The sequence below is a fragment of the Nansenia antarctica genome (assembly GCF_963989245.1).
Source record: "Nansenia antarctica genome assembly, chromosome: 12".
In the NCBI taxonomy this organism is placed as follows: domain Eukaryota; kingdom Metazoa; phylum Chordata; class Actinopteri; order Argentiniformes; family Microstomatidae; genus Nansenia; species Nansenia antarctica.
Genome location: NC_137682.1, coordinates 14,203,153 through 14,257,031, shown reverse-complemented (window position 1 = coordinate 14,257,031; position 53,879 = coordinate 14,203,153). Strand labels below are relative to the sequence as shown.

Sequence of the window (53,879 nt, the reverse complement as noted above, 5' to 3'; positions counted from 1 at the left end):
CATTTAAAGAGAGAAGGGACGGCTCCTTTCTTGAGCCTCCTTAACCCTCCTGCACCTGGCACGGCGAAATCACCCGGTTCAAAATGGCGACTGCACACTTTAGTGTTCTTGGTGACACGAAACGCGTCCCTCCGAATCTTGGCTAGCCACTTAGCATTTTCCTCACTGTTGCTAGGGAACAAATGGAAACTTAAATGCGAATTATAGCGCCCCGAGTTCGCACATTGTGGCACACAACAGTGGTCATTGGAGCCTGATTCACGGCGTTGATACGTGAACCTCCGTTTTCTCTCTGTTCCATTCATGACTAAGGAATGACGAGGAAGTCAACGTCCGGCTACACCGGAAGTTGTTATGCAAGCAGACGCACCCGGAAATTCCGCAGTGCTGGCTGGAATGGTTCCTCGCTGCCTGAAATTAAAAGTTATTTCAACAGCAGCGGAGTTTATGAATGAATGGTCTTTATTGTCATTAATATAGTACAGGTACCATACAACGAAATTTGTGAGTGGGGGGCTCCCCTGGTGCTAGGAAAAAAATACAAAAAACAAGAGGGGAAAAGAGCTGGTTTACATAAATAAAGGCTATATATCCACTATCCACTATGCTATACTATACAAATAAAACACTGTGCTGTACTCTATGCTATGCTATAAATATCCTAACATTTCCTATCTCTGAACCTTATGTGCACGAGGGTTGTCATAGGGTTGTTAGCAGACAGGAATTAAGCAATATCACACTCGAGGTCGCGCTGTTATACTGAATATCAGCACGGCTGTGATTCGGTCGTAGGTACGAGGCCGAGTGTGATATTGCTTTTATACAACAGTTCTACAGCGCGATGTATTAGTTAACAGTAATAAGCGACAACAGATTATGATTTGTTTGTTTATTTATTTAATCATAAAAATAAACAAAAAATTGTTCCGCAACTTAACTTCAAATGGACTGTTGCCTAGTAACCTGAACACAAACATGTCGTCTAATTAACGGTCGTTTAGTAGAACATCTGTGCGGCGGAGTGATACATATAGTTAAAAGTCCCAGTGCTGTTATACTGTATATCGTAACTCATGGAATGCCTCTTGTCCAATCAAATTACTTGGTCGGAACTAACTGTTGTATAAGATTAGTTAGCTAATCATGTGACTTGGATGAGGACCCCCCCCACACACTTTTTTTTTTCAGACCTACTAGATTTACATGAGCTATTCTCAGGAAAAAACTGCTAATTTAGCAGAAAGGTGACAAGGTTCCACCCCTCACACGTTTACTGGGCTACATGCCACTCATGCAGGTTGTAACTAGTCCTTGGGCTGATATAGAAATCTGACTCATTTGTTTGATAAATCTGTTAATCTTCACAGCCCTTTATTGATTTATTCTGTTTAAGAAAAAAAGAAGAGACAAATAGCTAGAAGAATTTTACAATATTTTATTTATTATGCATCAATTTGAACAATATTCCCTGTAAACATTTGAATAATCAGCACCTTCGTAATCAATGAGAGTGGTCTCAGTCAGACAGGGAAGAATGTGAAAACAGGGTATATCAGGTCTACAACTCAAAACATACAGTATACGCCCTAACACACAGGGGTCAGCAACTCTGGACCTTTCCAGCTTTGCAGACACGGAAATCAGCAACCAATTAGGACCTGGCTAAACGGGTAACATTAAGATAACATAGTTCCTAAGGACCAGAGTTTTCTAGAACATTGTTCTAACGTGAGCAATATAAACTCATTAAACAAATAAAATCCTTTGACTTCACTATCCATCCAATACACAACCCTCCATCTCAGCAGAAACCCTCTGACACACCCACCATGCTATTGTTCAAGTTCACAATAAATTACAAAAGGTGGAGATAAATAGCAGGTGAATATGTGGGTGTTGAACGTGATTCAAGGCTGGTATTATTGCTTCAAGTCAGTCAGACGTGAGTTCTATAGTCATATCTGCAGTATTCACAAGCACCAGTAACTATCGGCCAGGGTTTCAACATGACCACTTACATTACCATCTTGCTGCTCACAGCACCAAAGTGCCTATTTTCAATGAGAGGAATGCTCAGAGCTTGAATATAGAAATGTATCGTATTTATTGGACAATACCTAATGTGGAGTGGGGGGTTTGTCTAAGCTCCATGTTCTCCATTTCTATCTGTACTGTTCTGGAACCACTGCACCCTATTGGCTACTCCAATACTCTTACAATGCATCCTTCTTTTCTTCCTTCCAAGTATTCACTTCTCTGTATGCGACTGGGAAGCAGAAAGCAAGGTTTCCATCTGAACTGTTTTCACCAATCCAACTGGCTAACAAACTAAGTTTGTAGAAAGGAGGGATGCATTTGTTATGAAACAGATACCAGCTATACCAATAACCATTTCCTAGTTTGTCACCAAGCAGCATTTGCAGTAGAGAGGTCTCTGCTGGTCTCCCCGGACTCAGCCAACATGTCATATTTCGTCATGCACAAAACTGATACACAATACATGGTCATCCTTTATACGTAAGGGTTCTAATCAAGTGGACTACTCCATGTCTGATGAAGGATCCAAGGCACAGCAGAAGTGGACACTCAGGGGGGGGTTTAGAAAGGTCACAGTCTTCAAATACTACCGCATAGTATAGAGATTGCATCAATGCATGCTTCAGGAGGGGCATCAAAACATGAGACTAATGAAATTTCAAACAGTTCAGATACTTTTGGTAGCAGTTTTACAGTTTTACTTTTAGACAAGTAGTGCTGGTGAACGTAGCACCTGTGATGTCAGGCAGGTGTTTGACAAAGCAGGAAGGATCTTCAGGTTCCTTAACATATCAGAAAAAGATTATAAAAGAGTTCAGGTGACCTGCTTTGTGAACACAGTCCTGGTTCTACTCTGCAGACAGTGTGGTCTGAAGTTTGTGTGTGTGTGTGTGTGTGTGTGTGTGTGTGTGTGTGTGTGCCTGAGTCTCAGACCATTGTTCCAGTAATACAGCATGACCTAAGAACAGCAAGACCATAGTTATTATACATCTAAACTGGGAACACACTCTCACAAGTTTCCAGGTAGAATGGGATTTTGGTCCCCCGAAACATGTTTTCAACAACCCGTTTGAATTGGATTGAGACATTGATTGAGACATTGATTCATCCATTGAGTAGAAAAAAGTAGCACAAAATCTAAAAAGAACAGGTTTGTGGATTTATTTGCACCTTTTTGCTGTAAACACCGGAAGAAAGAAAGGTTCCAGTGACCAATAGCGACTTGAGTCCCAGAGAAGAGGAAGATTGATTGATAAAAAAAACAAAAAAACAACAACAACAAAATTCAAAGTGAGAAAAAGAGGCAGTAAAAAGTAGACTTTTCTTTTTTTCTTCTAAAAAATGTTGCTGTGGCAAAATGACTACAAGCAAGACTTGCTCCGGTTTTTGTTCTGAAATTCCCAGAATTCCTGAAGCATCCTAGCCTTCCGCCGATGAAGAGTTTCCTGAAGAGAAGAGTGTACGAGAGAGTGTGTGTGTGTGTGTGTGTGTGTGTAAGGCCTTTGAGTTGATCCACAGGAGGTAGAAGAGGGAATCAGGCGATTCCCTCCAGTTCCCGCTCGATCCCTACATACTTCAGAGCATCAGCTTGACTGTACCTGAGAGAAAGTACAGAGTGTCAGTAACAGACACAACCTACAAACATTACACATCACCAATGTCTGATTCAAACCACATGAGGATTCCTCAGTTTACTAACCTGTAGTCAAAGAAGAGCTCCTCTCCCGTCTGGATGGCTCTCTTGGCGAAGATCCCTATCCTGTGGTCCCCGTTCACCATCATCACTAGGAAAGGAGTAAAGAGATGGCAGAGGGGAGGAGGGAGAGGGCACAGAGACTGTTAAGAAATTGTTCACAAACACTAACATTGTTCACCCTCTGGGCTAAAGGATATTGTATCTGTGTAGACTGGATGTTTTCCTTTCATCCAAAATCAAATGGGGAGTCAGTCAGTATCAGATTGAGAGTCATAGACAGACCTTTTGCATAGCAGTTAGGGTTGACGGAATGGTTGGCAAAGCGGATCTTGTTGCCTTTCCTAGTGGCGTCCACCACGAAATCTGAGAGAGAGAGAGAGAGAGAGAGAGAGAGAGAGATAGAGAGCATCAGTATTGCTCTCTCTCTCTAGTAGCATCGTACAGTAGCATCGTTATTATCAAGTTTAGTTGTGTGTGTGTGTGTGTGTGTGTGTGTGTTACCGTTATTGAGGTTGAAGAGGAAGCTGCACATGTATTTGTCGTAGACCTTCCCTCTGCGGTCAGCCTCATCCTGGGAAATTATCTACAAGGAGAGAGAAGGGTGAGAGGAGAGAGAGGGGCGTCACACACTGGAAACACCCTGTTAATTACATGGAATCCCAAACCGCCAGTGATCTTCGCCGTTCTCACGAGCTAAATGCTGGCAGATTGCCGGGCTGGCAAAAATCACATTGTAGGGCTGAGGGAGGCGCCGATTTCAAATGATGAATGTAGTCGCTGCTATACCGTCACCCGCCACAAGGTGGCTGCAGTGCACTTCATTGATTTTCCATCTTATGTGTCATTAGCATTTTTAACATGTTTTTAATGTTCATTTTATATCTATTTTCATGTGAAGCACCCAGTGCATGTAATTTCTTTGTTGTAAAGCACATTGAGCTTAATTTCTTGTATGAAAGGTGCTATACAAATAAAGTTTATTATTATTATTTTCCACACAACGACAGTTGTGGGAGGTGGTGGCTTTGAACTCGATGACATGTTCATCCTCACAGCGGTTAAAGGGTATTTGAAGTATTTCCTTTAAGTATTATCTTTGGCTGTCACCTCGTTCATGTAAATCTTGCACACAGCCTCGTCAACATTTGTTGGCTCTCCCTTGTTATTTGACCAGAACCCGAAATGCTTCCAAATTGCAGCAGCAGTTGCTTTTTGGGGGGACCAACTCACTTGCGCTCACCATCTGTTTTTCTAATTCTCCCTTCTGAGGAGAAGCTGTCACGTGACACAGGATTACCATCCGTTCTAAATAGATAGTCTTTTTTGACAGGTTATTTATTTGACAAATTACATTGTTTCCAAAAAGTTCTGGCATCACCTTCATAGCATCTGAGGACAGTGGTGCTGGACAAACACTCTTAAGGCGTTTATTATACAGTATATTGCATACAAGATTTTTTTTATGACTGTATTGACGGTATTGAAACAGACACCTTTGCTATTTTCCCCAAAACGCGGTATATACCGCCCCAACCCAAATAGACACACCCATAGACACACAGACACACACCTCTCCGCAGTACTCTGAGATGAACTCGTTCTTCTGAACAGGCTCTTTGATGAAGATGCCCCACCCTGCCACATCAGACGGAGCCAACAAAAGGTGCTGAGAGGAGAGGGAGAAATGAGGGTTATCAAATGAGTGTGTTCTCAGTGTAATTTACATTGTCAGTCTGGGTGTGTGTGTTTACAGTATACTGCATATGTGTGTGTGTGTGTGTGTGTGTGTGTGTGTGTGTGTGTCACCTTCTTGGCTCCTCTCTGGATGGAGCAGTTCTTGCAGGAGACGTTCTTGCTGTCCCAGTGCTCTGCGGCCCCGCAGGTCAGACAGAGGTCAGGGTCACACTCCCTCACCGCCAGGTAACAGGGACACTGCTTGGTGTTACACTGGGCCTTACACCTGCAGCCCGGGAAACGGTTCTGACCTACACACAAAATGAAATGCTTTAATTATGTCCACATCAATGTACAATATCCAAAGGACATAAATGCTAGCTCATTCTGACATTATGAAAACAGTCAGTTACAGTAGTGCTGAGCCAACAACCAGTTATGCCGACACATAGGATGTTACTCACACCAAATGATAACAGTGGATTGACAGATACAGTATCAATACTGTAAAACAGACAGTATCCAGCTCATGGGTACAAGAAGCACCGCCTTCTCCATATTGAGCGGCTACCAATAACAGCAGATACTGAGCAATACTTTGCTAAATGTTTGGCCCTTCTCTTAGATAGTACAAAACAAGGTAGCCCGCACTCACTTTTCGTTGCTCCAATTTTTATTTAGCATTGAAAATTTGTTTGTGTTTTTGGTGATGTAGTCAACATGAAGGTTGAAATCAAGTTAGGATCTGATTTCCTTGGAGAGGTGTATTTTCTAAATCTTGTATGTTTATATAAAAAAGAAAAAGAAGATAAAAACAATACTATGTAATCATATAATTTTTTGTGAATCTTGTTCTAAATCATGTCTACACTGATACGTGCTCCAACACACCAGGTGGGGCTAATGATTGTCAATGTCACATTTGTCTAAAAAATGCATTGTTTTCTGTTTCCTGCTATACTGAAGAAGACCTCACGGTCGAAACTTCTATTTTTACTTGCTGCTTGCTAAATAAAAATTGGAGCAACGAAAAGTGAGTGCGGGCTACCTTGTTTTGTACTAAATATTACTGCACTGTCAGTTATAGCTCAGCACCGAAGACAGGAGGATGTGCGTTATTTTTTCTCTAAACCTTCTCTTAGATAGACCAGCCATTTGAAGGCCTCTGACAACAAACACACAGGCGCACACACAGGCACACACACACAGGCACACACACACACAGGCACACACACACACAGGCGCACACACAGGCACACACACAGGCACACTCAAGCAGGAATTAGAGTGGTTAGAGGGTGTGTGTGTGTGTGTGTAGCTACTAGCTAGCTTGAAATGGCCACCAACATTCTAGCAGTATGTGTATAGAGTCAGCAGTATGTGTGTGTGGAGGGACGTGTGTGTGTGTGTGTGTGTGTGTGTGTGTGTGTGTGCTTACACTCAGAGCTGCACTGGCAGAATTTCTCACAGAAATTCTGAGCGGTGACACAGGGACAGGAGGAGTCACAGGGCTGCCGGGGGTGGTCACATGGCTGGTAGTTATACACATGATTGGACGAGCCATCTACAGGGGGAGGAGACAAAGAGCACAGGTCAGAAACTTTTAGAAGAGGCCCCCCCCCCCAAAAAGGAAATGACAAACATGAGAGGGGGGGGGATGAGAAAGATGGGAGAGGGATTAAGACTTTGGAGTGACGGGTCTTCTCATTGGGGTCGTGTGTCTCACACTGGTTGGTACTGGGGGGGGGGGGCAACTGAGGAAGCACGGTGTTTCCTGTCTGTGTGAGCGAATGAGAGACAGCGCTCACCTTTCTTCAGCTGGATCTTCCTACAGTGAGTGGCCCACAACCTGGAAGAGCAACAACAACAACAACAGCTGCTTAGTAGTAGTTTAATGTCCCCCCTATGATGACATTTGATGAAACTTGGGTCTTGCCATAGAGATCAAGAGTTTTGAGGTGACACAGATTCATCTCATGATGATGCAGCGAAATTGATTGCTTGTTGTCATAAGAAAAAACACCATAAAAGTGCAAAGAGGGGGTACAACCCTTTTTTCCAAAAAATACTGTCAAATTCTTGAAATGTGGGGAGGACAACATGTTTACTGTACACTTGTTGGCCTTCTCCATTGGGGTTGATACCAAAAGAGAATCATTTTGTACGGTGTTCCTTGTCACCCATGATAAAATGGACACCCAATGTCATCTGCTAAAAAACCTTCCTGAATAAACTGCAAAACACGGTAGCCATGCCGCCCCATATTTGGGCGTCAGTGTACCTGTGTTTCCTCTTCTTCTTGCGAGGGGGCGTGTCTACGTCCTCCGCTGGAGCACGAGCGATGATACTGGACTCCTTCACCCTGAACTCGTACACCTGGCGGTCAGACAGACACATGGACAAGCTTCAATGACACACTACAACATGGACGGAACATGATGTTGTACGATATGCATACATACAGCTAAGTCAGTACAGGGTTCCCACACCTTCTGAAACATCAAATTCAAGCACCTTTCAAGGACTTTCAAGACTTAACTCCCTCAAATTCAAGGACCCAACACGGCATAGTTTGAGACAGAACTCGTTAACGAGCTAAGTAAAAAAAAAATATATATATATATTTTTAAGAGAGAGAGGGGGGGGGGGGGAATTCAAGCACTTTCAATGACCCATGTCTATTTTCACAAACCTTTAAGGCCTTGATTTTTTTCCCTCAAATTCACAAACTTTCAAGGATTTCAAGGATCCATGGGAGCCCTGTCAGTCATGGCTTTGAGGAGAGGAAGAGAGGAACACACACACACACGCTCTCTCTCACACGCGCTCACACACACACACGCGCTCACACACACACACACGCGCGCTCACACACACACACACACACACACACACACACACACACACACCTGTCTGCAGGTCTTGGTGCCTATGAGGCGTGCGATGGCGCAGTAGTTGTCGTAGTAGGTTCCTATGAGGACCCTGAAGAGAGAGGCCTCGGCTCCACTCCAGTCCACAGCCTCAGGCTCACAGCTCAGCTTCAGCTTCACTGGGCTCTGGCACCGTGAGTTACTCTCTGGGGAGACGGACGGACAGACGGACACAGTCATGCACACACACACACACACACACACACACCCACACCGTTAGGTATGGCACCATGTGTTTTCTCTTGGAGAACAATAACATTTAAGTAATTTTGGACACTTCTATCGACAGCAAAGATAATGTTAAAGGTCTGATTTGTGTGTGTGCGTGTGTGTGTGTGCGTGTGTGTGTGTCTGATTCTGTGTGAGTGTGAGTGTGTGTGTGTGTGTGTGTGTGTCTCTACCTCCCTGTGTGTGTGTGTGTGTGTGTGTGTGTGCATGTGTGTGTGTCTCTACCTCCCTGTGTGTGTGTCTCTACCTCCCTGTGTGTGTGTGTGTGTGTGTGTGTACCGGAGCTGCTGGTGGTCTCGTCCTTCTTGTCGTCATCATCTTTGTCGTTGTCTCGGTCGTCGTCTTTGCTGCCCTCTCGCTCGCTGTCCGTGTCTTTGGTTTCCGAGGTAACCGTGGGGGTGCCCGGGCGGCTGTTGGTGCCCGGGCGTCCCCGGCGACGACCGGCTGGGCGCTTTGAGGGTGTTTTGACCCTCTCGGCAACCATGGGTACCCCCACCTCACCATCAGGGTACTCCCTCACCACCACGTCCTAAACAACCATCACACATCATTAATATGGGAGTTTTACAAATCACCTGTGCCAGTCACAGGGTTCCCACACCTTCTGAAACATCAAATTCAAGCACCTTTCAAGCACCTTTCAAGGAGACTGACTCAATTCCCTCAAATTCAAGGACCCAACACGGCTTGCCAAGCTAAGTAAAACATTTTTGAATCTTTTTTTTTTGAGAGAGAGAGAGAGAGAGGGGAATTCAAGCACTTTCAAATGACCCATGTCTATTTTCAAAATCTTTTAAGACCTTGATTTCTTTTTCTCAAATTCACAAACTTTCAAGGATTTCAAGGACCCGTGGGAACCCTGCAGTCACAAAAACATCCTTTTGTTGTCCCCGTTTTGCAGGCTTCCAGTAGCATTTCCTGTAGCATTAGCCATGTAGCTTCTTAGTGAAGTACCAGTGTTTTATACAGGGCAGAACATTAACGTTTCGGTCTCGCAGCCAAAGTGGATGAGACACTTTAGCATGAAACTGACTCTGCCTTGAACAAACCTCTGTAGTAGGCTTTAAGTTTTCCGCCTCTCCCGTCAAAATACCGCTAGATATCTCCCCCTGTTCCTATCTCGTGTTTATGTGTAATCGAATTTTACTTGAATACTTTGTTTTAAGTCGTAACTAATAAAGCTCAGACTGTTTTGTTTGGAAGTCAGGAGATGCGTGAGTGAAATGCGTAGCAGACATCCAGCTGGAGGAGGCTGGGGCATTGTTACAAATGTGGAAATCAACGGTGACCATAATTGCGGATCGCTCCATTTTAGTTTTTATATTGAAGCATAGGTTGTTATGGTTGAGGTGATAGTTGTGTTTACTGTCATTATGAATATGGTCTTGTTGTGGTTGTGGTTATGTTGTGGTTATGGTCCTAGATGTGGGGTAGTGGTGGTCTAGTGGATAGTGAGTTGGACTTGTGATCGGAAGGTTGTGAGTTCAAATCCCGCCTGAAGCCACACCACTACTAGTGTGCCCTTGGGTAAGGCACTTAGCCCTCAGTTACTCCAGGGGGAATGTCCCTGTAATTCATAATTGTAAGTCGCTTTGGATAAAAGCGTCTGCTAAATGGCAAAATTATTATTTAATTATAGATGTGGTTAGGGTAATGTTGTGGTGATGGCTGAGGTGGTAGTTGTGTTATGAATATGGTGTTGTGGTTAGGGTAATGTTGTGGTGATGGCTGAGGTGGTAGTTGTGTTATGAATATGGTGTTGTGGTTAGGGTAATGTTGTGGTGATGGCTGAGGTGGTAGTTGTGTTATGAACATGGTGTTGTGGTGATGGCTGAGGTGGTAGTTGTGTTATGAATATGGTGTTGTGGTTAGGGTAATGTTGTGGGGCTGAGGTGGTAGTAGACTTGCCTGCACCAGGTACATGTAGCAGTCGTTGCCACATGGTTTACTGTCCACCAGATTCTCCATGTTCTTACGCTTGTACGTGTTTGGAGTGGCGTGGAACGCTGCAGAGAGAGAAAACAGAGTGGTTTAGAGGGCCGTCAGGAGAAAAATAGGAGGAAGAGGAGTGAAATGAAGTAGAATGGCTGAGAGAGATTTGGCATCAACACTTAAAACAGTAGTTGTGATCAGTTGTAAGTAGTAGGAGTGAGAAGAGAGAATGTGTGTGCGTGGGGGGAGGGCAGGGTTAGGGTTATTCCCTCAAATTCAAGGACCCACAGTTTGAGACAGAACTACTTGACGAGCCAAATAAAAATTTCTGAATATATAATTTTAGAGAGAGAGAGAGAGAGAGAGAGAGAGAGAGAGAGAGAGAGAGAGAGAGAGAGAGAGAGAGAGAGAGAGAGGGAGAGAGGGGAATTCAAGCACTTTCAATGACCCATGTCTATTTTCAAAAACTTTTATCTTTCAAATTCTGTTGTAGGTGCGTAGGTGTAAGTGTGTGCATACTCGTACACTCGCGGTGCAGGAAACAGTCGTATTTGAAGCAGCGCCTGCAGAAGAGTGTGTGGAAGGAGTGGAGGCTCTGCTCCCGCTGCACCGAGCGAGCGTTGGGCCCGTCGATGTTGGGAGTACACTCTGGAGGCAACGCACCAGGCATCTGAGGCTCCGTCAACTCCTTATACCTGATAGGACACACACACACACACACACACACACACACACGGTAAGTAAGTACTAGGGGAGACAAACACAGCTCCCTATACACACACACACACACACACACGACTCACTTTGTGTATTTAATAAAGCACTTTGAATTGCCCCTGTTGTATGAAATGTGCTATACAAATAAACTTGCCTTGCCTATTTTAAAGAAACACACACGACTCTCACACACACACACTCACACACTCACACTCACACACTCACGCACGACTCACTTCTCTTTGAGCTCCTCAATGGAGCCCTTGTCAGGGAACATGGAAGAGATGGCCCCAAAGATCTTATCTGAAGGAAACTTCTTAGAGCTGTCACTGCCTTGGCCTGAGGACGTCACACAGAGGTTACACACACACACACACACACACACACACACACACACACACTCTGTGGACCACAGATTCAAAATGTAGCGGAGAAGTGTGATTTGGAACATGGCAATGTTTGAACTTTTTTTTGCTCGGGCGATTGCTTCGGACGCCTCTCTTACTCTCTGTGCTGATCAGGGCTTCCTTGAGGGGGGCTTCAGGGAGGTCCTTGGCCTCACACAGCTCCATCTTCACAGTCCCAAACTCCTGCTCCTCCTCCTCCTCGTCCTCGTTGTCGCTGTACTGGGTCAGGGCGCTCACCAGCTCCACGAAGATTTCGTCGTTGATGAAGCCACACTCTGCACACCACCACACACCACAGAGAGAATCAGGAGATCACAGAGGCCTAGAATACACATCAGATATTTTGAATGGATCTATCGCTAAGCCACGCCCCAAAATAGAAATTGTCCAATCATATCACAGCAAGTCACCACAGGCAGAAAACTCGGACAAACAACTCGCTAATATCTCATGGTGAAAAGCTTTGAAAAATATGTCTTACTTACCAGTAAATCAGAAATGTGAACTCCCGCCATTTGTCATTTGTCACAAGTCATTGAATGTCATTCAGTCATGGTCGGTCAGTCAGTCATTTACATTTACATGCCAGTGTAGCCAGTGTAGTGAAGAGATGTGATCGGGCAGTGCGACTGCCATGTAGGTGTAGAGGTGGTGGGGCCAGTCGGCCAGCAGAGGTGGAGGAGCGGAGGGAACGGGCTGAAGTTTGGGGGTGACCATTGCCTGCAAGTAGGCAGGGGCTGTCCCTTTAGCTGCCTGGTAGGCAAGCACCAGGGTCTTGAATCTGATGCGAGCTGCTATCGGGAACCAGTCACTGTCAGTGAAGAATTTGAGCGAGCGTTGTTTGTTTGTCAGAGTTTTCAAAGGTGGCGTGGCTTAGCGATAGGTCTATTGGATAAAGGTGGAAAGGCGCAATGCTTTCTGAGTTAGTGTGTGTGTGTGTGTGTGTGTGTGAGTCTCACCCCTGTCCCCGTGGACTTTGCCGTCGTAGTTCTTGATGAGTTCCTCTATGAAGGTTCCGTCCTGGTCCAGGATCTCGTCTCCCATGTAGGGGATGTTGTGGAGAACCGTCTCATCCTCCACCTAGCGGAGAGAGAGGGGGAGAACAAGGAGGGGGGGGGGGGTTAAGGAGGGTGGTAAGAGGATGAAGCAGAGGCGAGGTGCGTTTGTTACAGGTGAGGGAGAGATGAGAGTTCTAGGTCAGTAGGAATCCATTACAGCGATTAGGGATAATTTTCATGAAAAGTACATAACAGGGACAGAGAGCACGTGTGTGTGTGTGTGTGTGTACTATAATGTTCTGCTGCAGAGGAGACCAGGAGTACATAACAAGGAAAGGGGTCACAGGTGTGTGTGTGTGTGTGTGTGTGTGTGTGTGTGTGTGTGTGTGTACCATAAAGTTCTGCTGCAAAGGAGACCAGGAGTACATGACAGGAACAGAGGCCACAGCGTTGAGGGTCTTGAGAGGGATGATCTGCTTTGAGAAGTCGGTGAATCCACTGATGGCAGTACACTGCAGGGCAGACAGACAGAGAGAGAGAAAAATAGAGAGTACTGTTAATCAGGAACAACTCTGTACAACACTGTACTGTCCTCTCAAACACCCTCATCTAGTCACAACAACAGAAAATGAACAACATCGATTCAAGATGATCAATAGTATTTGGCTAAAGAGCACCACACACACACACACACACACACCTGTGTGGGTGTGTGTGTGTGTGTGTGTGTGTGAAGCTCTGGTTGCCTCAGCGGTGTTAGGAAAAGGTGTGTGTGTGTGTGTGTGTGTGTGTAGCGCACGCTGACCTCTCTGGTCCCCCGTAAGGAGCTTACAGATGTCATGATGTGAACAGGCTGGATCCGTCTGGTCTTCCACTCCTGGTTCAGGATGTCTGTCCGCTCCAAGATCTTCTGACGGTTAGAGTTGAACATGCTCTGGGTGGGGAGAAAACACACAATGTCAGAAACCTGTGTGCATGGCTTTACCTACACCTGAAACATCTGAGCTGGTGCAACATATGTGTGGGTGTGTGTGTGTGTGTTAGATTCAAATATGCTCTATATGTGGAGAGAGAGAGCATCAACCAGGTTTATTCGTCTCCCTGGACCCATCTTCAGCGTGAGCCGGTGTGTGTGTGTGTGTGTGTGTGTGTGTGTGTGTGTGTGTGTGTGCCTACCTTGACCTCGTCAGCTCGCCTGAAGCGTTTGAGCTGTCGGAGCCTCATGTACTCAGACTTCACCCTCCTCCTCCAGCACACAGGCCCCTTCTCCAAACGCTTCCCAGTCAACACCATGATCAACCTGGAAAACACACAACAATCTGTTATTTTACTATCCACAATATAGAAGCCTTTTCTCTAAGTTTCATAAAACACACAGGGTATAAACAGCAGTTATGGAACTTTGGGGTCCACATCTTATCTTGCCCCCTGTTGACAGGGACACAAACACACACGCACACACACACACTCTGTTTCCAGTCTCCACTCTTGCACTGTATAGCCTACGGAGTCAGAGTGGAACATTTCCATAGATAAGTTCAAGCCCTTCTATTGCAACTTCTCTCATTTCAGTTGCAGTAGATATGGGACAATAAGAAGAATATCATTGGTGAATGTGACAGCGGTCATTAGCATAGCCTCCTGTGTGTGTGTGTGTGTGTGTGTTTGTGTTTCTGTGTCAACCACGAAAAACTCTTCCTAGTCCAGGGCTCCACCCATTTCCTGGTTGGAAATGCCATGATCCTGACTGGAGCAGGTAGTCCAGTCTACTCCACCAATCAGCAGGGGACACCTGGACTAGTGGCAGCCAACCAACCACATGGACTAAAAGACTCTAATTGCCTCCCATCTACAACTGTGTTTGCCACACAGCTCCCACCACTTTGATACATAGCCATGTCTGGTGGATGCATTTGTTTAGTTGTTACTTTGACACTGTGTTTTAGTTGTCACTTTTGTTACTTTGAGATTATGATATGCTGACACTTTGATTTGTTAGAAACACGTCCATGATGGATGTGTTCATGATTGATGTTGACACTTTGATTTTGTAAGAGGCATTCGTTTTCTAAGAGTAGGTAAAAGTATGCATTTTGTTGTTCGTTGATTGTCACTGTTTTACATGTAGGCCCTGACACAGAGCACCTAGTTTAGACACAGTAGGGTTAGGGGCGTAGGTGAACAGTTTTGTGTATTCTTGTTTAAATGTCACTTAATAAGCCACTATCCTGTATTACTGTCACTTTCTTATCTTGAATTCTGCCTATTGTCTTATGTCTTGTGCTGCAACGCAATGTCAGGAACAGAAGCCTAAGAATTTTACTCTCTTACACTTGTGTGATGTGTTGTAACAATAAACTTGAAACCTTCCTCCTAAATAACCATGGTAACTGTCCACCAGCATGGATGCTCCTTGAGTACAGAAGCCAGAATAGAACTAGACAACTGTGCGGTCGGCCCAGTGGTAGTCGAGGTGGTCTCCCCAGGCATAATGGCACGGGCCCAGATTTGAAAGTGGTACATTTTGTTAATACAGTGCCCTGCATAAGTAATAAGCATGTTTTTCTTCTTTTAGCTCTACTCTCTTTAGCTTTTAAATCAATCAAAGATTGCGAGATCCTCAGATTTTATTTGAAGGTATTGGTATACATCCAGAAATGATATTTTACACTTTTTATGCATTGTCCCCCCATTTCAGGGTACCCAAAAGTAACGGGACAATTGTCTTGACAGGTAGTCAGATGTTTCTGATTAGTCGCATGTGTTCCATCACATCATTGGTGCATAAGAGAGCTGCCAATGTCTAGTATTGATTCTTGGCTTTGGACTTGCTTTCGGAGTCTGTCAACATGAAAACCAAAGAGATGTCAATGAAAGTCAAGGAAGCCATTATTAGGCTGTAAAATCTGCTAAAGAATGATTAGAAACATAGGCAAAACCTTAGGCTTGATTAAAAAAAGTAGGGATGCACCGAAGGTTTGGCCACCGAATATATTCAACCGAATAATAGCAAAAAAAAAGCACATTCGGTACTCGGACGAATGTGTGAAAAGACTGAATGTTTACCGCCGAATAGTAGACGTTTATTAATGATGCGATCAAACAGTGCAACCAACCCATGCTGCTCTGTTAATGATGTTCTAATGCTGTTCTTATTTATTTATTTTTAGTTATTGTACTTTGTTGGTATAGCCAAATGTTTTTATGCTGTATGTAAAGCACTTTGAATTGCCCCTGATGTATGAAATGTGCTATACAAATAAACTTGCCTTGCCTTCCACAGTGGATGAGCCAAGAATGCTGATAACGGTAAATAAATCAATATTTTATAGACAAATTATAACATATATGACATAGGACATGAGACGAGTTATATTATTATGAATGCTATCATATGATGCTATCCAACTTATGTTCTATTGATGAATCTCTAGTTCTGGGGCACAATGTCACTGACGACAGTGAGTCCACTGATTAAGTGAAATGTTATGTACATGATCCATCTGTTGTATCTGTAAGTTCTTGATCTGTTGATACAAATGGGTGTACAGAGTTCATCATCAACAGGCAAACACATGCACAAACAAAATGTTATTGCATTACACAACTGATTCAAGGGCATAAAAGCTGTGTCCTTCCTATTTGTTGAAGATTGAAGAATTTCTTCAGAGAAAGAGATTGTTCCCTTGTTGCAACTGGATTGTAATAAACCTATTGATTGACTATACCTGATGTTGCTAATTCCTGAACCTGAGAATAAACTACACCCCTCCCCCCTGGTGGTCCATCTGTCTGGCCCTGTCCGGACTAATCCAATCTCCCATCTCATTCGTACTGGAAAGATTTCAGAAGGCTGCCATGGAAACCTGCATCGCCAGATAACACACTTGATACTTGGTGGTTATGTTTCCCTTAAGGCTTAGCAGCAGGGATCACTGGTCTAATACTTATACTACTGCCTATACTTACAGTGAATGTTCATGTCTTTTACCTAAATATCAAACTCACAGACAAGACTCAAGCCTGTAATCCTAGACTAAAAAGCATCTTCAATGGAGATTTGATGAAACCGGCTCGTTAACCCCTGAAAATGATTGGGACCGTTTTTTGTTTGTTTGTATTAATGTGGAGATTCAGGTTTCCATAAACTGTAAATATCCTACAAAGATATACAAATATGGGGAAGGGGACAGGGACACTTAAGGTTATTAAATTGATAAGATGATTGTGGTATTAAGATGAAGCAGGTAGCTGAACAGCGCCCCCTATCCGGCATGTTGAGGACAAGATATCCTAGTTTAAGTCAAATGTGACTTTGATGACATTGACGTCTCAACTGTGACCATTTGGAGACAGACTTGTAGCGGTGGCTCTCGGCAGTCTCGCGCACGTTTCCCTTACAACTTCTTCATGTTTCTCTTAACTCTATTTCACTTCATTGACTCAATGATTGAGGGTCTTTCTTCAAGTTGAGACAATGCGGAAACTCTTAAGCTGTGGGAAAAACCCGGCCTTCACAAACATCGCCTCTACAACTCAAAACAATTGGACTAGTTTGACACCACGTCGCTAGATTTAGATTAGCCCACTTGTAGATGATTTACTGTCATATAAACAGCTATAATAAAAGTGTCATTTCCCCATAACACTTCTAAACACAAGAACAGATGGATCAGCCAGCCACACAATCATATCACAACGGCTCATATAATATGCACATACTATCATGATCTCGCTGTCATAAGCATAAAGCATGTCAGACTCAACAACACAACTGTGTCAACTAGCCTACCTTCACATATAGCACAGAGACAGCTAACAGCTTAGCAACGAGCATTGGAAGCAGCAAGCTAGCATCTCTCTGTGGCTGTTTTACAATAATAGTGATTTTTGACAACGTTTCCTACCGGCGGGGAGAGGTCAGGGGAGAGGTCTCATCCACTGAAGTGACCGGGGGTCGATGGGCCACACAGCGAAAGAGATGGCCGGGATGATGAGAGAGATGACCGGGATGCTAGCTCGTTAGCCGGGGGGAGATGGCTCAGACACCGGCTTGGCTCGGCACACAAAGCGGGGCGCTTCTCTCTCAGTCTGCACTTCCGAATATAAACTATACTGTTAGACTGAGACTGTCAATGGTGATACCACCGTGTAATCTAACTGTTAATCTTGTAATTTAACCGTTTGTCTTTATTTCAGTGTTTCCGCCTCAGCCACTTATTCAAACCGTCTCTCCGTTCCTTTTGACTCAACATTCGCCGCCCACTCCGGCTACTGCAGCTTCAATGAGCGCCAAACACACGGACCAATCACCGACGTTGTTGCTGAAACTACCCAGTGTCGCGCAACCCGATAGGTTAGATCGTATCACAGAGCTAACCAATGAGAGAGAGCGCAGCGTCGGGGGCCCCGGATGGGGCACATGTGGAGAAGTTCCCTTTGTTCTTTTTCCGTTTTTAACTTAACGACAGAAATCCCAAACTGTTTATGTTTTTTAAACAAGGGAGTGTTTTCGTTTTCGCACATGATTTGCAACTATTTGTAATGATTTCGCCCCCCATGTGTTCGTGTTGACGTTCGTGTGTTATTATTTGTGAAACATGTGTTGTGCAATTTTCACTTGAGATGTGTAAATAATAGTGTTACAGCAAGGAAAGGTGGATATGTTGTTCATAGTAGGCAATTGTGCACTGTATCACTGATACGCCTATCGATAGCCTCTGTATTTCTATTCTAGCCACGGGATGTAAAGCCTGTTATCACCGGGGTGCATCTCACTACAGTGAAGTGGCTTCCTCCCTGACTCGTTTCCCTCTACTTTTGACAACTAATAATAATTGAACAGGTGAGGGTAATGTCCGTCCAGAGTAAAAGTCTATAGTAGAAATCCACCACATTTACAGTACCTTCGCCTTGACCGTTTTTGTTCAGACTCGTAAGACACGGCACAGGAGATGAAGGGAGCAGTGTGGAATTTTGAGATGCCCCCTTCTCCTCTTATGTGCACCAGGCCAGGGTCACCCAGTTTGTTAAGCCCCGCCCCCTCCATACGCACGTTGGATGGCATTCCCTACAGAAGCCCTGCTCAGAACTGTTCACATGTCCCATATACCAAAAGTGACCCCCATCTACACCCTTTACGGTTAGCATTGTTTCGATAGACAGAAGATGAAATACATGCATGTCAAGAGCCTGATTAGCAACACAAGATTTCTACATAATATATACAGTATTTTAAATATTTTTTCTACTATGTCTCATAATATGATTAATGTAATATTTATTTTTTATTCAATATTTATCTTGTGATATTGCTTCAGGCACTAATCATCCTTATCTGATATATTGTGTTGTAATCACAGATGGCTCTAGTGTGGAGTTTTGTAGAACACTTGTGCAATCTTCAGCATATCAAGTTCATACGATATGAAACATATACAATGAAAAGAAATTGAATGCATGGATATTTTATTGAATGAATGAATGAAGACAGTTACTGGGTCTTCTTGGATTAGCATTTGCATGACAGCAGCACAGGCCAAGATTGTTGACAGCATCCTTTGACCATCCTCATGAAGAAGGAACGCTTCTGTTGTTTAGGAGGTTCATTCTTGACGTCCTCCTGTCCTGCATGGGGCTGGAGGCTGGCAGGGTTTCCACGGGTCCTTGAAATCCTTGAAAGTTTGTGAATTTGAGAAAAAAAAAAAAAAAGGTCTTAAAGGTTTTTGAAAATAGTCATGGGTCATTGTGAAAGTGCTTCAATTCCCCCCTCTCTCTCTCTCTCTCTCTCTCTCTCTCTCTCTCTCAGTAAATAAGTCTTCTGTATTGCTTAACTTTACACATATTTCACAATAAATTGTTTTGCTGTGCTGTGGTAGAGAAGGCAAGAGACCATCTAATGTTCACACATTCAAGCCTCTCTTTTTAATTGTTGTCTGTGAGCGGATAGTTCCTATTATATAAATTCTCATCTAGATCTGTCTCAAACTATGCCGTGTTGGGTCCTTGGATTTGAGAGAATTGAGTTTTGAAAGTCCTTGAAAGGTGCTTGAATTTGATGTTTCAGAAGGTGTGGGAACCCTGAGTGCACCTTCCAACCTGATCATTCCAAGTAGTATGTGGCAGGCGAGTCATAGACGCACACTTGCCTCGGATTTTTTAATTTGATTTTTATTAGGAATTTACATAGGATAATTTACGCATCATGACACTAAGTAATGTCCAGAGGATAGCACTTGAAAGCATTATTTAAAACACTTGTCCTCGATGGAAACATAAAATTAAATAAAACAAAACATCACACAGCATAAAACAGCATAAAAACAGCATAAAGACAGCATAAGAACACAGCATAAAAACACACACATTAAAACACACAACATGGAAACATAAAATGAAACAAAACAAATCGGAATCACCCTCCCTTTCTTAAGGGTGAGCCATTAGTTCTCCCCATAAATACTTTTTCTTCCCCACAAAAAAGCCAGACGATCCCGTGACGATCAGACGAACGAGGAGCGTTGGAGAATGGCCAACCGACACTGTCGCACTGGAAGCCCTACTTGAGCCCGGCCTGAACAGGCCTTGGTGAGGTGGAAGGAATCGGGTTTGTTGGGCTCTTGGCTGCTTGTAGTGGTGGTGTCAGGACAGGTACTAGGGGCATCTAGGACATGACGGTCTTCGGGGGGGAGGACTTTGTGTTTATCTGGGGCCACCATCACATCTCCACTGGAGGGCATCATCGCCTCAACTTAAGCGGAGGGCCACCGTCTCATCATAACCAGAAGGGACCACCCTCACCCTAACCCTAATCTTAACCCTAAACATAACCTTAACCCTCATTCTAACCCTAAAGAAAAATAAGCCATTCTTTGTTTTTGGGATGCAGATTGAAAACATGAAAATTACCCTTGTTTCTCTCTTTTCCCCAACTGTTATTTGATTCCCCAACATAGGCAGAAATCGGAAAATGAGCCAATTCTCGTTTTCTCTTTTCTAACTCTACAAACAAAAAATGTATATGACTGGATATCCGTTTTGACCACGCCTCGACTACACACACCTATTTCATCAGCTTTAGTCATCATCAGATTCCCTGAAAGATACACTGGAAGGCAAAGAAACCAGTCAGGTAGGAATTTGATGAAGAGAAAACAAAACCTTATCAACAAAAAAAGTAATGTAACAGGTCATTTGATTCATCTGTTAAGCCACAGGTACATTTATAAGCCTCTCTGAAATATATACTTTCTTTTCATAATGTATTTCTTGGCTGGTAAAAACATATGAATGTTAAGTTGTGCAACCATATTGAAAGTGTTCATTTAGCCACAACATACAGATTTATACTTACTTTTCCAATTATTTAAACAGGAACACACTCTCCTAACATCTAAAAATGTCATTTCTGGACAAGAGAGCAGAAGGACTGGTCTGTTTTGAAATGAGAGTTGTATAACATTTCTCACCCATTCACTTGAGTTGAGTACTTTTGTTTCTTTTACTGTGTTTACAGAGTGGACTTCCTGTGAATAGCAGCTGACAGAATGTTTTGTGTAGCATGGGTATCACCGTACGCCTTATATACAAACGGTGCACTTTGCCCCGCATATTTGGGAAGCTTGACTTGTGGCCCAACCTACAGTGGCCATCAGACGTATATTATGTACCATGGCACGACTTTGGCAGCTGCTCTCCAGATTAGGACAAGGGGTTTTAAGCCCTCATATAAAGGAATGCTAGGCCCTGGCATCTACAACCCCCAGAGCTTTGAAAAAGCCAGGAATTACACTTTGAATGGGCATGAGACGTGCTGTGCTTAAGCGGTGTGTGTGGGTGGGCAAGGTGAAGATCATTGACTACCAAGGCCACCTTCTCCAGAGATGCTGGATGCATTATGGGTATGCCACGGCCTCAAACCGCAACTCAAAACCTACCTGTTCAAACTGGCATACTCACTGTAATTGTACCCTGTGTCTTTGTATTACACCTCCTGTTGTTCTTTTCTTTTGTTTCTGTTTTGTTGTGTGCTAAACTATGTTTGACACTTTGTCACCTCCACTGTTTTTTAACCTGACTGTTTTTTGCTGTGTCTTTTGCCCTGTGAGGTGTCCTTGGGTGTTTTGAAAGGCTCCATACAAATTATAATTCTTCATCTTCTTCTTATTTATTTATTATGTTGAAGAACAATAGTTGGACTTGCTCAAGCAAGGTTTGTTGGAATGACAGAGAGGAGCAACATAATGTCAATGCTCTGAAGAGCCCCCTCTTCCCCACATTAGAAGTTTCACGTGGCTAACATGTCACATTATTCTCCAATTCTTCAATTCCACTCCAAAGCAGGTGAGCTATGGCAAAGACAGGCTTTTTGTTGTTACTTAAAGCCTAACGATAATGAGATTACAGTTTTCATATTTTAGTACGTAGAAGGACTGCCTTAAAATTAAAGGTTGAAAGGTTCAATTATAGGACAACGGAATTCCTCAGACAAATCTAACTTGAATTTAACTCACAGATGATAGCATAAGCAGACCATAGTGATGTGATTTTGAGGAAGAGGGTGTGATTTATCAAGTGCGTTAAGTCTGAAATGACGATTTGGCGAGATACACACGCAAGTTTCAAAATGGGAATACCAAACCAGGCCGGAGCCAGAAGTGCATGAAATGAAAGAGACGCAGACGCAGACGCAGACGGAATCTTAAACACACTCTCAAACACGTAATTCCACTATACGACACTAGGGGCACTTAGCTAATGGTAAACGGTAAATGGACTGCACTTATATAGCACCTTTTTTGCTGCTCCAAAGCACTTTACAACGGCCTCTCATTCACCCATTCACACACACATTCACACACCAATGGCGGCAATATAAATGTGGGTTGTGTGTGTCATATTGGCCTTGACCAAAAGCTCACAATGCCTACTGTTTAGAAACGTATCTACAAGCAATATCACACCCTCCTTATACTCATAAACCTTTTATTCGTACGTGTGTTATCTTGGCCTGTTTAGACTGTTCAATGCTAATATTACCTCATCTCACTCCTGCGTGACTTAAGGCAGAGATAAACAAGCTACTTGGCTGTGGTTCAGACCTATGTACTAATGGTATGGTAGTGTGAGGCTCACTGGAGCAGGGTCAGAATGGATCTACTGCCCCCTATCAGTGAGTAATGGTAAATGCTCTATGTTTCACCATAGACCCACACAATGGTGTAGTGGTAGCACCCTCTAGTGGCTTTAAGCAGTAAATGTAGAAGTATTTCCTATTCATTGTCAATGAATCACTCAATGTGGATGATTAAATCCAACTGTGAAATGAGAAAAGACAAGGAATACAATAGATTGAATGCGATCAGAAACACATTTAGTGAATCTTTCAGGTGGGCTTCTGGGTCTTCCTTAGCTGTCAGCTAACATATCAACCATGATTAAATACTATGTATTTAGAGGCTACTGTTTAGTAAAATGTGTGCAGTAAGTGACATATTTAAATGTTACTACTGCCAGCCCTTACCGGCTTCATTGAATTAAGTTACTCAAATCTGAAATGACTTCCTGAAGTGTGCAGTGAATTCATACAACGGAAATGGAAAATTATGGAAACGTTCTAATCTTGCATACCAAAAACACCTATTAAAGAGGGTGCAGTATGTGCATTTGGTCACAGCCTATAGATATATGTACACTGCAAGCTTAGTGATGAAATCAGTATTTTGTTTTTATACACATCAGATTATTTGGCTGCTCACACTAGTTTCAAGTGACCCATATTAGATGTGAGTTTAGACCGATCGCTTTCTGAAAGTATACACTTGTGCAGTGATCATTTTGCTAATTCCTTTCAAAAGGGGCCAATCCTCATGTCCTCTCAATCTGTACTGACTGACAACTAGACACAATATGGAATTCACCGCCACACAACGGGGGTAGCCTACTAGAGAGGCCGCACAACCATCACCACCATAAGGTCACATCGGTTTTCACAACATTTTATTTAAAAAGACTTAGAAATCTGGCCCACAGTGCTTTACATGCTTTTAGAAATGGGGGGGGGGGAAAGCATACATTCTCGATTCGATCAGAAACAAAACAAAAAGGTTTTACATGGGTATCACAGCGATTCAGTAACACCCTTCTTTGAGAGGGCTCTTCCCCTGCCTCCCCTGACCACCTTAGACCCAAAGACTCTGCACTCGGGCTAGGGTAGAGTTCTTAGCTACCGACATAGAGATTTCTCAAAGTTCATCTCTGCTCTGTGATAACTTTGTGGCGTGCTCTTCCAAGAACTTACTAAATCCTTCTACGGTTCTGTCACCGCCCTCAAATTTGATGGGGCTCTGCTTGCTGTTGCTAGGCGCCAGGTATATGGTAGGGAAGCCCTCCGTTTTGTAGCTGTCGTGAGGCACGTCGTTGGCGGTGGCGTCCATCTTGGCTATGACCACGTTCTTCTCGCCCTTGTATTTCTTCCCCAGAGCGATGAAGTCGGGCTCCAGCTTCTTACAGTGGCCGCACCATGGGGCGTAGAACTCGATCAGGACATCTTTGTCCGTATCCATGACGATATCATCGAACGTCTTCCCGACAACGACCTTGACTGGTCCTTTGTTGTTCTTGGGGACAGGTTGGGATTTGACGATGGGCTTCAGTTTGCCTGTAGAGGGGGCATAGTCAGAACTGGTCAACACAATTGAAAGTTCCATACTGACGGAACAGAACATTTAGAACATTCTAAAGACAACATTCTTAGACATTCTAAAATAGCTATTAGTTTAAACTTACTCTAACAGAGAAGAGCCACCAAGGATGGACACATTAATTACACAGCACTCTTAAAGTTAATCTCTAACTCAAACTATGATGGGGTCAAGGTGTAAAGTCCTCCTACGGCATACTTTCATTTCCCCACATTTGTTGGCCACATAAACGGCAGTGTTTAGTGCTACTTAAGGCCAATGCACACAGCGATTTTGTCGCACCGCCGAATTCTATTACATTGTTTTTAATGCATCTCAATGAGACAATGCACAGGCGTGCGATGCGATATTGTCACACGACAACATTCGATTCTCCATTCACATTCATTCATTCATTGGTGTGAATTGAGAATCGAATGTTGTCGTGCGACAAAATCGCACGCCGTGTGCATTGGCCTTAACAATAAGTAGCAGTTATTTCATCAGCTTTGTAACATGGCTATTTACTACAACAGTGACCGGGTCTCCCTCTCTCACGTGACCTCACCTTTCTTGAAGGCCATGACAAAGTCCCTCAGCACCTCAGAGTCAAACTCCTCAGGCTCCATGGCAAACTTCTTGCCTCCATCTCCCAGAATTCCCACGTTCACTTCCTCCCCGCTGTCGCTCAGGCCCATGCTCTTAAGCTCATCAGAGTAGTCCTCCTCATCGGCGATGGCAAAGGTGTACTCTGGGAAGTCCATGGCCACCTCCAACACCTTGGACCTCCAGAACTGAGTGGCTGGAGCAGAGAATAGGGGACAGTCAGACCCAGTGAGGTTGACCTTGGAGCTGAGGCACAGAATTAAAGTCATGAAAAAGGTCAAAGACCAAAAATTGTCATCCATTTAAATGATGCAGAGGTCATGATTGCTGAGTTGAGGTGCAGGTGTAGTGCTGCTACTGCTTAAAGCTGAGTGTTATTGGTTTGGTTTACAAGAACAGTCTAGGCCTGACATGGTCTCCCCCAAAGTAAGCAGGCTAAGGCTCAGAATACAAATATGCCGGTTTTGCATTCTGAAGCCATATTATGCATACCTTCTACACAATGGGAAGAGTTGAAGCATAAAGAAAGGTTTGTTTTTCCTCATCCTCATCACATATTGGCTTTTTCCTCAGCATTGACACCATGCAGCTTTAACTTTCAATGAGCCGTAATGACAGAGGAGTGGATACATGGACACGCAGTACGAGACACGTGTGAAAACATTGTATTATTGGTCCTTCACAGAAGCTACAACACTGACCCTTCCTGTAGTCGAAGCTGAAGTCCACTCCGTAATAAACGACCACCAGCGGCCTTGCGATGTAGCGCTTGGCATCGTTCCCCTTCTTCCTGTGTCCCACCAGCGGCAGCACATGCTTCTTAAAGAAGTCCTGCACCTCGGACACGGCCGTCGAGTCCTGGGGAAGATTAGAAGTTAGGACCGCTGCGAGGAGAGGTCACGAAAGGGCGTCCTTGGTGAGAGCCTCCTTCAAAACCGTACGGCCCAACAAACCATTACAGGATTATTCTACAGTTTATTCTACCAAATCATCAAACAACATCTCCATTAATACAAGGCTCTATTCTTACCATGTGCATGTGTTGAGGGTGCGCACGTGCGCATGCACACAGGCACACACAGGCACATGCACACACAGGCACACACACAGGCACACAGGCATACACAGGCACACAGAGGCACACACAGAGGCACACACACACCTTAATGGTTAGCGTGTATGACGCTGACTCGTGTTTGGAACGGAACTTCTCAGGCTGAACCATGATGACCTCGCCGGGGGCGGCCTTGAGCAGATTGGTCACCTCAGAACTGAAGGTGTGGAGGAATTTAAAGTCCTCTCTCAGGGAGTTACCTGGAGCAGGAGGGGACAGAGGGACAGCCACACTGAGCCAAACACTAGTGGATAGAGAGGTTATAGACACGGCATCCGTCGACTGACTTGACCAATGGAGGTAGCCATTTTGAAAAGTAGCCTTTGAACCAAATAGAAAAGCATGATTCAAAGGCATGTTTGAGCAACAAGGACAACAACCTTTCAGTGACAAGCCAGAAGAGTGTTACCACTTAAAACACAGACACACTGCCTTCAGGTGGAACTGTAGGACATACACAGATGTGATTGGTTACAACTGTACTCACAGGCCTCTTGGTAGATCTCATAGGCCGCATCCGTTTCGGTGGAGAACACGCCCACTATGATAGCGTCGTCGCCATCTTTGATGAACTCCTGCACCTGTTTGGCTGTCTGCACCTGCTTAGAGGGGGGCCCCGCCTGCTCACTCATGAAGTCAACAATACCTAGAGAAATGGTAAATGGTAAATGGACTGCACTTACAGTATATAGCGCCTTTATCCAAAGCGCTTTACAACGGCCTCTCATTCACCAATTCACACACATTCACACACCAATGGCGGCAAGCTGCCATGCAAGGCGCTGGCCCGCTCACTGGGAGCAATTTGGGGTTCAGTGTCTTGCCCAAGGACACTTCGACATGTGGCCAGCCGGGGCTCGAACCGCTGATCTGCCAACCCTGCGATCATTAGACGGCGGCTCTATCTCCTGCGCCACAGCCGCCCCAAAGAGAAAGAACACAGAGCTCAGGGTGCACAGGCTCACACAGACACCCTCTCAAAACACACACACTTATATTGTTAGAAGGATGATGCTGAGGACTTTGTCAACAAGCCTGAGGTGAGACTTTAGGCCAATGCACACAGCGTGCGATTTCTGTTGCACGACAACATTCCATTTTGAAGTTTGAATGGAAGTCTATGAGAACATCGCATCCCAACACACACGGCCCCGATTTTAATCGCACGGCAAAAATTCAATTCCATTCATTTTGACAATTTTGCAAATGTTGTAAAAGTTTGTGGTGCCACGGATTATTGCATCACAATGGGACAATTGGGAAAACTTCAACTGGTCTATCTAAATTAATTGAGTCACTCATAACGGGGAGAGAGACTGGAGCATACATTTTTGACTGTCTCCTTTTTTGAAAGAAGTTAAAGGCTGAAGGTCTGACCCAAAAGGTCTGATATAGTACATACACCTATGGTACATGAAGGGTTTATGATGTACAACATTATCATTTCATTTTCATATCATATATTTCAAATACATACTGGACACAACGGATAATGGACGCCATTTGATAAACCTCATCTTCTTTTCAGTGTGGAATGTTGAGGTGCAACAGAAATTGCATCGCACGCCGTGTGCATTGGGATGCAATTTTTTATGATTTTCTCATAGACTTCAATGGTGTGAGTTGAAAATTGAATTTTGCGGCGCAACAAAAATCGCATCGCACGCCGTGTGCGTTGCAATGGAATGTTGTCGCGCAACAGAAATCGCACGCTGTGTGCATTGGCCTTTTCAGTCTCTAAATGTTGTAAACATTCTATCCTTTTAAAGGTGAGAGGGTAACACTGCACACAGGGGGAGTGAGAGATTTCTCCTTCTTAAAACTGACATACCAAACTTCTCCCTGGGTCCGTTGTAGTCAAAGGGTTTGCCGTTCCTGAAGATCTTGAGCGTGGGGTACCCCGTGACCTCGAAGCGTGTGGCGATCTCGTTCTCCACAGTGGCGTCCACCTTGGCCAGAGGGATGGGGGGAGAGCGCTGACTCAGCTCCTGGGCTGCCTTCTCATACTCGGGCGCCAGGCTCTTGCAGTGACCGCACCTGGAGGGGACAGGTATGATACAGCAGTCTGTACGCCATCTCATACTCAAACCACCCTCAAGACCACGAGGACCAAGCTCTGGACCTGGGGTGATGGGGCCTTTTCAGCCGCAGCCCCGTCCCTCTGGAACGCCCTCCCCAACCACATCAGACAGGCCAACACCCTACCAACATTGTTACAGGCCCTCAAAACCCACCTCTTCAAGCTCGCCTTCACCAGTTAACCCTCTCCCCCTCCCCTTCCCATGTGTCCCCAGCACTACCTTAATTAGGCCCATATACTTTCTTTTATTTCTTTTTTGTTTCTTTTTATTATCACTTCTCAATCTTTTCAGTTTGTAAAGCGTCTTTGAGTGTCTAGAAAGCACTATATAAGACTAATGTATTATTATTATACTCACATTGGCATCGTAGGAACAGTTACAACAGCAATGGCTTTAGACAGCAGTATTATCCGATCAAGGCTCACTTATAAACTCTGTTGATGCCATTGTCTAGTTTTAAACTGTAATACCTTAAAGCTTTGTCATTTTTGTGCTGGTGATTGTCTGAACTGTCCATCTATATAGCCTGTAGAGTGTCACGTGGATAGCCATTCAATACAACTTGAAACTAGCAGGCAGCATTCAGAAACAGAAACTAGCAGCATTCAGAAACAGAAGCTGAACAGCATTCATGTGTATTCAGAGAAGCACTGCTATCTTCAGGTTTACTGACCACGGTGCATAGAACTCCACCAGTATAATGTCGGCGTTGTTAACCACTTCGTCAAAGTTGTCCTTGGTCAGCACCAGCGTGGCCTCTGGAGGGGGCTTCCAGTCTGGCTGGGCCACCTCTTTCACCCGAGCCACAATAGCTGAAACACAGTTACCACACTTATTAGCAGGGTTCCCACACCTTCTGAAACATCCAATTCAAGGACTTTCAAGACTCAATTCCCTCAAATTCAAGTACCCAACACGGCATAGTTTGAGACAGATCGAGATGAGAATTTATATAATAGGAACTATCCACTTATTTACTAGTTGTTGACGAGCTAAGTAAATAATATTTGAATATGTATATATATTTTTTTAGAGAGAGAGAGAGGGGGGGGGGGGGAGAATTCAAGCACTTTCAATGACCCATGTCTATTTTCAAAAACTTTTAAGACCTTAATTTTTTTCCCCTCAAATTCACAAACTTTCAAGGATTTCAAGGACCCGTGGGAACCCTGTATTAGAGTCACTTAAAGGAAACTGGGGCAAACCTGCAGTCGGCTATGGGCACCTTTTCCTACTTAAATATAGAATGTAAAACAAAGCCAAACGGGGTAACACATCATTGCAATTAACGAACACATGATCTACTGGACCACTGTGAGAACATTACAGATATACCATAAGTCTGTTTGAGGATGCCCTACCCGCCTCTGTCCTGTCTCCATCGTACGCCACAGCCTCCCCATTTTTCATGATCTTGAAGGTGGGATATCCCGACACCTCAAACCTGCTACCCAGGGTGCTGGCTTTGGTCGCGTCCACCTTGGCCACAGGGACAGAGGGGTCATTCTCCTTCAGAGTCTGAGCGATTTTCTCATACTCGGGGACAAACTGCTTGCAGTGGCCACACCTGCAAAGGGTTAGAAACAGGTTGATTAGGAAAGTTAGTCAAACACAATTAGATTCTATGCTACTATTTGAGGGACTGTTACAAAAACATCAGGTATGAATGAACATTGACAGGTCATTTCGGTGTGAAGGACTTTTTTACTTGCCATGGTGCGTAAAACTCCACCAGCACGGTGTCTTTGCCCTCTAAGAAGGTGTCGAAGTTCTTGTCGGTCAGCACCGAGACCCCGTTCTCCTCCTTCACCTCTGTCCCGTCACCTTCATCTTCATCCTCCTCCTCCTCCTCATCACTGTCAACCTCGTCAGCTTCCTCTGGCTCTGCTGTGTCTACACATGAGGCAGATCAACGTGACATACCGTGACGTTAGAATTATACGGTTCTATCTCCATTTTGGTCAAAATTGAGTTTTGTACATAATCTGATCCATTAGGTGTCTATTAATGCCTGTGTGGTGTTATTTTTTTAAATGTTGACATTTTTGAGTTAGTAATTCATAAAATACAAAGGTTCCATCTCACAGAACATAATGGAATGTAAAAACTTTGACGCTCAATATCTCTGAACTACCCTAAACGGAGATAGAACCGTATCATTCTAAGCTCACGATACATTAGCAAAACAGTTTCGCTAACTAACTAATTGCTCAACAAAACGCACTGAAAACCAAAGTGGTCTTGCAAATAATCATGCATAAGCGTGCTAATAACTCTACTAGCTAAATGTACACACACTCCATACTAACACAGCATGGAGCTAGCTGCCTGGCAAGGGTATGCGACAGTTCTCAATGTACTAGCCAGCAGGCTTGCTGTATCACAACTAGGCTAGTTCAGCTAATTACTGAACACGTTTAGATCACCAAACAAGCTAGTTATACACTAGAATAGACACTAGCTATAGCTACTTACCATCTTCACAGCGGATGACAGTTGCAAAGTGTGCGACGCCAAGCAACACGACCAACAGCAGTGAGATCTTCCTCATTGTCACAATTTCCAATGGTTTTCCAATAAGGATGCTAATATCCGTGTGCAAGAATCCAATTCTCCCGTTGAGCTAGCTAATTATCTTGATAAATGTCGTCATCAAACAATGACATCAATCGTAAATGTCTGTAGACTTTAATTAGTACTGAACTGAGGTTCCCAGAAAACGGATCTTTGCTTTGCGGTTTTCATACAAACTGACTACGGTACTTCAGAAATCACATCAGCACTGGTCCACCACCAGACTTCAACTTGTCTGACTTGCCACGTTCTCATTGGTTCTCATTCTGACTTGCCATGTTCTCATTGGTTCTCCTCGCCGTGTTTCCGCCAATCGCGTATCGCCACTTAATTCCCAGATCTTGCACGTTCGAGAGCACCATTGGGTGGCTGTCTGGGATGTGTATAAGTCAAGTCAAGTCAACTTTATTTGTATAGCACATTTACGTACAGCAATGCTGAGCCAAAGTGCTTCACAGTAAAAATAGATAAATGCAGGAGATAAGTAAGCACAATGCACACAATACAATGTAATACAAAATATGGTAAAATTAAAAGAGAAGATAAAAGGACTAAAAACAATAAAACAATAAGACAATAAGAGCCAGTAAGTAGTGTACTGAAGTTTTATGTTGACTTTTTCTGATCAGTAATCAGTAATACTGATACTAAGCACTTTGAGCTGCAACGTTTACAGGAAAAGTGCTATACAAATAAAAGTTATTATTATTCTACTCTGGCAAAGAGGCAGTCGTTTTGAAACCTCTCTGGATTATGGTATTTGAGGTGGGTATGTCGGGTGGTTCTCTGCCATGACTTGATTAAACTGTTTCAGATGTGTGATGCGTATGTTCTACAACGTCATGTTAGGATACTGGATTCTGATTGGCTAGCAACAATGGTATTGATTCGCGAGACGCGCAACATGTTCAAATCTTTCTTGGTCGCGAGACAGGCTTATTACCGTTACACCGAACTTATCTCCAAGGCGACCGAAATTCAGCGCTGAGCCAAAAGATAACAAACATATCTCTGAGTTTATCTGAGCAAAAACTCATCAGCAATTAAAATGTCTGGCGATTTATCGTGTGACAATTCACCTGTATCATATGGAGGGTGTATCATGCCGTATTTAAATACAATACAAACATCGGAATGCAATACACACATCGGAATGGAATACACGTGTAACACCAAATACAATGCAAAAATACGGAATGTTTGTGCCAAAATAAAAGCAATGTGTATTACATTTGAGCGCAGCGTATTCCATTCTAGCATGTGTATTGTATTTGGTCACGAGTGTATTCCATTCTGCATGTGTATTACATTTGAGCGCAGCGTATTCCATTGCATTGTATTCCATTCCGATGTAGGTATTATGGCACTCGCAAATACAATGCAAATTAGTATCCGCCCATATGCAAATTAGTATCCGCCCATAGGTTCTGCCCTTTCCGGCCATAGGATTCGCGATGCCAACGATGACGACAGTTTCTGTAATAGCTTATTAATAAAGATTCGAAAAATTATGCTGACCATCGTATTATCTTAGTTTAATATCATTTCAATGAATCATATAACTTTTATTTACAACAAGCACAACACAAAAATCGCTATTATGCACCGTCTTTGTCCGCGAATAACACCGGCTGTGGAGGTGGTACACACTTTGCTAACTTCACCATCTGTCTACGGTCATTTTGAGTACTTAACCACCGCGCTGACACCCCGAAAAGTTATGCTTTTAACCGTAAACTCGATGAACCGGGAGTTCACCCGGCCGCTGCTGCTCGCAGCACCGCTTGTCCAGTTGACAGTAGGGGCAGAGAATATTTCTACCCCGGAATTCCATTCAAATGCCCGCGTCAGTCAGCCTTTTCCGTAGAAATACATCGCTCCGATATATATCTAACGTTACATGTTTTAAGGCTGATCTGTGCATGATAGTGCTGCATTATGTTGATCTATTTATATCGATCTATAAAGGCGGAGATTGGAGCCCCAGACAGCGCTGCACTCGTATCTATCAGCCTGTCTGTATAATGATGTCGTTGAATGCCGATGCTGTGGTACTGTGCTGAATGAACCATTCGCTGACTGTCTTAATAAATCAAGTACAGAGATTCCAACCCGTGTTGAACATTCTATTTCCTTGTCAAATCGTGTATGCTGTCATTGCTGTGCACCATGAGATGACAACGCATTTAAGATCACAATCCTCAATAGATTGATTCCATCGTTTTACCGACAAGAAGATTCTACAATCTATCAGCCTTTCCGTAGAAATACATCGCTCCCTGTATAACGATATATATCTAACGTTACATGTTTTAATAGTAAGGGCATTTTACCAGATATTTGACCAATCTGCGAAGTAAATCGTTACCAAGAAATGTCTTCACCAATGTGTTTCTAAAGGTGTGTAATAACATGTCCTAAAAGGTTGAAATTCAACTCCTGTGGGAAACCTCATAAAAAACTGCTCAAAGTTGGGGTACCGATAACCGATTTTCGAAAATTCGAAAATGCTTAAATTGGACTTGAGTAACTTTTGAGGGGTCAAACTAGGCATTTTTCATGATTCTGAGTTGATTGCAAGCATTTATTTGTCACCAAGAGCACTTCCTGGTGCAACCCCCAAACCCCCATTGGTGGTTGGCATTCAAAGTGAGGAAGTTTGGAGGTAACAGGTAACATTAGACAACATTAGACAGCACCAGCAGAGAGGCACTATGATGGGCATGGACTCTTAGTCATAGGCCTCACTACATGTGGAACAATAGAACCAGGCTGCATGAGCTACTCACACAGCCCAGCAGAGAGGCACTATCATGGGCATGGACACTTAGTCATAGGCCTCACTACATGTGGAACAATAGAACCAGGCTGCTTGAGCTACTCACACAGCCCAGCAGAGAGGTACTATCATGGGCATGGAAACAGAGTCATAGGCCTCACTACATGTGATGGCTAAAACTCCACCTGCCTGACCCCCAGCCTGTCACATTGCCACTGTGTAGATGTTAATAGGTAGGGTAGTGGTGGTCTAGTGGATAGTGAGTTGGACTTGGGATCGGAAGGTTGTGAGTTCAAATCCCGCCTGAAGCCACACCACTACTAGTGTGCCCTTGGGTAAGGCACTTAGCCCTCAGTTACTCCAGGGGGAATGTCCCTGTAATTCGTAATTGTAAGTCGCTTTGGATAAAAGCGTCTGCTAAATGGCAAAAAAAATAAATAAATAGAACTGTCTGTAACATTGCCACTGTTTAGATTCAAATGGCAGCTTGCCCTGATGTACCCTCATGTATGCTGTCCAAATGCGCTCACATGCACAACGATGTTTACTGCTTGAAGGATTAACGAGGGGGCACAGAAACCACAGTACTTTTCTGACCAAGTAGTGTGTATAAAGTAACTATCTGACCAGACAGGCCATTTCAGGACATCTCTTACCTCCTAGACCTAGGACAAATCTACTGTAATTCACAGAGCCATAACAGGATGGAACTCTTAACCATGTTCGCAAGGACAAACAGACTGAAGCTCAGCTTCTACCCCAGGGCCATTCAGGCCCTGAACACAGCAAAGACCTAGGTTCTAGGCCCTGGACAATCTAGACATTTGATGGCAGCTACTAGATTGAAATCAAGTGCAATACTGAAACACAACTGTGAACATTTCAAACCTGCAAACTGCGACACTTTAAATGAATGTGCAATAACACTATGTGCAATATGACAACCCTCGGGTACATAAGGTTCAGAGATAGGAAATGTTAGAATAGGTATAGCATAGAGTACAGCACAGTGTTTATTTGTATAGTATAGTGGACAGTGTACATAGCCTTTATTTATGTAAACCAGCTCTTTTCCCTTCTTGTTTTTAGTTTTCTTTCCTAGCACCAGGCGAGCCCCCCCTCCCAAATGTCGTTATTTGGTACTATATCAATGACAATAAAGACCATTCATTCATTCATTAACCCAAGCATGTTAGTAAAACTAATTCTAGATGCACTTTCAAGAAAACAATAAAAGAGCACTTGATACAATTAACTCTGAATGAACAGTAGATTATTTATCTCGTTTGCTGATCTGTTGTATTTCATTATTTTATTTTTATTAAAATGTATAAATGTATTTATTCTTATTAATTTATTGTTATTATGATGTATGTTTACAATTTTTTACAAAAAAATAAATAAAATTCTCTGTTGCAGTCCTTTGTCTTCAAGTGCTCCTTTGTTCCACACGACTATCTATACTTTAGATCAGGCCTATTCAAATAGCCGCCCGTGGACAGGTGTAGGTGTGATAGAGTTGATATGGAGGGTTAGGGTCTGATAGTGTTGATATGGAGGTCTGATAGAGTTGATATGATTGATTGATTGATTGATTGTACTTTATTGTCCCCGAGGGGAAATTTGTCTTGGGCATGGTACTTTCATGCTTCAAGTGCAACAGTGACGATACATACAACATACAGTAGACAAAGTAAACAACAGGACAGCAACAAACATTGAGTGACATTGGCAGCAGTTTCCACCTGGACATGGCATCATTTGGTATAAATATATATTGCACATAACCCTTCAAGTGGTGTTTTCGAATATTGCACATGGCCCTTCAAGTGGTGTCTAAGATAAAGTGCAGGTGCTGGTGATCATGTCCTAATCATCGTTTCTGCTTGAGAGAATTGATTAGTTTAATGGAGAATGGGACAAATGATCGTTTTAAGAGCTTATAGTTACATCTTGGCATGCGAAGCCTTCTACCTAGGGGGAGAACTTCGTATTCTGTGGAGAGCGGATGTTGGGGGTCTGCGATTATCTTGTTAGCCTTGTCCAGGACAGCTTTTTCATATAGTTTATTTAGGATCACATAGTCTCTTTCACCTACAATTTTCATGGCTGTTTTGTGAATGCTGACTAGTCTGTTTTTTTGTTGTACAGTTAAGTTGCCAAACCACACAATTATTCCATATCTGATTACACTTTCAACAATGGACTGATAGAAAATTCTCATGATCTGCTTTCTCACCCCATAAAGTCTGAGTCGCCTCAGGTGATAAAGCCTCTGCTGTAGTTTGTTACATAAGCTGTCTAAGTGTGTATTCCAGCAGAGATGGTTGACTAATTGAATACCTAAGTACTTATAAGAGGGCACCTGGATGATTGTTTGGTCTTTAACGACCACAGGCTCATGGTCAGTTACCTGCCTTGGGTCTAACACAACCTCCTGAGTTTTGGTGGGGTTTAAGATGAGATGGTTGCTGTCGCACCATTTGGAGGTCTGATATGGAGGTCTGATAGAGTTGATATGGAGGTCAGATCCTGGTGGACGTAACAGTTAGTCACTGGGTCAGATAGCTATAGCTAACATTATTACCTAGCAAGGTATTACCTAAGCTAATTAGCCAGCTTATCATTATGGAGGCTTTATGGTTGTTGTAACTATTATTCTTTTAATGATACAAAAAAGTCTTGAATCAGAAACAGAATTTATTTTAATAACATGCTGTGCAAACACAAGTAAACAAGTAATGATAAGTAATAACGTTTTGCCAGTCGTAGCATTGAACAAGCACGGTGCCATTCTCCAGGCCTACAAGCTGGGGGATGTTGCCGTGTTTCACTGGAGAGCTGTCCCTCACGACTCTAGCAATGTCATCCAAAGTCAACAGGGTAGTCAAGACTTCCAGTGTTTGCAAATACAAGTGCACCCCATAATCTTTCACTGTGTTATCAGGATGAGGGAGCTGGTCTAGCTCTGCCTGAGAAAGTTGCCGTGACAGTTGAATCTCAGGCACTTGAATTCCAGCAGCGTCTTCTCCAGGGTCACTGGGTCCAATCCAGTCAATGCCGTAGTTAATGTCCACCTAAACATCAGGTTAAACAGAATGGATAGGGTTATTGGTTTTGAGAGGTATCTGTATGACAGATGACGTCACAATCTCATGCTACAACCGGACACACACAGACGGACACATGTCATGTATAGAAGTGGCTGCACCACTTAAAAAGACGGTTACATTTTTAACAGCAATGTAATATGAGAATGTCAGCCTATTTCAGCATGAGTTGAAGGATCTTCCATTAGTGATCTACTGTTTCCAATAAACTCCAATGACAACAACTGTCTATTTTGGTATGATTTTAAAGGTATATAAAAACAGTGTATCCGCTCACTGTTTCTGTTGCTTGTTGGTTGTTATTTTATGTTGTATGTTGTATGTTTTTATAGTATAAATAAATAATAACAACATCTTTTTTTAATTAAGTGCTGCTTTTCTTGGCCAGGGCTCATTTGAAAAAGAGGCTACTGTCTCGATATGACTACCCTGGTTAAATAAAGGATTAATAAAAAAGTATAGAAACCTGCTGTAGATCTGGAGCGCCTGGGCTGTTTCGGAACCTGTGCCATAGCTGCATGGGTGACTGATTTCGGGCAGTGCGGATTCCATGGTGGTTCCACCCCTGGACAAAGAAGTCCAGGTGCATCTGAATCCTGGGCAGGAACACCCATTGAAGAGCAAAGAGGTGTGTCTCATCGTCTGGACACAAGAGTCCTTCACACTCCAAGTGCCAAAAGAGTGAGTGGAAGAGCTCTGTCACACCGATGAAGACATCCCTCCAGAGTCTCTCTATTCTGTTGGGGGATAAAATATACACCATATGTATGGTGTAAACCACAAAGAGGGATGCATATATCAAAATATACTGCATGGGTAGGCTGCTCATTAACCCTACCCATGAAATATATACAAACGCCTCAGAGTGCTTCATACCATGGTCACCATTACAATAATATGGGTAATAGGTGTTGAACAATTGTAATTGGTGTAAGGTGTTACAGAGTATTGTTACAGAAATATGACTACTTGTGAAAGAAATACCTCTGGTTATGCACACTTCTCCCAGCAATGTGGGAGTGTCTGTCGATACCTCTGTTGGCCACCATGTAGCTTGCTACATCCCAGTTCTCGCCCCCTTTATCGCTGCGAACCCTGGATGGCAAGCCGTGTGCATGGACAGCCTCAAGAAAATGGGAACAGACTGTCTCGGCACGGTTGTTGTTGGATGCTTTCAGAAACACAACCATTCTGCTGAAACCATCTATCCCTCCATGGATAATGATGCGCCACCTTCAGAAAACATAAGAAATGAGACACATTTATGATGAATATGATTTTGTTTTTCTCAATTACTTGTTATTCATCACTTCTGACCAATATTATCTATGGATACCTGATAAGCTTATGATTCCCATCAATGTGCCACAAGCAGTTTGGTGCGGGGACACTGTACACCCTTCTTCTTATTGTGTTCAGACGTAATGTACGCTCCAATACTCCCTCTGGGTCAATGCGTCTCATTGCTTGTTGGACTCGGAGACCTATGATCATAATATCCAATAACAGTGATCATTAATACAATTTAAAAGGACAATATGGTTACAAAATACATCACATAACCTTGTTTTGTGGGATTTGGAGCTTTGTATACTGTTCTGCACTAACAACACAAGCTACTTTCCAAATCCCCCTCCCTCAATACACTGTATACAGTCATGCTTGAAAGTCGTCATCAGACTATGGGACTCATATGAAGATCAAATAAAAGCATAAAATGTGTGGAAATTCCAACAGGGTTCACAAGCGTTCAAGCATGATATACGGATCCTGCTGTGGACTCATTTTCACCATCGACCTTTTTCAATTATTGTCCATTCATTGGATGTAAACATGATTTAAACTTTCTTGATGGCAAATGTATTCATGTGATAAAACCTTTGGTGCCAAGATAGCTGTAGGTTTGCCAAACTCTGAATCAGACTACATACTCTGAACCCTGATGCCTCTCCCTTGAAGATGTCCTCGCACCATCTTGTACCCACAGTTGGGAAACATATGCTGGATATCAGAAATAATGGTGTCCAGGTGCTCATCTTCCACATCAGAATAGAAATCTGATACCCTATTGTGAAAAAAAGATATATTGTAATATTTATGACATACTTATATGACGTTACATACAGTTTACAGTGATGTCTGTGTGTGTCCGTTCGTAGGATTGATTGGACAAGAGGCATTCCATGACTGCTGATCAGATTTCCAGAGCGAATTTACGAACGCAGCCGAGTACCCAAGTACCCACTCGATATAATAAACAGCAGTTTAACGATCACAAAATACTCATACTTTGTGGATACGTTCGTTTGGGGCTGTGTGATCATCTAATTATGTGTAGTTATGTGTTTCTAGCATGTCGATGTTCTATCAGAATGTTGTGATGTTATCAAAATTAAGAAGATGAATGGCTGAAATGGCGCAAAGCGGGGAAAAACAGATACGACATCTAAAGTCTGGATGGAACGATTATATTTCAAAACAAACTTTAACTCCCCGAGGGCTCCGACTACTGCCAAGTCTATTCTGGGTTTATTTGCAAGGACCTTCGCCTGTAGGCCTACAGTGTTATGGAAAACGAAGGTTTCTGCCGAATGCTGCAACACTGGAACCACGATATTACATACCAGTTAACACAGATATCTGCAAAATCATGCAATGCCTACCAAATACTGACATGTCAATCCGGACGGTAATATAATTATCAGAGTTTGGTTTTAGTTTTAGTATTCAGTTCAATGTGTGACTGACCTCATGTCGTTTTGCTCCATTCTTCTTCTGATCGTCCTCAGCGAAACATTGAGTATACCGGCAACATCTGTCGCTGATATGCCCAAGCTGACGTAGAACTCAATTAAACTGAACGGGACGTCCAATTTTGGACGGCCCGGTCGGCCAGTGGTGATGATCCCAGTCTCGGGTGCTGTTGCGTTTGGCATCGTTAATGTCAACAAATGTTCCTGTTGAATGGTCATCAAGGCGGTTACCGTTACTTGAGGAAATTCTACACCCATAGCAGCAGAGATTTGCCCCATTCTATCCAACAGCCACTCTACGCGGTAGAACACAAAATCGTTAGACACTGTGTTTTGCTCCGTCTGAAGTTGGAGGCCACGGATTTCTCGTCGTACAATCTCAAATGCGTCCATGTTGTTAACCTTATGATATGATAAAGGCTAGGCTAATACTATAAGGCTATTATAAGGAAAAGGCTCGTGGAAAGGCTGGAGACACACAACAGGCAACACGTGCAGCAATTGATGAAAGGGCAAACTCTACAGATGTCACAGTTTTTATACTCTCTTGAAGCTCCCATAGCGAATCACAGCGCCACTTATGGCCGGAAAGGGCAGAACCTATGGCTGGAACCGGAAGGTTGTATTCCATTCCGATGTAGGTGCCATAATACCTACATCGGAATGGAATACAATGCAAATTAGATCGGATTTACATAGGATATCGAAAAGCAATGCAAATGAGTAACCGGATATCGAAAAGCAATGCAAATGAGTACCCAGAACCTATGGGCGGATACTAATTTGCATATGGGCGGATACTAATTTGCATTGTATTTGCAAGTGCCTATTTGCAAGTGCCATAATACCTACAGCGCTCAAATGTAATACACATGCAGAATGGAATACACTCGTGACCAAATACAATACACATGCTAGAATGGAATACGCTGCGCTCAAATGTAATACACATTGCTTTTATTTTGGCACAAACATTCCGTATTTTTGCATTGTATTTGGTGTTACACGTGTATTCCATTCCGATGTGTGTATTGCATTCCGATGTTTGTATTGTATTTAAATACGGCATGATACACCCTCCATAGTATCAGAGGTAGTGCGAACTATTTTACATGTTAACGATGTATACGAAATTGAAGCAAGAACGGAGGAACCTGTTGGCGGCGCAGCAAGGTAACTGTAGCTAACTGTAACTTAGCCTAGCGCCAGCCATAACTGTAACTGTAACTGTAATGGCTAACTAATATTGTTCTCTCTTTTTTAAGGTCATTGTCAATTGACAAACTGCTTGCAGTGGCCACACCTTTTGCTGCTTGCAGTGGACAAACACCAGTTTGTCCCCACACTGAGGAGGTGGACGTCATCTACCAAAGGTAATTGTGGAATAAAGATCTCCTATCCGTTTCAAACGTTACTTAAGAAAAAACATTTTGTATGCAACTGTCCATGCTGAGATGTTGCTTAGCTTTTTTTTGTTGTCCCTCTTTTTCCTCACGTGTCACTCACTACCTGTGTTGTTATTACTGATTTCCAGTGTTGTACCTTTGACAATTGTTTTTGCATTTGGTTTCATTGCAATTTGATGCAACCGCATTGCCAAAACAGGGTTGCCACGCTACCTGGAAAACAGGGAAAACATGGAAATTATTGAGCCCTGTTCCATACCTGGAAAAGGCATTGGAAACGGAGCAAAATTGAAAATTAACATGGAAATCTTGTGTTGTCCTGGAAAATGTGATTGGCTTTCTAAAACATTTAATAATTTAAGTAGTTGGCTTGGAACTGTCTGTCTAATGTGGCTTTATCAATGTTGGTTGGCAAGCACATGGTTCATTGTTGCAAACAAACATTGATGTGCTTGCTAGCCAGCTAGCGCTTGGAATGTGTTGCTAACGGTAACGGCCAATAGCGCTCTAATACTTCCTGATATCCGCGAGTGGGGGGCGCAAGTTAAAACGGTCTCAGCGTAGGAACGTTGGATTTACTCAGGAAGTGGTAGAAGTTTGACTGGCGGTCAATGCAAATGTGTGATCTTTGCTACTTTAATAGATGATTCATTTGCCAAGTGATCAGTATTTAGCCTGTAATCAAATCAAATCAAATCAAATATATACTGTATGGTATATATAGTATATGTATGTGTGTGTATATATATATATATATATATATTTTAATATGAAGATGTTATAGCTAGCTAGCTACGATTTATTATCAAAATAATGAACAGCAAGCTAGATCCAAAACTAGGGCCGGTGGAGGAGGGCAAGTGTCACATTGGACAGACTACCAAAACAGAAAAATAAAGTATCTTAACTACAGCAAGTGATAGATGTCAGAAATACATTATCTGGAGATTCAATAAGGTAGTTATATGTCAGGATATGGGTTAGGGTTATATGACATCTCAGGCCGTCGGGTAGTTCAGCCACATAGATGGAGGCAGACTGAAAGGACACACATCAACCTCTATTTCATGATTTTTAAAATGTATAACGACGTAGATCATTGATCGGCAACGACACTATAAAATTGTTTGCCTGACTGGCCATCGGATTTGGGCTCCTAATAGCTAAAAAGCAATACTGTTTTCTTATTTTAACGTATAAAAGTAGCAAAGACCATACATTTGCATTGACCGCAAGTCAAACTTCTAACAATTCTACCACCCAAAAGGGGGCATGATCGTTCTGAATACAGGGAGATGACGTATGACTGCTCTGATGAATTGGAATCACCACCATCACCTATACGTTTTAGGGAACCAAGTTTTTCAGCCCAGTGGTGTTCTAGGCTGGAAATTAGTTCTAGTTGAATACATCTACACTGAGCTATCAAAACACTGGTTAGACAGCTAACTATCTCTAAGCATTTAAGAGCTGATCGCACATCTAGACTAGACTGCACATCTAGACGGCACATCTTTTAAATCAAGTAAGTAGTCAGGTGTCCTCTGGGGGTGGGGGTGGGCCGGTGTGGTGGACGGGCGGGGGCGCAACGTTTTAACGGTCTAGATATCATCACAAAACATGGTACCTGGAAAATCAAGAGGTGGTATGGAAAATTATTTCAAGGCAAGCGTGGCAACCCTGCAAAATCCACATGCTCCTTACTCTCATTATTCAGCAATGTATATGCTATTGTATTGCTAACATCTACTACTAAAATGTCCCTGTGGACACAATGATTTTGAATGAAGGGGTTGCATACTGATTTTATGACGGTGATGCGATGTTGCAGTATCTCCGTCCATCGCAAATTGTCCTTTTTAGTTTCATAATGAAAAGAAACGCATACAAATTGGAGAACCAACGTGAGGGTTAGGGTTAGGGTTAGGGTTAGGGTTAGGGTTAGGGTTAGGGTTAGGGCTATAGGAAAATCCAGGCTTATTTTTGATAAAAATTAACAAGTTAAGAAAATTACCACATTCACTGTCTTCAAAAGCTAATCATAGATAGTTAAATAGCTAGACAGAGGAAGAGGTGTAGGTAGATAGGTATGTGTATCAGGTTGCATCATTAACAGCACAGTGCTGTGTCATGCGCAGAAGTTAAAGCAACCGGCTAGCATTCAGAAGGTTGCTGGTTTGATCCTGGCCTCAGGAGTGGTGGACTGTGTAATTCTTTTGGCATTTAACAGAAGCCTTCATCCAAATCGATTGACAATAAATACATTTGTCGAAGTAAGTGAATCATCTATCCATCAGTAATGATAAAAAATAGTAATCTGCCAAGTCCACGGGCCATTGGCAGTTACAATGCTAGAAGAACATCATACTAGTCAGAAAGGCTTCAAACACCATTGTAGTTATGTCAGTTCTCGTAAATTAGCCGACACCATCATTTTGAACATACATTTCTACATTCAACTTTATTGTTATTACAGAGTACAAGTATCAGACAATGAAATGCAGTGAAAAGTGTATGTCAGAAGAGGGGTTCGAACCCATGCCTGCTGATAATATAACCACAGTAGTGGATGTTAATTTATTAAAAAATGAAAATAAAACAATAAATAGGGACTAGTATGACGTACGCATTTAATCTGTCAGCATTTTTTTTGCCAAGCCATTTCCCTTGCCTAGTTAATTGCGGCAGTATCTTATTTTTCGTCTTCATAACGCTCCATCAGCAGGGCATGTTCCTGTGCTGCAAGGGACACAGCGCTGCACTCTAATTTTACAGTCATAGTATCTTCTTTTCAACAATCGGCTGTTTTGGCCTGCTTATTACTTGTGCGGCGCCCAAAGCAAGCATTTCCGAGCCTGAACAGAGTTGGCATTGACGAGAGACAAGGCTGAATTGTGTTATTGGAATGACTTAAATCACAGTTGACATTAACCAGGCGTTTTCAACTAATCGCTGATTCAGTTATCAACGTACAGTACAGGCCAAAAGTTTGGACACACCTTCTCATTCAATGCGTTTCCTTTATTTTCATGACTATTAAGTACATTGTAGATTCTCACTGAAGGCATCAAAACTATGAATGAACACATAGGAATTATGTATTTAACAATAAAGTGTGAAATAACTCTAAATATGTCTTATATTTTAGATTCCTCAAAGTAGCCACCCTTTGCTTTTTTGTTGTTAATAAAATATATAATAATAATATTAAATATAATATGTGTTAATAATAATATGTTATTATATATAATATTATTATTATATATTTTATTAACAACATTTTTTTTTTATTAACAACAAAAAAGCAAATGGTGGCAACTTTGAGGAATCTATTTCACACTTTTTTGTTAAGTACATAATTTCACATGTGTTCATTCATAGTTTTGATGCCTTCAGTGAGAATCTACAATGTAAATAGTCATGAAAATAAAGGAAACACATTGAATGAGAAGGTGTGTCCAAACTTTTGGCCTGTACTGTACGTGGAATACCCCCCTGACAAAGCCAGATGTGAAACTTGTTTTTCAATATGAGCAGCAGTATGAAACAACTACATGCCCCAATTTCAAATAAATAGAAAACATAGACACCTTCATTTAAGACATGACTATCACCATTTGTTTAGAATATTTTTTTGTCATATATATGGCATAGATATTAGGCGTAAACATCCATGTGAATTAAGACCCCTATGAAGTGAGCTGAACTGAGACCATTTGGGACGTGGCCTGAGTACTGTTTACTTAAGGTCCAAGGTGTGGTTTGCTTTCTTTTGGGTGCACAGCACTCCCAATCTGCATGTCTTGTTCTGGCCTATTCTGGAAAGACTCTCTTGGCCATATGTGTATGCCATACATATTTAGTCCAATTCAGTAACGTCATCTTGCATAGAAAGCAGTCAGTGCATAGACTTGGAGCAATCTATATTTGGCTTAATTTACTTTTCAACAAATTATACATTTTAAATAGATGAGCAATTAACAATGTAATACATAATAATGCTATAAACTACAAGCAAGTTCTAACAATATTTTACACTAGTGGTGTGTGTGTGAATACAGTGCAGTGGGGTGCATGAAAACAAATGCCAGAAGTGCCATAATATCTTATTGAACATTACTCCATGTTGTCAAGAATCAGTTACCTGCCAGTCATTCAAGATGACTTGCACATTAATGTTAATTGACACATTTTGGCAAACATCAGGCCTAATGTTTTAGTTGTTATCTTGTGGAACCTAGTGGCAAATTCATTCTCAGATGAACAACTTTGTGTTTATTAATAATCAGTTAACAGTAGGAGTGGGCTATACAGAGATCAAAAACACTTTTTGTAGATGTCAGTTTTTGTGTATTCCATTTGACCAATCTCAACATGAAATGACAAAATCGTCGGCCTAGATTGCTTGACTCCCAAAACATTAGGATTTTTTTTTTTTACACATTTATAGCCCACTCATATTAATAGTGCTTAATCAGTAGTTAATTGCTTTTCTGATCCTTATTTTAAAGTGGTAACACTTGATGTGGTAACTAGTCTTTATTCAGGATTACTTATTGGTATGTTAATATAAGCCTAACATTGATTTTGGTATCCTTATTGTTAAGTGGGAACTTTCATACATACACAGTATCTGATAAGTGTATAGGGGCCATTATTAATAGCATTTAGTCAGTTCAACAGTTTCTGAGGTGGGATCACCAATCGGTGATCCATTCTTTCAGAGACAGTTAGGCCTGATCCCGATTCCCTTTTCTACCCCGTATGGCTCGTTTGGGAGTGCCACTCGCTTTGGAGCCAAGGCCTCCGAACAGAGCCACAAGCCGTAGTGGTTGAAATCTTTGGGACAACCCTTCAAGACCCTGATACATCATCAGTAGTGTGATAGAAAAGCATTGACGCTTGCAATTCATTCACAACTTATGTTTTACGCTATCAATCGATCAAACAAGTCATCAAATAAAAAAGAACAATGCTTCACTATCAGACCAACAGAATAACGGTGCTCTGTAGGCTATTAACCTGTGCTCCTACCCTGCCAGTCTGCATTGATATAGGACAACAGTGCAACAACTTCACGGCTGAACTTTAGTTACATTTCGGGCGTCATATACCATTAAAGGGGGGAAATAGACATGTAAAAATGCATGACTATCATGCACAAATCAGCCTTAAAATATGCAACGTTAGATAGATAAAGGTTGTTTTGTTTTAATAAGTGCCACTATACAGCTCAACTGGGGGTAATGTGACATGAAATATGTCAAAATGCAGCACTATCATGCACAGATCACCCTTAAAACATGTAACGTTAGACATATAATGTTAGACAGGGAGCGCAGATTTTTTTTTATGGCGTTTCGAAATCCGATGTGACAGGAACGCTGGCTGTCCACGGTCCAAAATGCGTGCCTATCATGCACAAATCAGCCTAACGTTAGATAGATAACTTTAAACTAACTACTAACAATTAAATATGTCTACCATCATCCGCTGTCAAATGCCACAGGTAATAATTTATTTCTAAATAAACAGGATTGTACATCTTGGAAATGTGAATTGCGCTCCGATGTATTTCTATGGGAAGGCTGTGCTTGACGCTTCCATTGGACTGGGACGCCGGGCGCTCATACAATCTCCGTGTTTGATGTAGAGGAACAGGGTGACTGTCACCCTCTGACAAACTCGCAGATATGAGTGCTCCGGTAGTCTTGCTTTGGTAGTCTAATGGAAGTGCCCAGGTAATAATTTTGCTATTATTGTCCTCTACTGCTAAACCAGAGCGCGCTGGACTGTGGAACAGTCTATGTTAACCATAGGCACAGTACCTCGGCATAATAGCTTTTTCTTTGTTATGCTTGTTGTAAAGAAAAGGTCTATAATGCATTGAAATGACATTAAACTAAGATAATAAGATGGTTATCGTAATTTTTCTAATCTTTATTAATAAGAAATTATAGAAAAAGTTAATGACATTTGTGTCTTCCACATTGCCTAGAGCGAAATCTGATTTCTGGAGATGGTTCTCAATGCATCCTGGGAGCGAGGGTTATGGCTCCGAACAAATGAATAAAAAATAAAATAAAATAAAAAATCTCCAAATGAAGCAAACATGCATAACGAGGGCCGAAGAACATAACCTCCTATCTGAAAAATTCTGTAAGATTTTAAATTTGTTTCTTTAATTTAATTTAATTTTTATTTTAATTTTAATTTTAATTTTAAGATTTTAAACATTTTTGCAGATAGGAGGTTATGTTCTTCGGCCCTCGATAAAGACAGTGTGACAATTTGCTGACATTACTCCTTTACACACGTAACACTGTATAACTGTTTGTAAGTGCATATTTTCATATACTTTTGGGAAGATTCCAGCATGCAGTAGCATGTCCACCATTGATCTCCCTATATCAACTTTGCTGCAAATTAAACTCTTATTTCATTAGATTGTCTTATGACTTTTTCTGTGGTTCACCCCCTAAATTACATTTTGTTACTGAAAAGATTGACATTGACATGTTTTCAACCTTCTTTTCTTTTCTTTTCTTTTCTTTTAAAGGTACATTCAGGATGGAAAAGATGCTGCCAGAAAAGGAAACCTGTCAAAATCGCTGGAACTGTTTAAATTGGCCCATGGCATCCACCCAAATGAAAGAAATCAGAATAGGATCAAGAAAATTGAAGAGGCTATTAAAGAGATGGCAGAATCAGATGATCATGTTGATGTTAACAACAGTGGTCTTATGCTTCTCAAAGAACTTTATGACAAACTCTATGATTATCAGAAAGAAGGAGTTGCTTTCATGTATGGTCTCCACAGAGATGGCCGGAATGGAGGAATCCTTGCCGATGACATGGGCTTAGGGAAGACAATTCAGGTGATATCATTTCTCTCTGGTATGTATGATGCTGAATTGGTGAAACATACTCTGCTTGTCATGCCAACCTCACTCCTCATCAAGAACTGGATCAAAGAATTTGCCAAATGGACTCCTGGAATGAGAGTTAAAGAGTTCCATGGTAGCAAATCAGAACGCAACAGGAGCTTGGAGAAGATCCAAAGGAGAGGTGGTGCCATCATAACCTCATACCAAATGCTGATCAATAACTGGGAGCTTCTCGCATCTTACGACGGCAAAGAATTCGAATGGGATTATGTCATCTTGGACGAGGCACACAATATCAAATCCCCATCAACTAAAACTGCCAAAAGGGCTCACGCGATACCTGCCAGGAATCGTCTACTTCTTACAGGCACCCCTGTACAGAATAACCTGAGAGAAATGTGGTCTCTTTTTGATTTTGCTTGTCATGGGGCACTCCTTGGTACATCTAAAACCTTCAAAACCAAGTATGAAAATCCCATCACCCGTGCAAGGGAGAAGGATGCCACCCCTGATGAGAAGGCACTGGGACTCATGATGTCAGAGAAGCTCATGGCCATCATAAGTCCATACTTCCTGAGGAGGACAAAGGCAGAAGTGCAGAGCAAAAAGCAAGCCAGTGAAAAAGACCAACCGCTAAATAATGGTGGTGCAATAATGCCAACTCTTACCAGGAAGAACGACCTAATCATCTGGACTTACTTGAGCCCAATTCAAGAGGACATCTACAACCAGTTCATATCACTGGTTCACATCAAGGAGCTGCTGATGACCACCAAGTCACCGTTAGCTGAACTGAATATCTTAAAGGAATTGTGTGACCACCCAAGACTTCTCCCTGCTAGGGCGGTTGCTCAGTTAGGCCTTGAAGAAGGAACAGGAGACAACATTTCTGATGAAACCCTTATGTCAGAATCTGGGAAACTTCTGTTTCTTATTGCACTGTTGGAGAAGCTGCAGGAAGAAGGCCATCGCACACTTGTCTTCTCAGAGTCAAGGAAGATGTTGGACATCATCCAACGGATTCTAGTCAACAAGCGTTTCAAGGTACTAAGAATTGATGGCAAGACTCAACTCATGGAGAGAGAGAGACGGATCTCACTTTTCCAGACCAGCAAGTACTACTCTGTGTTTCTCCTGACCCCTAAAGTGGGAGGAGTTGGCATCACATTAACAGCGGCAAACAGAGTTGTTATTTTTGATCCCAGTTGGAATCCAGCCATCAACGCCCAGGCTGTTGACAGGGCCTATCGCATTGGACAAACTGAAAATGTCATTATATACAGACTGATCACTTGTGGCACACTGGAGGAGAAGATATACAGACGGCAGGTGTTCAAAGACTCCTTGATCAGACAGACCACCGGGGACGAGAAAAATCCATACCGGTACTTCACCAAACAAGAGTTGAAAGAAGTTTTCACACTGCAGGACACGCGATCTTCATCAACACAGTTGCAGTTGCAGTCACTGCACTCCAGACAAAGGCGCACAGATACTCAGTTGGATGAGCACATTGCCACCCTTCACTCCATGGAGATATTTGGGATCTCTGATCATGACCTCATGTTCTCAAAAGAAGTGGATAACCATGAAGATGCCCCTGAGGATCAAGATGCAAACATACAGAACAGGGTGCAAAAAGCTGAGGACCTGATGAAGGCCGAGTCAGAGTTGCATATGGTGGATCTTACTCAATCTGGGTCGGGTGATGAGGATGAGGATGATGAAAATCTCAGTAACAACTTCATTGATCTAGCTGTAGATGAAAGTATTGACAATGACAACTTCAATTTACAGTTAGAAGACAGTGCTACTGATATGTTTCCAGAGGAGGATGATATCCATGAGGGGAATTCTGGGTTCCAGATGGATGACAGTTTAAATCCAGATGAAAGGCCTACTAAGATTAGAGCTGAATCTGCTGAAGAGAGTGAGGAAGAGGGACTTGAGTCTATGCATGTTGCTGAATCTGATATAGGAGAGGAGGAAGAAAGTAGTCTGGAGGAATCTACCAATGATCTTGAACTTGCTTCTGATGAAAGAATGGACCAGTGTACTACTGGCAGAGATTGCACATTGCAAAAAGCTGAACCCCTCAACAGTGATTCCCCATCTGTGACGGAGGCGGAGGGGCACTTACCCTGATAGTCCCATCAGATGGCCTCAGGCCATTGTCCCAGGGTCACTGCATTGTTTTAATTATAAAATAAACAAATTCCTTACATAAATTGCCTTCCTTGTCATCTCTATCCCCTAGATTAGAACCTTGCATAGAATAATTCATAATAACACATGTATATCTTCTCCACAACCATAACAGCATTCAAGTGGGAAACTCATGAACAGTAAAATAGCCAGCATTAAAAGTTGAAATCAATCAATTCATGGGATTACTAACCTGTTCGCACTTGCAGCATTGAATGCTAATATAAACGATTTTGCATTGACAGTAAGACTTCAAAATGTTATTTTCTTAAATATACCTAAACCAACCTTTTCCAGAGGCATCCAGTGTCTGACAATAAGAGATTAATTGAGGTCGTTACAGCAACATCTGCCTCGAACAGTAATTGGTAATAGGTTTAGCGCATTTACTTTTGGTCATACTGAGCCATTGTAGTTCCGCCATTCAAGTGACCATCTGCACCACCAGTTCATACACTATACTGTACAAAATTGTTGTTATATTATGTGTAAGAAATGTGAACTTTTACACCAAAAAGTGATGTTCAAATAGAAAACCCAAATACAGATTATAGAATCTATTTAATTGCATTTGTAAATTATATACATTACTCCAACGATATCAAAGTACAAGTGAAAAATTAAAGACAGTTCGATAGAACACACTGTAATGAAATAAACATGTACATTTCAAACAATTTCAGAGTCTGCAGTGACTAAGGGATGTCCTCAATTTTAGAGAAGGTATTTTAACTCTTCATTTACTGACTTGCCGGTATAGTTGTATTGTCATAAGCTGAATTTCAGGATCACCACTTCTGATGTCAATTGCCTTCAAAAAGAAACTTTCAGTATACAGTATATCAGCTATCAGTGCTTTCCAGTGGAGGCTCCTCCATAGAGGTGGAGGAGGCCTGGCCTCCCCAATCATTTGAGAGAAGAGAGAGAGATTTAAAAAAGCAATAATTCTATTTTTTATCAGACACACAACATACAATTCAGAACAATACTTCATCCATTTCTAATATTTATCCTGCAGAACAGCACTCATACACGCGTGTGGCGGAAAAAGGTACTACACGGAGGCCAGGCCTCCTGTCGGAAAGTGGTTTCTCATAGAAGTCAATGTAATGCAATTTTTTTCATGGCAATATGTGATTGGCCAAATCACTGAAAATGGTTGGGCACAGGAGGCCTGGCCTCCGTGTAGTACCTTTTTCCGCCACACGCGTATGAGTGCTGTTCTGCAGGATAAATATTAGAAATGGATGAAGTATTGTTCTGAATTGTATGTTGTGTGTCTGATTGACATAGTGTTTGAGTGCTTTTGACATGTCATTGATTGTATGTAGTATGTTGTGGTGAATGTTGTGAGCCTGAGCAGAAGGGACAATAGCTGCTGCAGGCGGACCAGAGATTCATGCCAATTGTTTTGTTTATTTGATGACCCATTGTGCAGGCAATAAAAGCTGCTTCATCCACCATCCTGAGAGTGTCCCAATCCCTTCAGTACCGCCAAACACAAATTAATAATTTTTAACAAAGACAGATAAGAAGAACAGGGAACATTCCATTGCGAGTGAAGCGAGCAAGCGGAAAAAATTTTGGCCTCCTCAATTCTGGAAGTCACCAGCCTCCACTGGACTGCTTTCCCATATTCACTAAGGTTTCATACCTCTTCCCCAAGGCACCGTTTTCATCTTGTAATTTGATTAATGAAGATTACCGATTTGTCTGCATGGCCCCAGATGCCTCTAGCGAAATGAATCCTCATGTCCAGCTGACCTCAACGCCCTTGGTGCTTTGCGTGATTGAAGACTAAACGTGTCAATACACAAAATAGTTGCCTTTATAAAAACCAACGGTTTATAGATTGGTCTGCACTTTACAATGGTAACGTATATAACAGCCGCGGCCACACCACTAATATTATTTCAACCAACAGTCAAGGTAACCTTGATGTAAAGCGTGACCAAAATATTAGTAATCATAATGTGACCTTGCGTGAGAGGTTGACAAGCATTGATACTTGTTCTCCCTCGACGAAGCATCAAATGGGCACGGTCTTCGGTCTTCAGACCCATTGGCTGAGAGAGATGGACCCATATGACGTGATGTTTCCGGGTTGTCTCATCTCCGTTGGAGGTTACTGTCGGTCATTCATCCTTCTGGGGAAGGTCCTCGCACGTTCTTGTTTCTGTGGAGAGGTAAGGATGGAGACTAGCTAGGGGAAATTGGTCAATTAACCGTCAGATAATATCTGTTATTTGTGTCAGCTTTGTCTCCAGAAATGTAATGATACTAATAATTCTCAATATACAATGTAATGTATGCAGAGAAAAGAATGCTACCATCAACTTTCTCCATCTGTGTTTATGATGTTCGCTATCTGGCCCGCTCATTGGGAGCAATTTGGGGTTTAGTGTCTTGCCCATGGACACCTCGACATGTGGCCAGCCAGGGATCGAACCGCCGACCTTGCGATCATTAGACCCCAGACCCCTGAGCCACAGCCGCTCATCAGTTATCAGTGTGAGACATACTCACATTGAAGATGACCTGGTAGTGTTCGATGAGGTCCTCCACTACATGTCCTGCACTGTTATCACTGCCATCAGGACCAAACACAATGGCCAGGTTGTGCGTGTTCATCGGATTCTCCTCTGCAAAACACTGGACGCTTTTGGAACAACAGATTAGCCGATTAGAGACGAGACTTCCCCAGTTTCAACACTTTTACCACTCAAGAAGAAAGGTGCAGAAAGAATATGGAGGAGTGGAGGAGAAAGAAAAAGAGGAGAGGAAAGAAGAGCCCACCAGCCTCACCAGTAGAGGTGGTAGATGACTGCTCCCAGAGTGGCTCTGTTGACTGGAGGGAGACTCTGGAGGAGGGCCTGGTACTGGGGAACTCTCTCACTCTTCTCACTGACAGCTGGTAGAAAGACAACAAATAATAACCAAATGTTTTATGGCACGCAACCCTAATTCATGAGGCTCAAAGCCATCAGAAGGTCTAGTTTAATGCAGTGCTGTAGTCATTGTGGGTCCCCCAGGGTTTAGAATGTGGTAGTTCCACCACAGGCGGAACCAGGGCCTGACACATAACAAGACCAGACAGGACTCCGGAGGGTACTGAGCTATACTGTATGCTCATCTAATAAAACTACAGGTTACATATCTATCATTAGCATCCTTGAACTCGATGATAATCTTGATGCTTTGTGCAATAGGATGAAATGACTTGAGCCAAGCTCACCTGTTGTGTGGAGCCAGGGTAGTGAGGCCTGCTCTCCATCGAAGACGCCTCCACTCACTTCCCGGAGGAACCTCTTCACAGCCGTCCACCTGGTGCTCCTCCTCCCTCAGCCGGACTCTCCGGGCGTCATGGCGTAGAGAGGACAGCAGGGCGGCCACTCTGGAGTTCACACCAGCCTTCCGATAGATGCCCTCCTTTATTAAACCTGAAAAAGAGGGGAAAAGACAAACACGTAACTAAATGTAAATAAATAATAGCAACAACGCTAAAACATGAACACAGACAAAACCGATGGAGTCACATAGAAAGTTAGGAGCGTGTGTTTTCCCCGTCCATCCCGGGCCACGCTGTGACAGGTCCACTCACCATGCTGCGTGATGTGGCCCAGGCAGCGGTCTATGACGACGGGGACGTCTGCGTCAGTGAGCTGCTGATGGTTCAGAGGGCCGTCTCCTCTTCCGGAGCCCTGCTGGAGGCCAGAGAGCCAGCCCGGGAAGTCAGGTCTCCTGTCCCCCTCCACACGCACACTCCTGCCCTGGTCCACCAGCACCACAGCACCAGCCTCCTGCTGCACGCCTGAGACAGGGCCACAGCACATCACACTGTTCCACCACTATCACCACACTATCTGGGCCGCCATGTCAACCACAGTGGCTGTATCACACTGGTGTACTGTTGTCAGGTGAAGTTGGTGGAAGTATAAATCATACGTGTTTGATGACAATGTCCTCCGATTTCTACCTCCACCAGCCTCCCCTGACTGATGTATTATACTGTTGTGCACAGCGACAACTGAGGACATAGTCTCTCTGTCATTCTTAATCCA

General features: G+C 42.8%; 4 protein-coding genes and 1 pseudogene across 7 annotated transcripts in view; 1 reads left to right on the top strand and 4 right to left on the bottom strand.

Moving 5' to 3' along the window:
• Positions 1-3,088: 3,088 nt before the first annotated feature.
• Positions 3,089-13,915, bottom strand: ezh2 (enhancer of zeste 2 polycomb repressive complex 2 subunit; the record flags this gene model as incomplete). Of its 3 annotated transcripts, none has more annotated exons than XM_080542795.1 (19): positions 3,089-3,638; positions 3,740-3,824; positions 4,019-4,099; positions 4,238-4,319; positions 5,307-5,402; positions 5,543-5,721; positions 6,849-6,974; positions 7,219-7,259; positions 7,692-7,786; positions 8,320-8,486; positions 8,848-9,097; positions 10,477-10,574; positions 11,020-11,195; positions 11,454-11,556; positions 11,723-11,899; positions 12,584-12,704; positions 13,015-13,134; positions 13,428-13,556; positions 13,799-13,915. In XM_080542795.1, the coding sequence occupies 19 exons, from the start codon at positions 13,913-13,915 to the stop codon at positions 3,575-3,577; spliced, it is 2,307 nt and encodes a 768-aa protein (XP_080398921.1). In that variant the 3' UTR covers positions 3,089-3,574. The 3 variants fall into 3 exon arrangements, with proteins under 3 accessions (XP_080398921.1, XP_080398922.1, XP_080398923.1); XM_080542796.1 differs by having other exon boundaries at positions 11,026-11,195; XM_080542797.1 differs by having other exon boundaries at positions 8,848-9,079; positions 10,483-10,574; positions 11,026-11,195.
• Positions 13,916-23,603: 9,688 nt separating this feature from the next.
• pdia4 (protein disulfide isomerase family A, member 4) lies at positions 23,604-30,879 on the bottom strand. Its single transcript, XM_080542985.1, has 10 exons — positions 30,580-30,879; positions 29,817-29,997; positions 29,466-29,671; positions 28,778-28,916; positions 27,855-28,060; positions 26,511-26,669; positions 26,072-26,223; positions 25,611-25,767; positions 24,872-25,105; positions 23,604-24,281 (listed from the first exon to the last, which is right to left on the bottom strand). Exons 1-10 carry the CDS (start codon positions 30,653-30,655, stop codon positions 23,866-23,868), a joined length of 1,926 nt encoding a protein of 641 aa, XP_080399111.1. The 5' UTR covers positions 30,656-30,879; the 3' UTR covers positions 23,604-23,865.
• A 3,122-nt stretch (positions 30,880-34,001) lies between these two features.
• On the bottom strand, positions 34,002-38,621 carry LOC308168885 (uncharacterized protein; the record flags this gene model as incomplete). The annotated part of the gene is made up of 6 exons (XM_080543527.1): positions 38,499-38,621; positions 37,904-38,051; positions 37,552-37,800; positions 37,034-37,304; positions 36,379-36,534; positions 34,002-34,007 (listed from the first exon to the last, which is right to left on the bottom strand). The coding sequence occupies exons 1-6, from the start codon at positions 38,563-38,565 to the stop codon at positions 34,002-34,004; spliced, it is 897 nt and encodes a 298-aa protein (XP_080399653.1). The 5' UTR covers positions 38,566-38,621.
• Positions 38,622-47,289: 8,668 nt separating this feature from the next.
• LOC308168884 (DNA excision repair protein ERCC-6-like) lies at positions 47,290-49,758 on the top strand (the record flags this gene model as incomplete). Its single annotated transcript, XM_080543526.1, has 1 exon — positions 47,290-49,758. The coding sequence occupies exon 1, from the start codon at positions 47,425-47,427 to the stop codon at positions 49,756-49,758; it is 2,334 nt and encodes a 777-aa protein (XP_080399652.1). The 5' UTR covers positions 47,290-47,424.
• A 2,559-nt stretch (positions 49,759-52,317) lies between these two features.
• The window catches only part of LOC308168883 (arf-GAP with Rho-GAP domain, ANK repeat and PH domain-containing protein 1-like), a 7,995-nt pseudogene continuing 6,433 nt past the window's right edge, over positions 52,318-53,879 (bottom strand). The window contains exons 8-11 of the transcript in view: positions 53,420-53,629; positions 53,054-53,258; positions 52,624-52,729; positions 52,318-52,477 (exon numbers count right to left, since the gene is read on the bottom strand). The product of the transcript in view is annotated as an arf-GAP with Rho-GAP domain, ANK repeat and PH domain-containing protein 1-like (transcript). The remainder of the gene's footprint in view (positions 52,478-52,623; positions 52,730-53,053; positions 53,259-53,419; positions 53,630-53,879) is intronic.

Coding starts and splice junctions, on each gene's coding strand:
- pdia4 (XM_080542985.1), bottom strand. CDS start 30,655: ATGAGGAAGATCTCACTGCTGTTGGTCGTGTTGCTTGGCGTCGCACAC. Junction 29,672..29,816: donor GTGGAGTTTTACGCACCATG/GCAAGTAAAAAA, acceptor AACCCTTTGCAG/GTGTGGCCACTGCAAGCAGT. Junction 28,061..28,777: donor GTGGAGTTCTATGCACCGTG/GTCAGTAAACCT, acceptor TGTCCCCTCCAG/GTGCGGTCACTGCAAGAGCC.